Below are 72,089 nucleotides of genomic sequence, written 5' to 3' on the forward strand. Positions count from 1 at the left end.
TTGAAGTTTCCTTGTGACAGCTTTAGTTTTTTGCTTTACTAGGGAAGTGGAAGGAGAGTCAAGTTTTTGAGTCAGGAAGTGCAGAGAGAGAGCTGGAGAAGTGTGGAGGGGTGGCGACAGACCAGAACGCCAGAGGTAACAGGAGAGAAGCTAAGAGGAGCCATTCCAAGTGACAGGTGACCGACAATGACCAAGATGTGTAAGCATTGGCCAGGAATCCTCCAACATTCATGAAGACACCGATGTCCTATTAGTCATGCCACATAAAGGCTCAAGTTATTCTATTTGGCTCTTAAAACAATGAAATTGAAAGACTGGAAAATTTGGGGACCCTCAGATTGCATTTTTTTTTTTTTGTGAGGAAGATCAGCCCTGAGCTAACATCCATGCCAATCCTCCTCTTTTTGCCGAGAAAGACTGGCCCTGGGCTAACATCTGTGCCTATCTTCTTCTACTTTATATGGGACGCCGCCACAGCATGGCCTGACAAGCTGTGCATCAGTGTGGGCCCAGGATCAGAACCTGGGCCGCTGCAGCGGAGCGAGCACGCTTAACTGCTATGCCACGGAGCCAGCCCCTCAGATTGCATTTTGAAGACTCCATCTGTGATAGGGACCAGGAAGTAATGCTTAGGACGACAGCCACCATCCTGTTAGAATGTGTCAGTGGACTGGCAGAAGTTGGTATTGATTTAGGGGATACTGGTGGACCCTGAGGGACTGAGATGGACTGGATCCCACAAGATGCCCTAAAAATCCTGAACAACTACAGAGCGATTGGCAAAACAGTTTTCAAGAGGAAAGAGAATGCATATGCAGCTTTATCAGAGTTTGCTTGAAGATAAAACTCTTTGAGGGGCCAGCCCCGTGGCTTAGCGGTTAAGTGCACGCACTCCACTACTGGCGGCCCGGGTTCGGATCCAGGGCGCGCACCGACGCACCGCTTCTCCAGCCATGCTGAGGCCACGTCCCACATACAGCAACTAGAAGGATGTGCAACTATGACATACAACTATCTACTGGGGCTTTGGGGAAAAAAAAGGAGGAGGATTAGCAATAGATGTTAGCTTAGAGCCGGTCCTCCTCAGCAAAAAGAGGAGGATTAGCACGGATGTTAGCTCAGGGCTGATCTTCCTCACCAAAAAAAAAAAACAACAAACTCCTCTTTGATTCCCAGAGATTGGGGTGGGGACTAGTTACATGAAAAGTGATTACCAAGATGATTACTGCATGGGGCCCACCGTGGTGTGGCGTAGTGGTTAAATTCAGCAGTGCACTTCCCTTATGGTTGGGATCCCAGGGGCAGACCTACACCACTCATCAGCCATGCTGTGGCAGTGACCCACATATAAAGTGGAGGAAGACTGGGCACAGATGTTAGCTCAGGGCTAATCTTCCTCAAGCAAAAAAAATAGGAGGATTGGCAACAGATGTTAGCCCAGGGCTAACCTTCCTCAGCACACACACCCAAAAAAGATAATTATTGCAGACTCTGGATTTCCAAAAAGCCTCTACTTCTTTCAAAAAATAAAAGGGGATGGGGGTATACAGTATCCTAAATTCTCAGAACCCCTCGGAAGGAACTTCCTTCCAACTCCACTTCACTCCCAGTTCCAAGCCTCTAGCATGCCTCCGGACATCTCGGACTGCTATCTTATGGATTTGAGGACTGTATTCTCAAATACTTAAGCTAGAGGGCTTGGAAAAGACAGCTTCCATTTGCTCTGTGGGGCTCTGCCAGTGTGAAAAGATGCCCTCAAGGTATTTAGGAGCTCCCGCTACTTTCTAGGAATTGGTAGGAAAACTAATTGAAGACAGGAATGACCCGGAAGAGTTAGTTTATTTAAATGATGTGGTTTTACTTTGCTTGGTCTTGGAGAAGCAGAATGCTTCTTACTGTACTAGGCCCTTCTATAAACCTCTTTTTTAAAAATGAGAGTGAAAGAGGCATCAATGATAAAAGATAACTTCTTCTTCAAGGGTGGGCTCTACAGAGTAAATATGCCGATTGGCGAAAAGGGCCCAATTTCAGAAACAGTAAAGCTTCCAAAAGAAAAGTACATTTTGGTCATAATGAAATGTCACAACGAGACCATGTAATGTCATGCAAGGGGTGTAATAATCACAGTGGCTTATTACATCCCTCACAGTAGGAATATACCTGCTACACAGAACACAGACACATTTCAGTTCCTGCTTGAATCAGGAACAGAAGTCTCTCTCCGGACAGGTCAGTACCACACTATGTAATGTATTGCTCAAAATATATGTCAGCTAACGTACAAAAATCAAAATTTAGCGCTTTTAGATGCTCAGGAATAATGTACGAAAACTCAAATGTTCAAAGTCAAATGTACCATTTTTAAAGTTTATTTGATGGCTTATAGTTTTTTAAAGCTTGTTTTACAGTTTAAATCAGAAAGAAAGGGGAAACTTATTTCGCTATTTCCAAAAGATTAAGGTGATTCTCTATTTTTTTCCCACGAAGTAGTCTACGTCAGCAAAACAGTACACTGTGTGCTATTTTGGCTTCTTGGGAAACATGACATGTTCAGGTTTACTAGAAAGAGATAATGATCGCTTTTAGCCACACATCTCCCTAAATTCATTGGGATATTAGTCTAGAGAGAAAATGGCGGCGGGGTAGGGGTAGGAGAAATTCCTCAGTTTAGGATCAGAAATGGGTAATGGATGACTTAATTTAAGGTTAGTTGTAGAACCACTGGCCTCCAACTGTGTATTTCTGTCACTTACACTTTTCCCACAAAGAGATTTCACAACAATAAATTCACAAAACAGTCCCATAGTGTAGTTTTATATTCTTAAATCAAGAAAAGGCGATATTTAAAAAGCATTAGCTAGAATTCTATAGCTGATTTGTTAAAAACGAACAACCACTCAAAAAATCACTGCCCTGTGAACGTTCGTTCTTGCCATTTATTTTGACGCAAACAGAAATAGAACAGCGTTTTTACATCCGGCATTTCTGTGTGGTGCAGACATGCCGTTTTCTATGAATTTTCCCACTTCTGGAAAATGTATCTCTGAAACGTGTCGTGCAATAAGCCAGGTAGAACTATGACGCAATAACCCCCTGAAAGTTGCCTTACAAAAATGATGTCATTTGGCGCAGATGTAGTCATTTTTGTAACACAGGTAGATAAGCAAGCTCCCTCCACGTCGTCTCTGATTCCCCCACCCCCACCGTGTGCAAGATGCAAAAAGACATTTTCCAGGCTTCCTAACTCTCAACTTGTCAAGGTGCGCGCACCGCAGCGGCTCGAGCCCACCGCTCGTGCAGACGAAGAGGTACCACTGCGAAGGGACTAGCACAGCCGAGCGTTTCCAGCCCCGACGGCGACGCCGCGGGGGAAGCCACGTCGGGCCCGGCAGGCGGCCGCGACGCCGGACCGCCTTAATCCCTCCGTGGGGCCCGCTGGCGTGGCCGGCCGGAACGTGGGGCCCCGCGGGCGTGGGACAGCCCTGCCCCCACCCCACTCCCACACCCGCTCCCGCTCCCGCGGCGCCGGAAGTGACGCGCGCTGGCTGAAAGATGGCGGCATTGGCGTGCGACCAGAGGGAAGGTAAACACCCTCCGGGCCGCGGCCCGCCCGCGGGGCCCCTCGAGGCGCCGGTGGGGGCCGAGGGTGCCTCCCGAGCCTGCTCCCCAGCTCTCGGCTTCCCACCCATCACCCTCCCTACCCGCGTGGCAGCCCTCTGCGTTGCGACGACGGCGCATGGAGCCCCCTACCGGTGGGCCCCGCCTCCCTGGGCGGACCCCGGGCGGCTCCCGCGGCCCGCAGGGGGCGCGCGGCCCGGAGCGGCCCCTGGCTCGTGGCCCCGTACGCTCCGCCCCTTGCCCGCCCCTTTCCCGCCTTCCTCCACCCCCGGCGTGGGTGATCCCGAGGCTCGGCGGGCTTCGGGGCAGAAGCTCGGAGACGCCGTCGTCGACGCCACCGCCGCCGGCGCTTCTCCTGCTGCCCGCGGCCCCCCGGCCCCTTCCCCCGCCCGCGGCCCCGAGTCGGTCCTCCCGCCGAGCCCCGCCGGGCGCCGCGAGGCCCCTGGCGTTGGCAAGGCCGGGCCCAGCCCCGACGCCGCGCCGCCTCGCGCCGAGCCCGACTGTCTCGACTCGCGACTCAGCGCTGTCTTCTTTCCCAGGACTGGTTCCGAGGGGGCCGCAGGCGCGCAGACTCGCCCCGCGCCGGAGGGCCCCGGCCCGGCCCGAGAGCGGCCCCTTGTAGACGTTCGAGGAGCCTGCCGAGTGCCGTCCCGGCGCCCGACCGCCCACCGCCCGGCCCGCCGGCCCGCTTCTTCCTGATGCAGACTGCCGTCCACTAGAGGCTGGACAGACCCCCGAGGTGCGTAGCCGCCCCTGGCCCTCCGGCCTCCGGGAGCCCGGGCTTCGTCTGCGGCCCCGCGCTAGGCACGGGTTCCGTAGCCCTTTCTGCACAGCCCCGAGTCCAGCATTCGGGAGACGTCGGCACCTAATTTGTCTTTGAGTTTACTTAAATTGTTTGAAATTTAATTTTTTTCAAGGAGAGGGAAAAAAAAAAAAGGAAGAAGCATAATTCAGCCATTTTTTGCAGCACACAGCTGCAGGTACCATGATTATTTTCTCCCTAACCCCTTCCTTCCCTTTAAAAATTATATTTATGCCTGAAATAGAACTATGCGAAATGCGAGGCTTAAAACGTGGAATCAGAAGGTCTGGGTTCGAGTGGGTGACTCTGAGAAAATCGCTTACCGAGCCTCGGTTTCTTATCTATGAAATCTAGTCAGTAATAGCCACATCACAGGGTAGGGAGGACTATATGAGGTCATATACGTGAAAATAATCTATAGCTGTAAAGTGTTGTAAAAATGAAAGGAAATTTTTAAAGTAACCTTTGCTAGACTGGTTAACGTTGTAGTGGCTAACTGTTGCTGCCTCTTTATTTCTATATTATCAGTATAAGCAATAAGTACCGAATAGCGAAGCAGTGCCGTGAATCGACTAGATATATAATAGTCACGTTGCTTGGCCTTCTTCCTACGAAATGCTAACTGCTTATTTAAATAACGGTATTTAATTCAAATTTAACGTTACTGTAGTGCTTTGCTTTTCATTTTTCTAGGCCGCTTATGCCCCTTTTCTTACTCGGAATGTTTACTTAACACCTTACATTTGTTTAGTCTTTTATATTTTCTGAATTGGTGTTTTCTTTTGTTAATCTGATTAAATTGTAATTTAGAAAATGCTTTTAAGGTATGCACCCTAATTTTAATGCCTGTTTTTCCTATCTAGGGAACAGGATGCCTGAGTATCTCTAATTTGGAAATTGCTTTTGAAGAGCTTATAAATGCATTCAAATTTCTGTAATTCTTAATAGATCTAGAAATGTGTAGGAAATGTCAACTTTTTGACACTGAATGTAATTTCTCTTTTTTAATCATCACAACACTTAGTAGGTGCTTAGAACCAGTTTTTCAGTGGTAAAGGATGTTAATTTGCACTTTTGCTGATTAACTTGGGGGTATAGTAGGATAGGAAATATTTGTGGTTTGAAAATTGGACTTATTTGTCAGAATTTATGTGTAACATCAGTATGGAATCATTCTTGGCACATCAAAAATTAGTATAGTTTGGCTTAAAAAATGGTCCACAAAAAGTGAGAGCAGCTTTTTTTTTTTAGTATATTGTTATTTCTAGCTAACAAATGGTTTTCTGAGGTTTTTTTCTGAGATGTTTTATTAAATTTATAATCCAATACCAGTTGTCTTTCGGAGTATGCTTTTGTGTTTTGTAAAAAGGCAGGATAATATAAGGCGGGCAAGATTAAATTAGCAAAAGGAAGAGCCTACTTTTATGTGCTAGCTTTTATACATTGGGTTTATCACTTATTCTGAAGCGAAAATTTTGGCAAATAACTGCTTTATCAGTAATTTCAAGGTTTGACCTTCCCTCTGCCTTGATTTGGGTTTTCTGGGGCTAGAACCTTGGAACCAGGGCTGGCTTGGCCTCATGGGTGTTCAGAGGGGCCCCAAACTTGGTTTAATAATCTGCGCGTAAAACTAGCATTGTACGATGTAAAGGTGAACGGGAAAATTCATGCTAATAATTTAAAATTTGAATTTTTTTTACGTAGGACACATTAAACAGCAAATAAAAAAATACCATGAAAAGTCAAGAGAGACCTCAGAAGAAAGGAGAAAGCTTTATATTTTAGTACCTTTAACGACACTCTTTTCCTCCTTTTCAATAAGGGGCCCCGCATTTTTCATTTTGCCCTGGGCCCCAAAAATCATGTAGCTGGCCTTTCCCATTGTGAATGTTTTGAGAGGGAATAACATTAACTGTGAGCAAAATGACTCTTTAGGTTCTGAGGGGTTGGACTAATTTATTGGAATATATTTTCTCTGAATTGGAGTGCTGGAGCTCGGGTGAGGGTTTTTATTGACGAGAAATGAGAGTCATTGGTGAAGTGTTGTAGACTCTGAAGTCAGGCGGCCGCCAACTCCACTACTGATTACCACTTGTAGCCTTGGGCAAGTTACTTAACCTCTGTGAGCTTTGATTTTTCTCATCTTTAATTCGGGGTTGGTTACAGAACACAGAGAGTTGTGAGGATTAAATTTATCTAGTCATCCAACAAATATTTATTAAGCACTTATCACGTGCCAAGTGCTGTTCTTCCTAGGTTCTGGGGATACAACAGTCAATGAAACCAAACCAAACCAAAATAAAAGAAGAAACAAACAAACAAAAAAGTAAACTAAATAAGGAAAATAGTCTATATCTCTATTTAGTATACTACAGAGAAAAATAAAGCCGAAAAGGAAAGTAGGGATTTTCTGGTTGATGGGGTGGGTGAGGAGTTTTCAGTTTTAAAGAGGGGGTTTGAGGAAGGCCTCACTGAGATGACCCTGGAGTAGAGACCTGAAGGGAGCCATATATATCTGGAGATCAGTAGGCAGAGGGAACGGCAAGTGCAGAGGCCTTAAGGTGGGCAAGTGGCTGGTTTTCAAGAAACAGCGAAGAAGCCAGTGTATCTGGGGCAGCCTGAACAAGGGGGAGAGTAATAGGAGAGGGTGATTATTGCCGTTTTAGGGATCACTGGAGGAGTTCTTATAGTTCATCTTTCTGTGGGTATATGTCGTACTGCTGCTGGCCCAAGTGTGGAAGACCTTTTCAGAATTAGAAATTTTAACTTTGGAATAAAGAAACTAGAAAAGGCAAGATATTTTTCTCAGATTTTGTTTTGAATATAAGACCTTTGAAGCTCATCTGGCTGCATCATTGAAGCAAATAAGAATAGATAGGAAATTTATTCTTTGTCTCTGATAAGATCATTGAATTTAGTTAATGATTCTGCACCATTTAAAGATTTGCAGGAAATCTGTATCATAACATCAGGACCTTCCAAAATATTTAGTTTAGCTGTATAATTCTTTAGGAGAACTCAAACGTTAACATTACAGTGTTGATGATGTCACGTTAGGATGTAACTTAGAAGATTTGGGGTTCTATTCCCCAGTAGAGGCTTTTCCTAGAATTCTCACTGGATCCAATCTCTAAAGGCTAGGAAAGCTGTTTTCCATGACATCACTCTTGGACTACTTCTACTTGTAGTGAGGAATAAGCAGAGGAGCATTAAATTAAAATCTTCTGATGAAAAAATAGCATTGAAGCAGGAGTGTTTTTTTTCTTATAAGGTTTCTTGTATCATAGGATGACTAAATACTAAACATACCTGAAAAGTGAAGTAATTTGGATAATAGGTGCCAGCCTGGAGGCTGGAGGACCCAGAGCCTTCCTAAAAGCTTAGTTAAACGGTCATTTGCAATTTAGTACTGAGTTATAAAAACGTTTTGATGGACAAGAAAGAATTTCCAGTATTAAACAAATTAAAGTTAACTTATGCAGCCTTTCCTTCCATATTAAACTGAGTTTCTCAATTTGAGTAGTGTATCTGAGGGTAAAATGACTGCTTATAATAGAGCTAATAAAGGTAGTCTGTTTTCAAATTTTTCTTTCCTTTTAGATTGAGAAGTTGGCCGCTTTGAGATTGTTGAATTTAAAATTTGTACTTCAGGGGCCAGCCTGGGTGGCGCACCAGTTAGGTGCGCGCGCTCCGCTGCGGCGGCCGGGGATTCGCATGTTCGGATCCCGGGCGCACACTGACGCACCGCTTGTCAAACCATGCTGTGGTGGCGTCCCATACAAAGTAGAGGAAGATGGGCACGGATGTTAGCCCAGGGCCAGTCTTCCTCAGCAAAAAGAAGAGGATTGGCATCGGATGTTAGCTCAGGGCTGATCTTCCTCACAAAAAAAAAATAAAAATAAATAAAATTTGTACTTCATAGGTTACAGAAATTGTGAGAAATTTTGTGACTCAGAAATTAATTCTATTTTTATCCGTAGTAAGCCTTGCATTTTCTTTTTACTATGCGCAAGTATGGCATTTTCTGCATAGGCATCAACTTTGGTAGGCTAACGGTTTGAGGATGAAGGTAGCATGAAATAATTTAAATTTTTCGTTGAAGATAAGTATATCAACCTCTGAGAATCTAGTTTTTGTACTGAATAACAGGATTTTGTATGAATTTTCAAGCAGCTGTGGGAGGGATGTGAAAGCATTAAATTATTGCTTATGGCATGAACACGGAGGTTAGTTAATTTTGAAACATCTTCTGTTTAATTGCCTAGAATTTTGCCTTCAAATCAGAATGGCAGCCTTCTGACTGAAAAGGAAGCATTTAATTTCTTTGCCTTTAATTTCCTGTCCAATTTTACCCCCACCAGACTTCTTTCTTTGCTGGTCACTAGAGAGTTTGAACTGTTAGAAATTTCTGTGATATAAATAGCAGTAATAGTCTTCCAGGGCAGAGGTAGGAAGAGGTTGTTTTGTGTGTGTGTGTTGTCATTTATCTCTTATTGTACCGTCAGTGGTACTCAAACCTTTTGGTCTCGGGGCCTTGTTATACTGTTAAAAATTATTGGGATCCCAAAGAGCTTTTGTTTATGTGGGTTGTATCTATTTATATTTACCATAATAGAAATTAAAACTGGGAAACTTAAAAAATACTTGCTTGTACTTCGTTTTTAAAAACCCATTACGCATTAATCTAAATAACATTTTTTAATGAAAAATAACTATTTTCTAAAACAATGAAAGTCTTAGAAGAGTGGCATCATTTTACATTTTTGCAAATCTCTTTAATGTCTGGCTTAATAAAAGACAATGGGTTTCTTATTGGTGTCTGCATTCAGTCTGTTAAGATATCACACATGTAGCCCCTGGAAAACACTGAGAGAATGAAAGTGAAAAAGACAAATAACTTTTTAAATTATTATTATGAGAATAGTTTTGACCTGGCGAAGTCCTTTTAGGGAACTAGGACCCCAGTTGTTCCTGGACCACACTTTGAGAATTGCTATACTAATCATTCTTAAGCACAGAAATGTGAGCCTTTCTTTTTTCTTTAGTCATTGCCAAGTTTATGAAACAAGACAAACTCTTCAGTTTTTCTTTCCTAGTAGTATAAGTTGCCTTGTCATTTAGTTTATGTTGGTTCCCCTTTTGAAAAAAATCTACCATTTGAAATTCTGAAAGCCAAGTGTAGAATACATACCTATACAGGTTTATAAACCATGATTTCCCTTAATCTGATGGTCCATTTTGAAAAGTGAGGATACAGAATTTCTGTACATTGAATGTTTTGTATGTAAGTAAATATCTTTTTTCAAAGCCCTTTAACAGGTTTTTCCCCCAGCCATCATTGATTTTTAGAGTTCTTGAGTTTCATTTAGTTTTACAATGATTAGTCCTTATAGTTACTAATTTATTCCTTAAATTGCTATAATTCTTTAGGGCATTTTTATGCATGAGATTTTGTATATTTTTCTTTTGTATTCTTCTTACACTTTCCTTTTATCTAGTTATTTATTATTTTTATTTGCTTATATGTGTGTTTTTGTGTTGTTTTTGTTTTATTTTAATTTAAGCCTCATGTCTTTTTCTTTTCTTCGTAGCTTCCAGGGTATGGATTGTGAACAAGTTGATTTTGTTTCACGTGTTCATTTGTAAGTTTGGTTGTTTGATACCGTAAACGCTTATGTTATAAATCCGTGCTGTCCAATAGAATGTAATACAAGCCATATATGTAATTTTAAATTTTTTCATAGCCAGTTTAAAGAAAAAGTAACAAAAAAGGTGAGATTAATTTTAATGCATTCTATTTAACCCAATATATCCAAAATATTATTGCAGCATATAATCAGTATAAAAATTCGTATGAGATATCTTACATTTTTTTTGTCCTAAGTCTTCAAAATCTGGTGTTCATTTTACACTTACAGCACATCTCAATTTGGACTAGCCACATTTCAAGTGCTCAATAGCCCCGTGGCTAGTGACTTCCACATTGAACAGCACAGTTATAGAAAGTAGCTACTCTGGTTAGGGCAGAAAAGCCTAAGGAGCCGAGAAAAGCTAGAAAATTATACTTGAGTGATGAGAAAAAAACGAAAAATAACACCATTGCAAAACGAGGTCCAGTGTTTTGACTAACAGTGTGTCTCCTCATCTTTTATAAACTTGCATTGTGATAAACCCTAGGGAGATGTGGGGTCTGTAGAAGGGAGTTTGAGGGGTGTCAAGTTCCTGTGGTCTTGTGGATGATAAGGAACATTAGACAAGAATTGGACAAGGCAAGCCAGCATTGATTGACCTCTGGTGGCGGCCTTGCTCTAGGCTAGACATTTAATTTATGTTCATTTATTCACCACCCCAGCTCAATAATAAGATGGTGTGATTATTATTCCTAATATATGGATGGAAACTGGGGTCAGAAAGTTACCTAAATTTCTCCAGGTCACACAGGTGGTAAGTACTAGTAAGCACTCTGATTTCAAAGGTTTTGCTCTTTCTAACCACACTATTTTGTATTTTTTGCAAATCAGATTATAGTCTTAACTGTATTTCTTTTTTTTTTTTTTGCTGTTTTTTTTTTTTGTGTGTATGTGAGGAAGATCAGCCCTGAGCTAACATCCATGCCAATCCTCCTCTTTTTGCTGAGGAAGACTGGCCCTGGGCTAACATCTGTGCCCATCTTCCTCCACTTTATATGGGACGCCGCCACAGCATGGCCTGACAAGCAATGCATCGGTGCGTGCCTGGGATCCGAACCCGGGCCGCCGCAGTGGAGCGCACGCGCACTTAACTGCTATGCCACGGGGCCAGCTCCTTAACTGTATTTCTAACTATTTGTATGACCTTGAAGAAAAATTTCACCTGTGGACCTCAGTGTCTTCATCTATCAAGTTAGAGTTGGTCTGGATCTTGAGAGACTTTACTGAAAAGATGGGCTGGGGTTGCTAGGGAGAAGGATTTCTCCAGAGTTAACTGGACTGTTAAAGGGTCAGGTGTATTATATTGGTTATATCCAGTAGCACCAAGTGAAGGGGCATCATAATCAGCGCTAATGTTATGGTGTACTTAAGGGCTGTATACTCTTCTAAGTCTTTACATGTGTTAACTCATTTAATCCTCACAGCGACCTATGAGATAGGTTCTATTAATATTAGTATCCTCTTTCTACAGATGAGAACATTAGAGCCCAGAGAAGCCTAAGTAGCTTGCCCCAAGGTCACAGAGCTAATAGATAAATCTAGGGTTCAAACATAGGCATCTGACTCCAGACCTGTACTCCTAATTCACTACTTCCATTTAGAGACTGTGTCATGTTGATCAGTTAATAACCACTGAGTATTTTATGATTTCTACTTATATACGTGCTTCCCATAAAAATGTGAAATAACTGCTGCCGCTGTCAGGCAGTTAGTCTTATTGGTAGATGCACCAAGCTTTTTCATGTAGAAAAGAAGTTACTGCATATGTCCCAGCTATCACAAATTAGTTTTTTTTTTTTTTTTTTTGACTTTAAAGATTTTATTTATTTTACTTTTCCCCCCAAAGCCCCAGTAGATAGTTGTATGTCATAGCTGCACATCCTTCTAGTTGCTGTATGTGGGACTCAGCCTCAGGATGGACGGAGAAGTGGTGCCTCGATGTGCACCCGGGATCCGAACCCGGGCCACCAGCATTGCAGCACGCGCACTTAACCACCAAGCCACAGGGCCGGCCCACAAATTAGTTTTAGAAGTCAGTTTAGATCAGATAAACATCACAGATGCATTGCTAAGTCTTGAAAGATAGCTATAGCTTATTTACTTTGCATATCTATATAAGTGCATTATGCTTCTGTAAAATCATATAAAACATAGAAGAATAAATGAGAATTTTATGACTAAAATTTTTTAGAGATCATCATATTGAATGCTCTCATTTTACAGATGCAGAGATAAGACCAAGAAAGTTTGAGTAACTTACTCAAAGTATAGCTATTTCTGTTCTAAAACTGTGTATTAGTTTGGGACCTTAGTTATCTATAAGAGAAATCCACCTGAAGCAGTAAAAAGGCGGAATTTATTCTAAAAAATGTAAGAATTTCTCTTAGAACCCAAGGGCAGGAGTAGAACTGGGCCTAGGAACTGGAAAATGAAGGTGTGGGGAGCACTCCGTGTTCTCTCGTCTTGGCTTTATTCTTCTTTCTCAGTTGACTGGCTTTCTCTGATACTCAGCCCACATGGCAGAAGTTGGTGCCCACAGCTGCTCTTTGACATGTTCCAGTTCCAGTCATACACAGTCAGTGCACGTCTCTCTCTCCCTTTCTTTCTCTCCTCTTCTCTTTTCTAAATTCTTGACAAAAGAGTGTTCATCTTGATTCATATTTCCCACCCCAGTCTGACCATATGTGACTGGGGGCGGGATCACAGAGTGGAAGCCTGCCTGCTAGGAATCCCCTGTGGTGGGCTGGGTGCCCAGAGGAGAGCCGGTGCTGTCCTTACATCCTTGGGGTCTTTTGACTCCCAGTCCTCCTCCTCTCCTTTTTTTTTTCTTGCTTCTTTGCCCTATGATGTTTCCACCGTAGTAAGTATCTGGAACCTAGACTGCTTTTTCGTGAGAAAGCATAGTATCTCCTTTTAAACATTTCCTTTAGATGGAACCTTTTTCAGAAGAGTGAATATTAGCTGTTTGAGACTTTATCAGATAGTGATAATTGTTGAATAGAGAGGGTTACTTTGATAAGAAGTGAAATATATGATATTTTAGGCACTGTCAAAATAACAGATTAATGAAACACAAAGCAGTCTACTCTCAAGTATACGAACGCTGATGTCCAGCCTTCTATTATTAAATCTCCATTAAATGTGACCAGTACATCTTGATGAGTCACAGTGGTAATTGGTGTCCATAATGATCCTGAGAAAGATAATGAAATATCAGATTTTTCATCCAGTTTAATTTGTTGTATTTTTTTATTCTAATTATTTTGAAAATTGATAATTACTGTGATGTTGATAGCCCTCTACTAACCAGAATATTTGATTATTCAGACACCACACTATGGGAGGTTCCTTTTGTTCCCAGTATGCATTTGTGTACATATGCCTTATATCACTTGGAAAATTCTAAGCTCATTAATTTACCTTTAAAAATAATTCAGGAAAAAAAACCTGATAGCTTACTTTAATCTTGAATGTGAAAGCAATTCTGCCAAGCATTGATTACAGTGTCTAAAATATTTTATATGTATTTTTCAAATTATAGACAGCCCTTTTGTATTCCACCTTTCCAAAATGAAAGTATATAGTTTTTGGATTAATGTAGTACTAATAAAAAATTTGATATTAATTTAATCTTGTGCATACTTTGCTGTCTTAGGTAAGTGAACATATATGGTATCATCAGTAAAACATAAAGGTAAGTTAGGGACAAATGGGGAGAAAGAGGTCTCTTGATCAGATGAGGAATACAAAAGAAAAAACTGATTGAGGAGAGGGTAAAATTATGATTCTGTTTAGATGATGATTTTGAGATCCCTGTGGGACACAGAAAAAGTGTCTAACAGGTGGTTTGCTATATACAGTACTACTGTAAGGATAGAGATTCGGACAGAGATGGTCAAGGTGTTGGTACAGGTTTTAGTAGAAGCCATGGATTTAGATGAGATCATTTAGGGAGACACAGTGTTTAGATGAGAAGCGAAAAAGTACGAGAACAGAATCCTGGGAGCACCAATGTTTGAAGGGTAGTTCAAGAAAAATGAGCCCAGGAAGGAGATTGAAAAATAAGCAGCCCAAGAATAGGAAGAGAATCAGGAAAATAGTGTCATGAAGCTGAGAGAGAGATGAGCTGAGGGAGTAAGTCATGCTGCCAAAGGATCCTGAGAAATAGGGACTAGGATATAACCATTGGATTTGGCAATTAGGGATTTTTTTAAAGATTTTTTTAATGAAATTTTTTAAAACAATAATACACTTTCATTGGAGATTAGAAAACACAGATTGGCAAAAAGGGGGAAAAAAAAGTAGAACTGCCTCATACTCTACCATCCCAAGATAACCATTTTTAACATTTTGGTATATTATCCTTTCAGAAGTTTTCTTATTTAACAAAGGTTTTTTTTGAGATGACCTCAGACTGGGATAACTACTGAATAAATGGGTTAATATGTCAAGAAGTTAAATATAGGGTGTTATAGACAACATATTGATGAAACAAAGCAGTAAAATCTAGTGTAGCCTACTCACAAGAGTGAAGTAGTGCCTTCAGCATGTCCGTGGACGCTGCCTTTTCACTCTCAGCAACTGAAGGCTTGGCCAAGCCCAGGGTGCAGCGGGGATTCCTGGAAGGCACACACCTCCATACCCAACATAAGGCCTGGCACACAGAAGTGCTCTTCCTTTTAGTAAAGAAAGAGGGAGGCACTGGTAATAGAGTGGTGCGATCTGCAGTCTCAGCCTCTCTGAAGAAGGAGGTGTAGAGCAGGTGACAGCAGTGACTGTGCTGCCAGTTGCTTCACTGGAGGGCTCATGGTCCATCCAGACACCCAACAAGGAAAGGAAAGAGCTTGGGAGATTGGGTCTGATACCAGAAGATCTGAGCGGGAAAAGGACAGAGGTAAAGTTCAGAGATGATAGACTGACTGAAAAGAGAGGAGAAAGTTAAGCCCGAGAATGGGAAGTTGACAGTTAAGATTTCAGATGTGGATGAGTTCTGGATTGTGGCAAGATCCAACAGGCTTGAGAATAAGGTTTTAAAATGGAGGAAGGTGGGGGCCAGCCTGGTGGCGCAAGCGGTTAAGTGCGCGCCTTCCGCTGCGGTGGTCCGGGTCCGCCGGTTCGGATCCCGGGCGGGCACCCACACACCGCTTGTGAGGCCATGCTGTGGTAGCGTCCCATATAAAGTAGAGGAAGATGGGCATGGATGTTAGCCCAGGGCCAGTCTACCTCAACAAAAAAAGAGAAGGATTGGCAGATGTTAGCTCAGGGCCGATCTTCCTCACAAAAATAAAAATAAAAAAAATAAAATGGAGGAAGGGGGGAGGTTCTAGGAGTTGAGGTGGTCAGGGAACTTTGACTCTTGGTTTTTGGAGGAGTGATCCTATGTGAACATTGAAGAGGTGGAGAAGATGACTCTCAGCCAGGTGCCAGTGTCGTCAGTGAATGTGGGAGAGCGATTGGTAAGGATGTGTGTATATAATAAGTGACAAGGAGCAATAGAAGATGGATTTTTATCTGAGCGAAAGGCAATATTTTAGAAAAAGGACAGAAGAGAGCTAAGAGAAGTCTTAGAAGGTAGGTTTGTAAGCTATAGAAGAGTATTTTGTTCCAAGAAGAATATAGAAGGGTATTTTTTCTTATTTAAATCAGACTGCAGAGAAAACTTTCTGTGACCAGCATGAGCCTGTAGGGGGGTTTGTTTACAATGAAGCAAGGTTCCACAGGGCACATTGGAAAGGGTTGGGAGGGAATTCTGGACAGGAAGATGGGTCATTGGGGAGGAAGCTGGGAGCTGTGTGAGGATGAGAGTTAAGGAGAGGATAGATGGCCTGGGTGGGTTGCATGAAAAGGAGAAAATTACTTTGCTTCGTAAACAGTCTAATAGACTGAATTAGTTTATTCTGCTTTATTTAGATCTAATTATAATTCTACTATCTTGGCTTCATTTCTCTGATATGCAAAAATGTGGTTTAATTTCCTTTAAAAATTATATATTTATATTTTAAATATATAAGCAATACATGATCATTGTTTTTTAAAATAAGGTTAATGAGGTAAGTAAAAAGGAAAAGATAAACCTCGAAATTTCTTGAAATCCCACTACCCAGGGACATCATTTTGGTATATATTCCTCCAGGCTTTTTCTCATCTAAACATACACATAAGTATTTAATTTTTGAAAATATGCTGAGTATACTGCAGTTGCCTGTTTTTTTTCACATAACAATACCTAATAAATATCATTTGTCAGAATAGGTAGATTGCTGCCATCATTTTTAGTTGTTATAGTAATCCATTATAGGACTGCACCATATTTATTTAATAATCTATTGTTAGGCTTTTGAATACTTTCCAATTTTTTATTATAAATAAGGCTAGAAAGAAAAGCCTTGTGTGTACAACTTGGCATATTTATCTGATTATTTCCTTTGGGTAAGTTTCTAAGAGTTCAAGGTCAACAGTGTACTTTTTCGTTTAATTTCTTTTTTGTCTCTTTTTCTCATAATTGAGTATTTGACTGAGGAATCCTTTTTGTGTTGATAATTTGGTGAACAATGTAAAATCAATGGGATAGGCATATATTGTTTGTAAGTTAACAATTTACCATTATTTGATGCATGTTTAATAGATTTTTTCCCCCCAGGTAGGGAAACCAAAAACATTAGCCTGCAAACCTTTAGGTTGTCTTCTCCCAAAGGGCCTGTACATTTAGGATTTAGGCAGTGGAATTGAGATAATTATAAAAATTGTTTAAGCTCTAAGTTAATAACGTCTTCAGAATGCATGGAAATGATTAACACAGTTTTTTTTATTACTTCTTTTCCAGGTGATTCATGGCAGGGGACGTGGAAGGATTCTGTTCCTCCATCCATGATACCAGTGTCTCTGCTGGGTTCAGAGCACTGTATGAGGAGGGATTGCTTCTTGATGTCACTCTGGTTATTGAAGATCATCAGTTCCAGGCCCATAAAGCACTCTTGGCCACCCAGAGTGATTACTTCAGAATTATGTTTACTGCAGACATGAGGGAGCGAGATCAGGACAAAATTCATTTAAAAGGTCTAACTGCTACTGGTTTCAGCCACGTCCTTCAATTTATGTACTATGGAACTATAGAACTGAGTATGAATACTGTTCATGAGATTCTTCAGGCTGCCATGTATGTTCAACTTATAGAAGTGGTGAAGTTCTGCTGCTCTTTTCTATTAGCGAAAATCTGCTTAGAAAACTGTGCAGAAATTATGAGACTCTTAGATGATTTCGGTGTAAACATCGAGGGAGTCAGGGAGAAGTTGGACGCCTTTCTGCTAGACAACTTTGTGCCACTCATGTCGAGGCCTGACTTCTTGTCTTATCTGAGCTTTGAGAAGCTCATGTCTTATTTGGATAATGATCATCTGAGCAGGTTCCCAGAGATAGAGCTGTACGAGGCTGTGCAGTCTTGGCTGCGGCATGATAGAAGACGCTGGAGACATACCGATACCATCATTCAGAACATCAGGTTTTGTTTGATGACCCCATCCAGTGTTTTTGAGAAGGTTGGTGCATTTGAAAGCAATAGACAGGACTCATCATTTAGTTAAGGCAGTATGTCTTTGTAGATAAGATTTCCAGGCTTGGCCAGGAGCCAAAAAGAGAATGCATAGTTTATAAGAATAGTTTATGTATAAGAAGTCTAATTTGTTGTAGCTTGTGCATTTAGGTTTTTTAAAACACATTTTGTGGGTGAAAGATGAACCAGGTAGGTAGTAGAGTAGTTTCATTTTAAAAGTACTTTTAAAGTTGAAGCTTAATTATTTAACTCAAAATATTACAGGTTTGCTTTAGCTTTTCTTTTCACAAAGTAATTAAATCTGAACTGGGTCAGGCTAGCTCTCTTTTTAAACATTAACTTAAGTAATACATGCTGAAATTAGAGTTGGGAGGAGTTTTGTAGATCTGAAAGGTATACATTAATACAGTTTTGTAGTCCTCTAAGATGTAGTAAGGAAACATGAAATAGCTGTTGAAAACCAATAGGCCCTAGTGGTGATTTTCTTCCCTACTCTTACCTAGTTCTGTTTGTCCCCCTGTTTCAGTGTGAATACTAACTAAATTTAACCATGAAAACATGGTTATGTCTAAAACCGTCGTTTTGGCATTTCTAAACAAATAGACTATAAATCCTCTACCTACATTGATCAGACACCCCTGTGCACATTTTACCACGGAATACTTCTGCTATCTTAAAAATAGTCTTTTCTCCAAAACAGCCTTGGCTTTTTTGCATGTAAGCATTTTTCATTTTTATATTAGAGTCTCACTTGTGATCCTTTCTTGCCCAAAGGAGAGAAAGCCGTTTCAGTAATTGCTTAACTTAATTGGTTTCTAATCACATGGTTACCTCTGGGGTGCTGTTTACCTCTTGCATTTTTTCTTCTTTCTAGAAAGCACACTTAAAGCTCTGGTCGACACCCTTCATGTTAAATAGTTCCTCAGCTTTAGTTACCAGACTTGGTGATAAAAATATAATATTTGCAAAGGAGAGTTGTTTACACCATTTGAAAAATAAACAAATTTGCACCTTTGAATAACACTCATGTTTTTTTTTCCCTCTAAAATGCTATAAAATGTCATTAACTTATACTTTTAATAGAGAACTCATTTTTATCAGATTTTATCTGTCTTCTCAGAACGTACTGATATGGCAGAAATAATTGAAACTAAAGAATACATTTCTCAATTATTTTTTGTTCAGTGATAATAAGGCCCACATCAACTATGTAAATCATTTGTCTCTGATGTTTTGAGTTTCTTTCTCACTATTGTTTTTATTGCTCTCTTTCCCTGGGGAATCCTGTTTTGTCTTTATACATTACATGCAAATACTTTCCCACTACTAAAACAAATAGCCCTCCAACTTCAGTCTAGATAGAAGTAGTTGTGAAATAGAAAATAAAATTTCCCCTCTTAGGGACAATATGGATAATTGATAGCAGTAAATAATTGTTCAGTGCTGAGCTGCAGAGCCTTTTTATATTCCAGTTATCAGTTCAGGGTGGTCAATAGTGACAGTGGCTGAAAGTTAATACCACTGGGTAATTTTATAAATCATACAGAACATCAGTTGTACCTTCTGATGGATTCTTTTTGCATATACAGCATAGGAGGTGGTTATTACTCATTGGCCAGGTATTGAGAATCGCATCAGAATAAAAATGTCGTTAAGGCTTCCTTCTTGAGTTTATTTCTTAGGAAAACTTAATAAGGCCCTGGCCACAGAGAAATCTTTCAGTTTTTTGTAGTATAATATAAATCAGTGTTATTTTAGTAATACTGGTAAGATAAATGAAAGGTAGTCAGTGATTCTTGTCTTAGTGCTATGTGAGAGTTAATGTTTATCAAAGGAATCTATGGCTTTCTAAATGTTGAGAACACTATGTTAGGCAGATTTGAGACCTTATTTCTAGAAATAAAACTTCAGAAACCAAACTAAAATGGAAAATTTGGTTGGGAAATAAGAATTTGGACTATTTTACACTGTACTATTTTGAGCTCCTTGAAAATAGAGCCCATCTCTTTTTCCTGTACTCAGCACACTGAAGATCTCAAACAAGGCCATTTTAATATCTATTATATATGCACGGCACCAGAAAGGGCGCAGAAAGAAAGGCATGTTACATCTGTGCTGGTCCTTTTTTAGTATGAGAATCTACATGGGGAAAAGTGTAGGCAGTTTTGATTTGTGGTTTTATCCTATTTGCTGAAATTTAGAAAAATGCAAATTTTTTTTTGAGGAATATTGGCCCTGAGCTAACATCTGTTGTCAGTCTTCCTCTTTTTTTCTCCTTTTTTTTTTTCTCCCCAAAGCCCCAGCACATAGTTGTATATCCTAGCTGTAGGTGCTTCTAGTTCTTCTGTGTGGGACGCCACCTCCGCATGGCTTGATGAGTGGTGTGTAGGTCCGTGCCCAGGATCCAAACTGGCACACCCCGGGCCGCCAAAGTGGAGCGCATGAACTTAACTGCTACACCACTGGGCTGGCCTCAGAAAAATGAAATATTGATGTGTACCTTTTATTTTTAGCTTTAAATTTTTTTTAAACTTTCTATTATGAGACTTTCTATACATAAAAAAAGCTGAAAGAATAGTAGAATGATCACCCATAAACGTATCTTGTAGGTTAATAGTTATCATTTTGTCACATTGGCTTTAGCTAGCTGGACAGGAAGAGGTGTGTATGCCTTTGTGTAAAATTTTTGGTTTTTGCTAAACCATTTTAAAGAAAGTTGTAGACTTTCATCCCTCACTACTTAAGCAAGCATCTCATCTCCCAAGAGTGAGGATATTCTCCTACATAACCATAATACCATTGTTGAAATTATCATTCCTTAATGTCATGTAATATCCACTCCATTTTCTGATTTTCTTAGTTGTCCCCAAAAAGTCTTTTTTCAGTTGTTTTTTAGGATTGAATCAAGGTTCGTACAGCACATTTGGTTATTATCTCTCTCTCTTAATCTGGAATTCTCTCTCCTTTTTCCCGTTTATGATGAGGATGTTCAAACACACAAAAAGTTGAAAGAGTAGTGTAATGAATCCCGTGTAGCTATCACCTAGATTCAAGAACTGTTAACATTTTACCGTATTTGCTTTATCTAGATTTTTTTTTCTGTGCTGAACCTCTGAAAATAAGTTGCAAATATCATGACACCTCATCCCTAAATACTTAGCATGCCTCTCCTGAGAATAAGGACTTTTTCCTACCCAAGTTCAATGCCATTCCACTTGGGAAAATGAACAATAAGACCCTAATATCATCTAATAGCTAATCCATATTAAAATTTTCCCAGTTGTCCCCAAAATGCCCTAGAATCTAATCATGGTTTATGCATTGCTTTTGGTTATCATGTCTGTCTAATCTGTCTTAATCTATAACAGTCCCCCACTTTTTTTTTTTTGAGAATGATCAGATTACCGATTGTCTCAGTGTGTCCCACATTCTGGATTTATCAGACTATTTCCTTGTGTTGGTGTTAACTTAGTTTCTTTATTCCTTATATTTCCTATTAACGTATCTACTGTTTAGCATCGTGTTTTTTTCAGGAACAATTACAAGAAAATATTGTTGTAATGCCAGAGAAAGTCTTGGAAAACCACTTAGCAACTCTGCTCAGATGTAGAATTTACCATTCTTTTTTGTATTAGGAGGCTAAGTAGTCACATCCTATGACTAAAATCATCAAGAATTTTATTCACACCAATCTGTGTTAGGTTTCTTTTAGATTCATAAAATTTCCTTCCTTTTTTTTAAATTTATAGCCCTTTTATTCAGTTTATTGGGATTAAAATTAAAGTGTCAATATTAAAAGACTATTCTTTCTCATAAAAAAATAGTGTATACTTATGATTCTAGAACTGCGCTGTTCAATACGGTTGCTGCTTGTGGTTGTTGAATACTTGAAATGTGACAAGTCTGAATTGAGATTTCAAAGATGACAAAAAGGGTGTAAATTTCCTCATTACTAATTTTTATATTGATTACGTGTTGAAATGATATTTTGGATATATTGAGTTAAATAAAATATATAATTAAAATCAATTTCACCTTTTTACTTTTTTAAATATGGCTACCAGAAAGTATCAAATTACATCTTTGGCTTGCATTTGTGGCTCAAATTATATTTCTGTTGCACAGCGCTGCTCTAGAAGTTCAAGGAATGAGTTGTTCATTAGAAACTCTCTGAATATGCATACAATAAACAGCTTTTCTCACATATTTAACCCCTCTCCTGGATCCCCAGCCTTTAGAAATGTTCTGTACAGTTTAATGTTAAAAGAACTTACCTACCTAACTATTCTGTGGAGTGGCTGATGAAGATAACCTGAGTATAGCATCTCTTTGTCAGGGACCTTTCCCTGGCCTCAGGAAAATAAAAAGCAATTGAACAAAGCTTGGTGAAGGAACCCAGGGAGATTTTAATTCTTCCTTTGGTAGTAATGATCAGATTTAAGCAGTGGCTTCACAGTGAGGGAAGGGGGCATTCTGCCTCTCCCCAAGGAGTAGCCCCCACTGATTCCAGGGACCTGTGTCATGCCCTGTAGCTGTGCTGAAGTCTTTGGGTTTATTCTTCTGCAGTATCTTTTCTCCTAGTCCTCTACCGGATTTTCTCCCCAGCTGGAAACAGACTGTCTTAACTTTCGTGCTGAATACTCTGGGGCCATCACCAAAGAGACCAAGACTTCCAAATTTCCTCACCGAGTTCCTTAGAGGCAGTGATCCTACTTATCTGAAGATCTTATATATGCCAGGCCACACACCCAGTGCTCTACACATAGGTAGAGTCTACAGGGTATCGCCAGTTTATAGATGAGAAAACAGGCTCAGGTTAGGAATCTTATCCCAGAACAAGTGGCACTGCCCACACTGGAACCCGGGTCCCCGGGTCTGCTTGCTTCCCTGTCCAAGGGCTTCCTATTACAGCTGCTAGAGTAGGGAGAGGACCCTGAGGTGCAGGAAGCATGCAGTTAACCCAGCTTGGGTCATTTAGAAGTCGTTATAGAGTTGTGAAAATTCTAATGTGTTTGCATGAACGAAACATAGCCTGAGAAATTTAATGGCACTGAAAAAAGTATAAGATGTGGAAAAACTTTAAGATGTGAAAGCACAATTCTGGGGTTTTCACTGTATAATCAAAGCTGAAAATAAATTTAAGGATCTTGTCCTTTTGACATAATTGTTTAAGAGTTTTTATAATTCATTTTATCTATAGTGGATTCCCAGTTTTAAAACTAGACTTTAATTTCAGTTTTTACTTATGCAAATGTCTATGGCGTGTATTTTTTACCAGCTCTGATGGTCTTTGCATCTGTTAACAGAGATAAGGCCTGACATTTGTCATTCTGAATTTCAGTGATGTGAAGATCTAAATAGTTTAAACTTTGCTCCCTTTGGTCTTTTGGTTTTTAAAAAACAATTATTGCTTTATTGAAAACATTTTATGAAGTAAATGTATATTTGGCAAAATGCGTATTATACTTGACTTTTTTTGTACAGAAAAGATCTTTTTAGCAAAATTGTTAAATTATTCATTAAAATACCCATATGTTGATTCTTTAGTACAGTGACATTTTAATATTTTTGAACTCAGGGCATCTTCAGTATCATAAATATGCATAAGGTAAGATTCAGCATACCAATGATCCTTAACTTAGAAATTGTATTAATCATAAAATCTTTCAATTTTTCAAAAGGAAAGAGAATCTATTTTAAAGATTTTATTTATTCATTTTTTTCCCCCCAAAGCCCCAGTAGATAGTTGTATGTCATAGGTTCACATCCTTCTAGTTGCTGTACGTGGGTCTCGGCCTCACGTTGGACGGAGAAGTGGTGCCTTGGGGCGTGCCCGGGATCCGAACCCGGGCCGCCAGCATCAGAGCGCACGCACTTAACCGCTAAGCCACGGAGCCGGCCCAAGAGAATCTATTTTAAATCTTATAAAGATAAAACACATTTGTTCAGCTTGTATTTAGGATTTTACAGTTGATTTTTCATTGGCTATTTATTAAGGAAGCAGATTATATAGAAGTATTCTGCTTTATTCTGAATATTTTGTTTTATAAACTAGCTCATGATATTCAGACTCCTAGTGTGCTTAATTCACCATATCACCCCCAAATTGGATTTATATAACTTTTAAAGAGCAAAGCTAATGTTTTAATGAGAAAAGAATGTTAATTCCCTTTACTGTGAATATATTTGGATTTAACAAATCATATCTGCATTTTATAAAAGTTTATTGTTATAAGAATATTTACAACTTTGAGATAGTTTTGATAGTCTGCTGAAAAAAGATAACTTCATTACTAGTGAAAATTAATCCTAGGATCAGAGTAAGAATTAATGCTTCAGAAAAGCTTTCTAACACTTTTTAAAAAATGTCTTTTAGTTAAGGAGCAGAATTTGTGGCTTTAAAAGCTGCATTTTCAAATGGGGATAATGTGTCCTGGACTCACTGTGACACTGATAGAACGTAGTAGCTCTCAGAACTGGTCTTCACAAAACACTGAATATCTTCCAAATATTTTCTCTATTAGCATAGTTGGTTTACATAGCATTACCCATGGACTAAGACACATAAGGAAATTTATTGTTCTTAATATAATGTCATGCTTGGGTGGTGTGATATTCTGGTTACTTGAGGCACAACCCACTTCGTAATGAAATTGTTTGGGCAGGGACGCATCCATGTAGAGTGTAGATGCTGTAAACCCTCCCGAGTTCCTTCCCTTAGGCATTATAACATGTTTTGACTAATCAAGCACTTGATCAATACAAAATTTCTGTCCAGCAACCAAACCATTAACTGTAGTGTTACCACAGTTTAGCCAAAAACTCAAAAAAAGTTTATTTTTAATGACTTCAGCTACAGCCAGACAAGTCTAGAGGAAAAAACAGAAATTTCCCTCTAACCCTCACAGTTTTAGAAGTACAGGAGAAACATAAGCAGTGCTGTATTTGACAACAGAAATATTTTTTAAAAAGACGGTAACCAGGATTTCAAATGTGAAATTTGATTAGAATTTCTAATAAGCTTGAGTTGTTTTTGAAAAAGTTTAAAATCCCCTTTGTGTATTAAACAGTACTTCTACAGCTATGAACTTGAAATTGCTTAAATTAACAATCAGTTCACTTGCCCCTTGGAGTGAAAGCACAGAGATTATCAGGTTTTCTGTTGGAAACTAGGTCAATGGGTTAAGCGTACTTTCTCAGTTAACTTAATGTCTTTTTCTGCATCAGTCTCCTTTTTGCTGACCCCTCCTCCTCAACCCCGTGGACTTGGATGATTGTAATTAACACATGTGCAGTTCTTTAAACATCAGTCAGGTGTTTTTCCCCTCTCAAGCCTTCTGTCTTTTATGTATAGATGGAGAGTGCTCTTATTTTCTACCTTTGATTTGCATTCATTCCGAGCTCACGGGTTCTTGGAGAGTGCTGGTAATCTAGCGTGTTGCCTGCTGTTAGATCCCCTGGGAAAGAGATTATTTTACTGGGTATATAAGCAGGCAGCAACCTATTGAAACTGGGAGTTTAAAAATTCAATCTTGCTGATTTTCCTTTTAAATAAAAGGAGATGAAAACAAAGGTGTGGAATTGGAAATTAACTGTGGAGTAAAAGGAAAGGCAGACATGAAATGGGGACAGCTATGTTGACTTGTCAAAGGAGAAAACCTTTTTAATAAATTGGGGGAGAAAGAGAAACCAAATGATAAGCAGAAATCGAAAAGGATCAGAGAAGTCAGAAAATGACTGGAGAAAAGGTTAGCAGGAAAGGAACAAGGGGAGATACTAAGATTTTAGGCTTTAAATAAAGTGTTAATTCCCAAATTTAATATTTACCTAGGAAATGTTACATGTGTCATAGGTAAGCCTTGCTCATTCAGAAGCTAGTTTTAGGATTAAATCTTTTATTTGGCTTTCTGCTCTACCATGTTTAAAAATAAAATTAAAATATTTACATAGTTGAGAGTATTTTCATAAATAGGAAAAAATTCCTAAGTTGTGAATTCTAGAACTTAGTTGTACTGTCTAAGTATTAGTATAATCAGATAATAAGATGGTCTTAACTCTTTTTAACAATTACATTATTTTCTACCTTTTAGGCTCGTGCACTCTTGTTTAATTTCTAGTGGTGCTCTGTTACTATTGGAAGGAAATTAGACTTTCTAAGCACATTTATTTGGAATTAATATTTTTCACTATAGAAAAGTTGAAGAGATAGAGGACTAACCAAATTGTGCTGAAGCTCTTAGTAGAATATTGTCCTGAGGGGTCCTCTCCCTCACCTCCATTTACCCTGGTCACTTGACTTCTGAAGTTCTCTTTAATACTTTAGACTCTTGCCTGCTTGGAGAAGAGAGGATGGGTAAATCCTTATTAAAATTTGTCTTTACCATTTGGTATTTGACTGCAATTATAGTATTACTGAGAGGATTTGTGCTTAGCAGGAAATGATTTTCTTATAGCCTTATCCCTGGTCATTAACTTAGTTTTTCAGGACAGAGGGATTAATTAAAGGCATTTTGCACCTAGCTTTTTTGTGGTGATTTTGTTTCACGTAAATCAATATAAGCTTCAGTTCTGAGCATGATTTTATAAATAGACTTCTCATACCAGGGTAGATGCTTTGCAATACAACATATAAAGGCTGCTCCACGTTTTAGTGAGTATCAAAATTATATCAAATGTAGCTGTGGTTCCCAGAGATATAATTTGTTTTAGTACTAAAGCCTCATGGTAGTAACTGCTTTGTTTCTGGATATTTCTTTTGAGAAGATTGGATCATGGAGAAGGGATAATAAAACTGACAGCCAGGACTCAGTCTTCCTTCCACGTGATACCGTATACTCATCATTCTGAAAATTAGGTTAGCATTTTTGGTTGTAGGAAGGGCCAGAGAGGTGTTTGTTCATGCAGCTAACTCATTTTACAAGGGGAAAATGTCTAAACTGAAGGCTTGTCCATGGTCGCACAGTGACTTGGGGACGGTGTCGAGCCTAAAACCTGAGATCTTGAGTTTAGGGATTATTCCAGCCCCAGAGCCCCACCCCCCCGCCCCCCCAGTGGATAAAGCAATAAAAGGCATTTTGTTCCTTTGGTTTAGTATAAGTATATTGGACATTGAAGAAATCATTTTGAAAGGTGAAACCAGCTGATGATATCTTAAATTGGCTGAAAGCCTAAAATAATTTTAGACTGTAGCCAGTTTTAGTAGACTTTTAAAATTGCAGATTTTTAATCAAATAAAGGTAGCAAGCTCTGTGGAAATGCCTGTTTTAATTATATTGCCAGTTCTATTTTAATTCTCTCAAAATTGAGTGGTATATATAAATTACCTTTAAAAGTTAAAAATTTAATAAACTGATTATGTAGTAACATTTTGACAGTAAAGGGAGAAACATGGGATTTTTGCCCAGTGATAATGGCTAGCTATTATTTCTTCGACTTAATATATATTTACAGGAACCACGTTCAAAATTAATAATTTCTCACATTTTCTCCTTTAACTACATGCATAGGTGCACATACTATTATATTAAACTAAAAAGATTAGAGGAGGAAATGACCAATTTAAAATTTTCAGATCGCTGTTTTTAAGAGGTAATATATACTTTCATTTTGTATTCAGAATATGACAAAATGCTTTTCATAATATAATTTTTTTAAATAGCAAAGCAAGAAAAGTGATAAAGAATGAATATATTCTTTCCAAGTTTTAAAACAAAAATGCTTTTTTAATCCTATGAAAGGATAAGGAAAGTAGTTTAGAACATGAAAGAAATGTCATTCTTTCTATATCTTTCTTTTGAGAGCACCTGATATACAGATAAAGTGTTATATAAAGTGTTATATATGATGGGAGAAATGCTTTCTCTATGAAAAGATGAGCCACACGTTTCTTTTTGGATCGCTCCCTTCATTAATGCCTTTTAATTCCATTCATGGGGCCGGCCCGGTGGCGCAAGCGGTTAAGTGCGCGTGCTCCGCTGCCGCGGCCCAGGGTTCGCCAGTTCGGATCCCGGGCGCGCACCGACGCACTACTTGTCGAGCCATGCTGTGGCAGCATCCCATATAAAGTGGAGGAGGATGGGCACAGATGTTAGCCCAGGGCCAGTCTTCCTCAGCAAAAAAAAAAAAGGAGGACTGGCAGGTGTTAGCACAGGGCTGATCTCACACACACACAAAAAAGTCTTTAAATGATTCCATTCACATAGAAGGTTTCAGCCCTACACTTATTGTTTTAAAGCAGAGTATATCTTTAATTACTTTGTCCAGGATTATAAGAGAGGTATTAATTCCCCGTTTCTATAATGAAGGAAGAAACTAATTATGCTTATTGGTATTGTGTGGTTTTAGAGGAAAATTAAAACAGAAAGTAGCTCTGGGACATGGGTAAGGTAGATCTAGAACTAGCCTTGGCAGAGAGAAGTAGGAGCTAAATTTCTTTGGTTAGAAGATCTTTTATGGTGTAATCAACTGTCTCAAAAGGCACAACTTCCAATTTGGGGGGCTTAGAGGTAGAACAAATTGGATGAAGATATGTCACTTTGATTTGGACTTGAACATAGAGTTGAAGTGACTCTTGTAAACTCTGGAACCCAGGTTTCAAAGGAGCACAATAGAATGAATGGAGAAGAGGACAAGGGGACCAGAAGATTTGGTATAAAACAAAAGAGAGGAAAATGACTCTAGGAAGCAGTTACACTGGCCCAGTTTGGTGGAATCTGCAAGAGCCTGGGGTTGGCAAGTGGAGGGCTGTTACAGGCCATTCTGCCTGGTCCTCATGTGACACTGGTATTCCTCTCCAGCCCTCCTGATAGGTGGTCACACCTGGACTACCTCCAATGGCAGGATGCTCACTGACTCCAGAGGTAGACAGTCCCTGACTTTGGGAAAATATGTACCCATACCCTTTTTACTGTAGTCCCTGTAAAAAAGCCAAATACACACCTATATAGAACCTAAAAAGGGCAAGTCTCCCAAAAGCTCACTGGTAACCGTGTGTTATACATGTATGTATATGTTTTGCCCCGCATATACTGCTGACTGTGTAAAACAGTCCATTTTTATTTCTTGAGAATATTATATATACTGTTCTGCAGTTTTTGTTACTTGACATTTTGAACGTCCGTGTTAGTGCATACGGATTAGCCTCATTCTTTTTGATGACTGCGTATGGTATATACCAGAGTTTATCCAACCAATGTCTTTTTGATAGATATTTGAGTTGTTCCCAGTTTTTGTGCTCTTATGAATAATAATGCGATGAACATCTGTTATCTTAATAGTTCTAATTTTTTCCTTATATTGGCCTAAAAGCTTCCTCCTAACTTCCATCATTGGCCCTGAAAACAGTGGCCATCTTTCTCCTGAGTCTTCTCTCAGGTTGAAACATCCCTCATCTATTGACCATTCTTCCTATGATTTGGATCCCTTCACCGTCTTCCGGACATGGTCCACTTTGTCCAAGTCTCAAGTGTAGTGATGAAACTGAACACTGTCTTGGTTGTGGTTTCACCCAAATGGAGATGGTGGGATAGTCTGTTCTTTTAATTCAGTCCACAATTTTATTAGCTCTTAAGGCTGTCATATCACATTGTTAGTTCATAATCAGGATAGAATCAGTTAAAGCTTTACATTTGGAGTTCCTGGATCCCTGGAGCATCTGATAACAGCTATGGACTTCCCACCACCTCACCCTACCTCCAAAATGCAGTAACACAATTATTGCTGCAATTTCAGGTGGTTCAAGGGTCCTCAGTGTTTCTCTTTTATGATCAGACTTTGTTGATTACTTTGAGGAAGTCATATGTTCTCTCATTCTCTACCAGTGCTGTTACATCATCAAAAATTAAGCCAGAAATGGTCAGTCTTGGCATTACTTGATGAGTCCGTGCTGCCTCCTAGTGTATAGCACTTGTTTATTTGCAGGTGCTGTTTTTTAACAATCCAGGATCACCCTCAAGCTAACCAGTCTGTAGTTGGGAAATCTGTCTGGCTTCTAGTCCTCTCCCATTCTTCACGATTCCACACAGATTACAGAAAGCAATTAAGCAGCCTTATCTGTGAACCCTCTCAGGATCCCAGGATGTGATTTGTGAGATCGAATGACTTGAACTCAGTGAGAATATCTAGCTGGTTTTTCTTTTTTTCTCAGCCATCTTGGATTTAAGTTTCTTCTTAGTCATTGTATTTGATCTTCAGATTGGAAAGGATAAAACATTCTTAGCCAAGAATGGAAATAAAATAGGAGTAAGGCTATTTCTCTTTGTCTCTGTTAATATTACATTAACCACCCCATCCAGGGGAGGCTTCACTTTTTCCTCTAGTTTTTACTTTAACTTCTAAAATTTATTCAATATCCAGCACTTTGTAAAGTCACAGTTAATCCTGAGGCTTTCACCTTGTTCAGAATATTCTTACAGCTCCACTTCACTCTTTATAACACTTGTTTTATGTGCTTGTTTTTTACCATCTGTTATAAATGGTTTTTTAACATCTGAATTCCAGAAAGCTCTCTGTGCAGCACATCAGATTTTTTAGATACTTTTCCCTTTTCTTCCCCTCCTCAGTGTGTTTTGCAATTATGCAGTCAGCATTATGCCTTTGAGAGCCCTCAGGCCTTCTCAAGCTTTTTTACAGTTTCTGATCTTGGAATTGATCCTAATTTTCCTTTGAAAAACTTGAAATCTGCCTATCCAATATGTGCAGCCTTCCCCTTCCTTTCTTTCTTGATCTCCAAACAACACGGCTGCTTTCTCTAAAGCTTCCTCCTCTTCGCATGTTACCACTCATGTTTTACTGGTGAAGATTAGGTCCAAAGTAACAGTTTCTCTCATTTCTCCTCTGCTTTCTGAAAGACTGAGTTTTTACGCAGACCGAGAGCACATCATCAGATGCATTGACTTAAGCTGAGTGACACTTCCACAGCTGTCCCCTGGTCAGTAATAATAGCTAGCAGCTATTATTTTTTGTACACTGCCATATGACAGGCACCATACTAAGTCCGTTTCACGTGGATTATCTTGCTTGTCTCCTACCTTAGGGTTAGGAGGTGTAGGTGCTGTTGTTATCCCAATAATACAGATGAGGAAACAGGCTTAAGGATGTTGAGTTACTTGCCCAAGATTGCACAGCTTGTGAGTGCCAGAGTTGGATATTTCCTAAATCAGATTCTTAATCACCATACTGGGCTGCTTGACATGGTGCTTAATTACTATGCTGGACAAGATTCTATTACTTCAAAACCTGTGTAGCTCTCAGACCACTGGCTGTGCACAGTAGGCACTTAAATATTTAATTTGAGGTTTATGTTTCGTGTTGATTTCCAAGGTATTTCCTTTTAGCTCTTAAAAATCAATAAGAAAAAGATGAGAAAAATGGGTGAGGCACACTATTAGTCAATTCATAGAAGAAATGAATAGAAAATGAAAAGATGCTCATTTTTACTATCAAATATATTTTTGATGGTTTACGAAACCCATTTTTTTAAATGGCAAGACTCTTTCTGTTTATAAATAATGATACATGAAAAGCAAAGAATGCAAAAATGCTTGTGAAATTCCAGAGATAATCACTATTTTTTTTAAAGATTTTATTTATTTATTTTCCCCCCAAAGCCCCAGTAGATAATTGTATGTCATAGCTGCACATCCTTCTAGTTGCTGTATGTGGGACGCGGCCTCAGCATGGCCAGAGAAGCGGTGCGTCAGTGCGCGCCCGGGATCCGAACCCGGGCCGCCAGCAGCGGAGCGCACGCACTTAACCACTAAGCCACGGGGCCGGCCCAGAGATAATCACTATTAACACAACAAGCGTACACAAAATTTTATTTAATTGAGATAGCAGAGTACTGTTGCTTTTTAGAAACTGAATATATTGTGAACATCATTCCATGTTAATAAATACTCAATGATGTGATCCTTAATGGCTATATAATATTCCATTGTTTCTCATAAGAGATTGAAGCTCAGTTTCCTTAGTTCTTTATTTTAACTTTTTATATGTGAAGTAAAAGTAGTAAAGGATAAGACCTCAGATCTTACATATTTTTTATTATATCATTATTCCTTTATTGAAATTATTTGTTTACCATTATTCATTTCTGCTGTGATTTCTTCCACAGTTATTATTTGCTAGGAAGAGTTGGGTTGGATGCCCAGTCATTGTGATTCATATGATTTATTCTTTGTATTAAGGACAATTATACTATCTTTTCTTTGAGAGGGGTCATTAGGCTAATGTATTGAACATGTTAAGTGTTTTAATAAATGAGTATGTCATTTAAAGTGTTTTCTAAAGAGTAATGGAAGCTGTCTTGTAACATAGTCATGTAAACAAGTTGGGCAAGTCACTTAACATTCTAAGCCTCAGTTCTCCCATCAGGAAAATAGGGATGGTTATTGCTCTCTCACGGGAGGAATAATTTAACATGTGATGTTACACTTAAAGCACTCAATGCAGTGATAATGTCTCTTTTCTCTCTTTTATATAGTTAGACAAGGAATTCTCAACCTTTTTTGTGCTAGTCTGGCAAAACCCATGGAAGGACCCCTTCTCAGAATAATGGTTTTAAATGCATATAATAAAATGCTTGGGATTACAAAGGAAACCAATTATATTGAAATACAGTTATCAAAATATTTCAAAGAAACAAATTTGTGGTACTTTCTGTTTCAAATACTTTTTTTGGACTAAGGTGGGGAGTGAATGAGAAAGATAGGAAGAAGGGAAGAAAAAAGAGAGAGGAGAGAAAGGAAAGAAAGCTCATAAATATATATGCCTGGTTTTGACTCCCTCCCAAGCTGTCATCCCATATTTGCAATAGGCTCCTAGACATTTCCACCTCAGCATCCTACTAGCAATTCAGATTCATCACTGCTTAAGTTGAATGCCCTTCCCAAACGAGCTTCCCTGTTTCCCTCATTAGCACCCTTCTCCCTACACCTCAAGTCTGAATCCTCAGATCACATTTGAGTCCTCACTCTTTCACCCTCTCCCTACTTCAAATCAGTCATGCACTTCTGTTGATTTTATCTGTATAATATCTAATTCTACCATCCAAATGTAAGACCCTCTTATCTCATCGTTGTCATTATGATACAGGCTTTTTCTGCTTAGTCTCCAACTTCCTGCCTCTTCACAAAGTATCCCTTGAGTGTTTCGGGCCTGTTTGATATGTTCTATATCTCAAGTTGTACAGCATTCACAGATGTGCTGTACAGCTTCAGACCTAATTGTCACTGCCTCATTTACATACTGGTAAATGTGTATTTGTTTTAATTTCCCCAAAAATATTCTAAGTTCTTTGAGGATATGGACCACATCTTATACTTTTTTTTTTGTCCCCATAGCACTGAGCACAATACTTAAAAGTGCTTCCTAAGATCTTAGTAATCATCATAATTAGGTAGTTCCAGCTCCAAAAACAAAAAGGAAAAAATTTGACCTCTTCTTGTCAACTGAATTATTACTGTAGCAGTTGATGATATCAGACCAAGTCTGTATGTCAAAAACCTACTGAGAATTTTGTGTATATTTAAATTTTTACTAACTCACTAACTTAATTCCCCAAACTGTTCAGTCATGGTTGTTCTTACAATGTTCCTTGTGGTTAAGAATTAAGAAAACCATGGCCACTGTTTCCTCTACTGTAAAACCTTTATTTGTCCTAATAGCCCCCACTTGTAGCCCAGGGCCTGATGTATAATAGGTGATTAATACATTTTGTTAGAGGAATTTAGCTTGTGTCTGGAAAATAACTTGTTTACTTTAAAAAGCCTTGGAATGTGCATAGATTATTACAAATACAAATTACAAAAACAAATATGATAAAAGCTTTGTAAAAAAAATAAATAAAAATGAAATATGTGATCTTAACAGGAAAAGCAATTTTAGTAAAGTAAGCCTAAAATCATACACTAAGCATCTTAGTGGGCTTTGATACTTTGTTTGCCATTGATGTTCTTTCTTTTGGTTAAATTCTTTTACTTGTATTCTTAGGTTAAGACATCAGAATTTTATAGATACTCCCGACAGCTGCGCTATGAAGTTGACCAAGCATTGAGTTACTTTCAGAACGTTCACCAGCAGCCTTTGTTGGACATGAAATCAAGCCGTATCCGCTCTGCCAAACCCCAAACTACAGTATTCCGAGGAATGATTGGACATAGCATGGTGAATAGTAAAATACTTCTCTTAAAGAAACCAAGAGTCTGGTGGGAACTGGAGGGCCCACAAGTACCTCTGCGCCCGGACTGCCTTGCTATTGTCAATAACTTCGTGTTCTTGTTGGGCGGGGAAGAACTGGGCCCTGATGGTGAATTCCATGCTTCTTCCAAAGTGTTCAGGTATGACCCGAGACAAAACTCTTGGCTCCGGATGGCAGACATGTCTGTCCCACGTTCAGAATTTGCAGTTGGTGTTATTGGGAAGTTTATTTACGCTGTAGCAGGCAGAACCAGAGATGAGACTTTCTATTCAACAGAGAGATATGACATCACCAACGACAGATGGGAATTTGTAGATCCTTATCCAGTTAACAAATATGGACATGAGGGGACAGTGCTCAATAATAAGTTGTTTATCACCGGTGGAATCACCTCATCTTCCACCTCCAAACAAGTGTGCGTGTTTGACCCCAGTAAAGAAGGGACCATAGAACAACGGACCAGGAGAACTCAAGTAGTTACCAACTGTTGGGAGAATAAGAGCAAAATGAATTACGCAAGATGCTTTCACAAGATGATTTCTTACAATGGCAAGCTTTATGTCTTCGGTGGTGTCTGTGTGATCTTGAGGGCCTCTTTTGAATCTCAGGGATGCCCTTCCACAGAAGTGTACAACCCAGAGACTGACCAGTGGACCATCTTGGCATCCATGCCAATTGGGAGAAGTGGCCATGGTGTGACTGTGCTGGACAAACAAATAATGGTTCTTGGAGGCCTTTGCTACAACGGTCATTACAGCGATTCCATTCTCACTTTTGATCCGGAAGAAAACAAATGGAAGGAAGATGAGTACCCGAGGATGCCCTGCAAGCTGGATGGTTTACAAGTATGCAACCTGCATTTTCCAGAATATATACTGGACGAGGTCAGACGTTGCAACTAATGACATCTTTCTCCCTTAAAAAAAGCCAAACAAAAAATTTGTTTGTGACAAAGTAGTTAATTAAAAAACATAAAGAAAAACCTCACCAGTTTTACTATCAAAGCCATTGGTCTAATATCGTAAAAATTTTTCATTCTGTGCTAGCATCCTTGTTTTTCTTTTTAGTGGCCTCAAACTCATGCAATAAGTTAATTCTAAGTGCTAGCTCTTGAAAATACTTCCAGAAGCAGTTTAATAGAATGATCCACTTATCTGGGAAGTTGATTTTATGCTTTAAACATTTCTTTCAGATGTCAGCATAGGAGTCATGCATCTTCTAAGAGAAGACCTGATAAGTGTCACTGGATGTAATTTCAGTTCCTATCTCTATCTGAAATCCTTTTGAACATTTATGTCAGTGTAGTTCAGTCTGTTAGACCTTTTGGTTTTATTCTTTAAATTTAAAACTCTTGACCTTTTTGCATGGCTTTTTGCTGAAAATGCAAAAATATAAATTTTCTACAAAATTAACTTTTTTATATTCAAAACACTATTTCTAAGCTGCCTTCTCTTGTCTGCATTGTGTTAGTGAAAGCATATCCATACTTGCATACATCTTATGAATATATAAGGCACATCCCCTTTTATGCGTGGTTAGGATTCTATATTTTTAAGCTAGTGCACTTGCACACACGGTTTGCCATACTTGTTGACTTTTAGATGTAACGTCTTTTCATGTATTAACGTTTTTAGAAAGTTAAAATAACTGGAGTCCTCGTTTGGTATCAAAGTAGCCTATCTTCACTCCATACTGATTCAGTAATACTTGAGTTCCTTTTATTTCTGAAACATGTATGGATTTATGAAAACTAACATTTTATATTTTATTTTCAAAAGTATACGTTAGTGTTCCTTATCGATGTATGTCTTCTTTTTGAAAATGTTTTTCTTTGCAGTCTGTTTAACGTTACCCTGTTTTTATTGAGAATCGGAGTGGTATATGACAAGCCCTGGCCCTGCAGCGTGCAAGCACTTTTAAAGAGAATTTAGGTAATACCAGACTCCTAAATAAAGGCCCCTTAAAAGTAAGTTCAACTCCCATTCTTTACATTCAATAAGGCTGCTGCATCTGTTATTGAATGGAAAGTAGCAACTTGTGGAAAATTCGAGCTCAGTTTTGACTTAGAGGTAAGGAATAGAATTATAATCTTACCGGTCATATCTACTTGTTTAATTAATACAAAATACATAGCGGCACTGGGGATGTAAGCCCTCAGCTTTTGTTTTATTTACTGAAAGCTACTAGCATGAAGGATGGTAACTTCAAAATTCAGAATGGATCAAGAAGAACTGTTTAAAAGCATTTATAATAAGTGTTTTAGGATTAGCCGCACCTTTCAACTCTTTAAACTCGAAGGAAAAACAGATAGTTGACAAAATTAAGCAAGAATAACCAGGGAGTGGATCATTCAAATTGATGCCATTTTCTCCCGAGTAGAGTCTATCTGATACAGACTAGATCTACACTGGCAAAACTTGCCAGATCTTAGGATATTGGTGCAATATTGCAATGCCTTGTATATGGCTGTTGTATAAATTTTCTAGCTTCACTTTTTTTTTTTTTTTTGCTGCTGCCACCACTGAACATAAAATGGAAGAGTGAAGTCATGGAAATGTGAAGACTTTTGTTTTGTTTTGTTTTTTGCAATTAAATTAGACAACTATGAAAAAAACCTGATTTTAAAACTCTAAAACTGGAGGCATTTGAGTTTAAGAAACAGTCAGGTACACAAGTAGTTTTTGAAAAAGAAAAACATTGGCATTGGTTTTAGAAATCAAGTTAATGATATTCTTTTGTATATGAGACTTAAATTTTTATTAAATGGTCCTGTCATTTACTTTCAGTTTCTAAAAATGAAATTTGATGTCTTGTTTCCCATGGTAATATGGGTGTAAAAACCTTTTTCTACATTTTGAAAATCATTTTTAATCATTTTACTTTTGAAAACTAGGAATTAGGTTAGCCATTTAATTCTTTTTTCTAATATATTAGTTCGTTTAGTGTTTTGTATTTGTCCTGTCTTGCTTTAAAGAAAATAACAATAACGTCTTCATTATTTTCCTCGTTGTTGTCTTTTGCTGGAAAAGACCGAGACAGGGTACCCCTATCAGGCTTTTACACTCCAGTGGTGGTTCTCTTTAATTGCTTAGATATGACTTCATAGCCCTGATTAGGGTAAGATCTGGGCAAACAATTGAATATTCTTGGTCTTCCATTCTAAAGACACAAGGCCAAGGTCAAAGTTCACGTTTTGGAAAATTTGTGAAATCTTAACTTGAAGTAACTCTGGGTTCAGCTTCCCACGTAAGTCATGTCTGACCTGATGTTAGCTGTAATCAGTTTTGAGCTTTAAGAATAGTTGCTATTGCTTGGGTTCTGAATGTATGAGAAAACTCTTCTGTTTATATGTAGTGCTAATTTAGGTTATTTTAAACCCATGATTAACTTACATTCCCTTTTAAAATTATGGTTTAATTGCTGAAAGAGATTTATTTTTGTTATACTAAACTATGGAAAAATTTTCATAGAATTTTTTTTCAAGTTTATTTTTTGTGTGCTTCATTTGGAACCATTTTTGTTTATATACATTGTATGTGCTCAAAATAGTAGTTTTTTAAAAATTCAGTAAGAGATTTGAAACTATACAGTGTAACTGTTGTGATCTTTGTGTGTTAATTTTCACTTTACATTTTAAATGCCAGACTTTACAAAAATAGCTAATCTTCATTAATTGCATCTTAATAAGAAACGTTTATTCTCTTCAATGTCTTTCACCTTCTAAGTTTTGATTTTAATCTGCTTGAAGAAAATCCTTGCACTACACCTTTTCATAAAACTCAAGATTCTCACATTGAAGGTTTTGTATTGGAAGAAATACTACTGGTTTTTAAAAAGCAAAGCTTAATTAATCGAATTCTTAGCTTTTCTTGAGACAGCTTTCTCTGTCCTCATTACTCTGCTCTGTGTGAGTGTTAGTATAATTTGTGAAATATTGACTGAGCCCTTCACTTATCTTTTCTAAAGCAGCACCTTTGGACACCTCATTCTGGGAAGCCTGCTCGAGTCATAGTAAAGGACACACACATTTGTGTGGGGAGAAGTGGTAAAAATGGAGAGTTTTGTCTTAATTACATGAAACTAAGCTTTAAAATATTTTATAACAAATTATTTGAGCTGCATAATCTAAACATGTCAAACGTTCAGTGGGACTATTTTTATATATGTATATGTGGTTGTAGGTCATAACATTTCAGTTTATAATATAAATTGTTATTTCAGTTTATAAGCTATCTCTCAGAAAAGACTAGCTCTTTTGAGAATACATAATTTAAAGTTTTAGACTGAAGTAAAACACAACATAGATAATAGTGTAAATTAGGTATAATTGAGGGCTGTACGGCAGTAAAACTGCTAGTGCCATTTTCCTTGTTTGCCTATTATACAATTTTGTTTGCTTTTTTTTTTTGTTCTCTGACCATTTTTAGGGATCATACGTTCGTTCAGTCAGATTAGAGTTGGTTTGGGAATAAAATATCTTCTAAAAAGAGATTTATCTTAAAAATGAAAATCCTGAAAAATTAGTTTATCAAGAGTTTATAAAGTCAAAATATTCAATAGACATAGACCGGAATAGGTAAACTCATGGAAGTCATATCCTTTCAGTATACAGTATAACTTCAATATTACACGAGTAACAGTGAGAGAATGCCATCAGCTTTGTTTGTTCCCCCTTAATATTCTTGGATTTTCTTTTTACATCTTTGGGAACAACTACATTAAAAATCTTATTAATCAGTATATCAGTAAGGATTAGGTGTTTGCTTTCTGAAGGAATGTTCCAGTGAGGTGATCGGAGAGGTTATTTTCTACCTAACTTGTATATGCCCTATACCTCTTGGGCATACTTTGTCTATAGAAAAATATTTTGACCTTTAGGTACATTTTGGGCCAGTAGTCAAATAATCCTAGGGCCGATTTAAAAATCTTAGAATAATTTAAGGTTTGCCTTTTATACCTGTTTTGAAAGCCTTTACATTTTTGTCAGGTAATTTTTCCCAAGCCGTGAATATAATCTATTCAAACATGTTTATGCTATCCATTCTGTTTTTAAATTGAAAAAAAATGTTAAAAGTGTTTATGAAGAAAAGTTTAAATAAAATATTTTTAATCTTTAAAATATACTTCTTTATCTCTTATTATTTGCTATCTTTATATAATCCATCACTTTCAAAGTCACTAGTGACTTGATTAGCAGTATACATTTTGTTTTCCTTCACTGTGCCAAGAAGTGCCACAAAAATGTGATTTCTACCCGTGCTTTCAGCCACAAATTCAAATGAGAGCATTAGAGTGAAGTTATTTACACTTACATGCAATGGAAATTTTAGAATGAAGCCAAGTAATTAAAGTTCCACTAACACGGACTTTTGTAGAATGGAAATATAGAATTGTGAAAAAGCATTTACAAGCCTCAAGACTTAGTTTGGTGATTTTTAGATTTCCTTTCGCATTTTTGATTCATTTTTCTTAAAAGCATTTCTGAAATTATGGAATAGGTAGAAATGAATCTACTACATCGCAAGCACTTGAATATACGTGGGCACGTGTGGCCGCCTTTAAAATGGTTTCCTGAGAAACCTCAGCAGGACTCCCTGCGTACTGGCCTCAAGCCACCTTTCCAGCCTCTCTCTCTCTGTCACTTCCTACACTCCATTCTGTTGTGATCTTGGTGTGTTCATTTCCAGCCTCAAATTACTTGCCTTTCCCGTTTCCTGCTTGCAAAATCCACTTCTTTTGCAAAGCCCAACTCAAATGCTCTCGTCCCCTCCTGAAACCTGTTTTCTCTTCCATTGAATTGCCTCTTCTACACTCAACACATTTGTAGCTCTTATTTCATTTGATCTTGCATAGAAGTTGGGTATAATTCTCCACAACTAGATTATAGTCTCTTTGGATGAAAGGACCTTCTTTATTCCTCTTTGTACGCTCATATCTAGCATGCTACTTTTTGTACACAATAGGTACTTGGTGAAATGTTAATTGCAGCACGTGACAAATTCCATATGAGTTACAGACAGATGCTGTAGGCATTTGGAAGAGGGAGACAGTACAGTTCCCCAGGGGTTTTGTCTCTGCTTTCTTCGCAGGCTACACACTCCCTGCCCAATCTTATCCATACCTATGGCTTCACCTACAACTTTTATTCCGATACCTGTCAAATCTGTATTTCTCAACTCAGAGTTCCAGCTATCTCCTGAACATCTCTCACGTGTTTTATCAGAATTTCAAACTGAACAAGTGCAAACCTGAATACATTATCTCCTCTCAAAAAACCTGCCCCTTGTCCTGTATTCCTTGTGTTACTGCATTGCTCTTCCATTGCCTGGGATTGTTCAAGCCAGAAACCTGGGAATTGTCTTCCAATGCCTCTCTCGCCCTTCACCCCAACATCTTAGTTCATCCAGTCCTATCAGTTAAACTCTTGACTGCCCTCTCCTCTCCATCCATACTGCCCTCGTTCAGGCCCTAAGCATTCTTGCTGGCCTCCTAGAGCTTTCTTTCTGATCTTCTACCTCCACAATCCATTTTCTGCACTGCTGCCAGAAGGAGCTTTTAAAACGTAAATCTGATCCTGAGATTCAATAGCCTGTAATAATCTCTTCACCCTGAGAATAAGATCCAAATTCCCTAGCATGCCACACAAGGCCCTTCATGTTTTGCTCCCCTTGTACCTGTTCGGTCTCTTTTATACCCCATATTCTAGCTATGCGAGCTACGTGGAGTTCCCTGAGTACACCATGTTTTCTCCAGCCTCTCTGCCTTTGCACATACTCTTCCCCTCTTCCTTTCCTGGCTAAGCTTTTCTTGGCCTTCAAGAACCAGCTGAACATCATGGCCTCTGTCAAGTCATCTTTAACCCCTCGGGCCAGGTTAACTGTGCCCTTGGTCTTACCATAGCACCTTGTGGATACCTAGACCCCATCTGCTCTGACACTTGATTATAACTGTCTTCTCTATCCCACCTTTTTTTTTTTTTTTTAAAGATTTTATTTATTTATTTTTTCCCCCCCAAAGCCCCAGTAGATAGTTGTATGTCATAGCTGCACATCCTTCTAGTTGATGTATGTGGGATGCGGCCTCAGCATGGCCGGAGAAGCGGTGCATCGGTGCGCGCCCGGGATCCGAACCCGGGCCTCCAGCAGCGGAGCGCGCACTTAACCGCTAAGCCACGGGGCCGGCCCTCTATCCCACCTTTAACTGTACTCTTTGACAGCAGGTATTGTGTCTTTATTTTCTAAGAGTCCGACTTAACGTCTGGCACATGGTAAGTCCTCCTTAATAAAAATAGAACCCAGAAACTTGGAAGGTCACCAATGCTCCTGGTGAGGAGGGGCAGCTGTATTAGAGAGCTTGATTGTCTGCCAAAATTGACCTCCCTGAGGAATTTCCCTCCATTCGTTTGCACTACCACTGCTCCATGTCTAGAAAGCTGATGCATACAGCCATCATGGTTGTCAATAGGTCCTTCTCCCCTTAACATCTCAGTATTTCTGATCGAGGCTGAAAACTTTAAGTAAAGCAGACCAAAGGGTGTTTTGCAGATCATTAATTCCATGAAATGCTCTGTGGGGGGAAAAAGTGGTCGGTGTCACAGTAATCTTGAGAAACACTACATATAATTTCTCTGAGAAAATCTCAACAAACAGCATATTAAAGGCTGTGAGAAGTCCTGATGTTAACTCATTTTGATTTTGTTTAGTTCAGTCTAAACCAAACATTTGGCCATCGAGCTCTTTTTTCATGGCATATATGTGATCCATGAGTGCTCTTAAAAAAGCCAGGCTTGGGAATAACTGAAAGAAGACAAATGCAGAGGACCACGAATTCAGGTACTCTGGCCTACAGAATAGGACTTCCTCCTGCAGGGCCAGTTTCCAGGCTGAAGTCAACATTTTGCCAAGGTGATATTACCTTGGGGATTTTATATCCCAAGGAGGGTCCCACTCCCCCCCCCCCCAGGAGTAGGATGAATTTGTATAATTTGTACAACTTGTATGATTTAAGGAGCAGGACTTCCAGAATGGCCAAGTAAGGAGCTCAGCAAATCATCTCCCTAAAAAGCAGATAAAACTGAACAAACTTGTCAAAAAAATGTAGACTCTGGAAATTGACCAAAGGCATACAACAAATTGAGAAGCATTTATTCAAGGAAATGTACCAAACCTCAACAAGAACAGTGGGAGTCTGTGATATTTTAGCCTGGGGCTGCTCCCATCCCAACTCCCCTTCCCCCAGCTCTGTGGCACAGAAGTTCTACCAGGGCCACTGGAGGGGCCTACCTTTATTTGGAGTGGAGTGTGGAGAATCCCATATGTCATTGGGGCCAACACTGCAGCTAGCCTGAGGTCTCAATGGTGATTGGGTTTAGCAATAGACTGGCAGACAGACCAGCCAGGAATTTAACAGGAGATCTTGGGAATGAGATGGCCTACCATCCCTGGTGGTCCAGAAGGCTGTGCTCATGGACAAGGCTGTGTGTACCTAAGGGGAGACCTAAGGGCCCTAGCAAGCTACTTGTCCCTGGCTGGATGTGAGGCCTTGCAAACACAGAAAATAAAAGCTGGAATAGACTTGGAAACTTCTCCAACTTGGAATGCATTCCCCAGGCCACACACAGATTCATCAGCAAAGGGTGGGGAGCCTTACTGGCTCAAGGTGTTTAAGTGTAACTTCCAGCAATCACTAGCTGACCACTAAGCTATGCTGACTCAGCTGATCCCTAGGAATCCAAGCTTAAAAATAAAAAGAGTTAAAAAAAAAAAAAAACTGAGCAGAGACATCAGTGGCCATACACTGGGGTGGGGGAGGAGGGAAGTGGTGGGGAACAGACTCCACAGAATTTGTCCAGGCAAATCACTAAACAAACACAAAAACCAAAAAAAAGCAAAAACAACCACACACAATTTAGAGTTGCTACAATGTATTATCTAAAATGTCAAGTTTCCAACGAAGAAATTACGAGACAGAAAGAAACAGGAAAGTGTGACCCATACCCAGGAAAGTAAGGAGTCAACAGAAAACTGTCTCTGAGGGATCAGAGTGTTATAGAAATCAGTATAATTATAGTTTTGTAGCCTGTATTTCACGTAAAATTTTACTAGGAACAATTTCACTAGTCATTAGAATTTCTTTGAAAATAATATTTTTAGGATTGCTTGGTGTTCCTAATATAATAGGAACTATCATATGGCTATACCATAATTTATCTAACCATGCCCCTATTATGAGACATAACTACATTTTTAAAGTTCTTTCATTTGATTTATATATATATATATATACACATACATATATATATATATAAAGTATCCACACTTGTATTTCCTTAATGTAGTTTTCTAAAGATGGAATAAAAAAATGAACTATTTAAAGTCCCTGACAAATATTGCTAGATTAAGCTCCAGGAAAGTTGTACAATATTATACCCACATCGGCAGTGAATATGAGTTTATTACCACACCTTATACTTAAAAAAGAAATAAATTATTAGCAATGTAATAGGTGAAAATTGTATTTTTGTGTGTGTGTGTGAGGAAGATCAGCCCTGAGCTAACATCTGCCAATCCTCCTCTTTTTGCTGAGGAAGACTGGCCCTGGGCTAACATCTGTGCCCATCTTCCTCCACTTTATATGGGACGCCGCCACAGCATGGCTTGCCAATTGGTGCGTCGGTGCGTGCCCGGGACCCGAACCGGCGAACCCCGGGCCGCCGCATCGAAGCGCGCGCACTTAACCACTTGCGCCACCGGGCTGGCCTCTGAAAATTGTATTCTATAATTATTTATTTATTTATTTTTCCCCCAAAGCCCCAGTAGATAGTTGTATGTCATAGCTGCACATCCTTCTAGTTGCTGTATGTGGGACGCAGCCTCAGCATGGCCGGAGAAGCGGTGCCTCGGTGCGCGCCCGGGATCCGAACCCGGGCCGCCAGCAGCAGAGCGCGCGCACCCAACCACCAAGCCACGGGGCCGGCCCTGAAAATTGTATTTTAATTTCTATTTCTTTGATCATAGTGAGTGTTGAGTAATTTTTCACATCTATTTACCATATATGTTCTGTGAATTCCTATTCATGTCATTTATGCATTTTTCAATGGTATTTTGGTGTTTCATAATGGATTTGGAAGGATTCCTCATCAACTATGCATCATCACACTTGAGTATACTATTCCAAACAATGACTAGGTATCTTTAGTTATTGGGGCGATTTAAAAAAATCGTATAATCAAATTTCCTTAAATGTGCAAAGCAAATAAAACAATCTAGAGAAAACAAAAGGGATGGCAGTTATACTGATGGAGCAAAATGATTAAGAATCAAATATATTTGAGAGAGAAGAGAAACTAATAAAGATATTGAGAAAGGCATGGTATACATTACAGATTCAAAAGAAACCCTATTCCAAAGTTAACAAACAGCATTCTCCTTAGATCTAGGGTATGAGAAATTGCTTTGTAGGGTTCCATCTTCTGGAATGAAAATACACATTCAGACTTTTATTGAATTTCTGCTATGTGTGCTAGCAGGAGTGAAGTTAGGTGGGAGTGGAAAAAAAAACAAGATCCATTCTGCTCTCAATCTAATGAGGAAACAAACAACTAAAAATCACTAAGGCAGGCAAAGGTGCTAAATAGAGGAAAAAGTAGGATGCTGTGGGAGCTCAGAAAGTTACAATTACTATTGATGAGAATCAGGAAAAGGTTCATGGAGGAAAGGAAATTTCTACTTGGTCATGAAGATTAAGTAGGATTTCTCTAAGTGGAGAATATAGAAAAGGGTTTTCAAAAAAGGATGTGCAAAAAAGCACAGGAGGTCACGCAAGACAGGAGGTTGTGAACCAGCCATGCACCCAGATCCAATCTATCAGTCTTCTAGTCAAGTAGACTCTAGAACTGGTAGAAATAATCAGCATAAAACAGCACCTAGTAAAATTTGTTATGAATGAAAAAAATGGCTGAAGACCCATTTTAACTCATTTTTTAAAAAATTTAACTGAAAATTTCAAAAAACAGTGACCATGGAAAATTTAGACTCCGTAAAAATAATCAACACAATAAAACTTTGGCAAAAGTTTTATACAATTACATTTGTCGTCTTAGGTTGGGCTCCCTCGAAGCTGACTCTAGATGAGAATGAGAGTACAAGTAATTTATTTGAGTAAGCAAGTAGGGGGAGGGGAAGGAAGACAGGGATGGAGATGAGCCAGTAAAGGGTCCATCATCAAGCAGTTTTCAACTGAGGGCAACTAGGTTCAATCCCCTACCCCCTCCCCAGAGAAGTAGGAAAAACCATGTAGAACATACCTCAGAGTCATCCCACCAGAGAAGGAGGAAGCTGGGGTGTTCATCCTCCAACTGCTATCTGTCATTAGTTTAGGGTTGTTCTCAGGCACGTTAACTCCCCAGCTCTTCGGGCCCAGGGGGTCGGCTGACAGAACGTCCTCAGGTGGGGAGTTGCAGGTGTTTGCACTCAGAAGCCAACCACCATTCTTTGTGCACTGAAGGGTGACTGCCAAGGGGGTATGGGTGGGCAACCACTACTCTGCTACATTTGTTATTGACTCAAAACTATCGGAAGAATCACATCTTCCTGATAAAATTGAGGCCCACAAAATTTGCCTCATAGGAGATTGGTGGACATAATTGCCATAGAAGTAGACTCACTTGTAAGAGGTTAAAATTTAAAAATTTTTTATTTGGACAAATTTTAAAACAAATCTTCACAGCGACATTTTTATGAATAAGAATTTTCCAGATTAAAATAATTTCAGTAAAATGAAAGCAAATAAAAAAATACTAGAAACATTTTACCTGCATTATATAGAAAATTGATATCAAAGAATTAATCGATTTGAGTTTGCTCATGAAAATATGTTCTTCATAAAATTTCATCAATGTTGGCATGATTCTGATTAGAACGTTTGTACTCACAAACATGGAGTCACAGTGTCCTCGGGCTCAAAACAAAAGGAGGATCGAAACATCCTGTTCCTGAGTTGCTAGAGGCCAAAAAATGAAGAGGATTTGTGCCAGGGGAAATTGCATGGGTAAATGCAGAGTGGAAAAGCATATGGAATGCTTTGGGAATGATGAATTCCTCACGGACAGAGCTATGGGAGCAGATGTTAAGCAAAAAAAAAAAAAAAAAATCGTATTCATGAATATTCTGTGGATCTGCAGATTTCTTTGTTGAAAGAGGATAAGAGAAAAATTGGATCTTACAGCCCTCCAGTGAAACTCCTCACAACTTTTCCATGACCTTACAGGAAAAGAATAAAAACCCATTAAAATAATGAGAGATTGACAGATAACATAATATAAAATTGTGAGCAGTCTTGAAACTAATTTTTAAGGCAGATGGAGTTAGACTGAGAAAAATAGATCCATACTTCACCTTATGGAACACTCAGGCTTCCCTTCATGAAAAAGAGCAACTGGAGAAAGACTGGTTTTTTAAAGGTATATTGTTCTTGCTCCACCAACTGAGATTGGGGCCTTCATAATCAGAGGACTGGCATTCATGTGTCTTCATTCCAAGGAGCTATACTGTGAAGCAGGCAGTTTTATTCCTGAATTTTGCCCCTTGCCTTGAAACCCTTCGCCCCCACCCCAACCCCGCAGTCCACCCACTGTCTTTTTACATTTTTACACTGAGACAGAACAACCCCAATAACCAACTACGCCAGTAATCAAAGGGCAGACTGGCATGGTATAAAGCGTGTCCTCCCCCATTACTCACTCACTGTAAGTGACCACAGACAGGAAGAACTGTTCCACTTACTGCCATTGGCTTCCAGTGCCAGAGAAGGAGATGATGAGAGGAGGGTGATTAACCACCAGAGTACAAAGAGGTACAATAACAGAAAGCCTGTTAGAAGCTGAAACATGGACTGGAAGCCATGCCCATCAACTCCCCCACTTTATAGCTGCAGATTTATCAAGGGGGTGGAACTACTACCCAAATGGATAGGAGTCTGGACTAAAGGCAACCCACAGTTCTGTTGACACACTAGTATGGAAAGGTCTTCCCTTATTTGTGTGTGTTGTTGTTAGTGCCGTTGAGTTGATTCTGATTACTAGAGACCCTGTGTGCAGCAGAGTGGAATCCTGCCCGGTCTTTTAGCACCATCCTCTCACCTTCCGGCGCTCTATCAGACAACGCGCCTGTGAAAGTGACATGAGTGGAGCCATATTAAAATAGAGCCGGAGCAGCCATTTCAGAGGAATTGCCTTGCACGTCTTGTTTTCTTTATCTTCTAAACTGGACCAAACTGCCAACATTCCAAGAAGTCAGTAAGGACAAGAATACTCTGTTTGTAAGGACTGATGGAACTGGACTTTGCTGATGACCGAATTGCTAACCAATCAATGAAGTACAAGTCTAGCCTTATCCAGCACCAATGAACTCTTTAATACAACTCACCTCATCCTCCTTTTTTTCCATAAAAACCCTAAGACCCTCTCCTGTAATTGGAACATGTTTTGGGTTTCTAGCTGAATCTGTGTCTCCTGAATTGCAATTCTAATTGCCCAAATAAATATCTCCTGTTTTAATTGTAGTGATTTTTCCTCAGTCGACACTCCACTGCTATTCATAGGGTTGGTTTTTTTTGTTGGTTTTTTTTTTTTTTTTGGTGAGGAAGATTGGCCCTGAGCTAACATCTGTTGCCATTCTGCCTCTTTTTTTGCTTGAGGAAGATGGTCCCTCAGTCAAAATCTGTGCCAATCTTCCTCTATTTTTTTTATATGTGGGACGCCTGCCACAGCATGGCTTGATGAGCGGTGGGCAGGTCTGCGCCCAGGATCTGAACCCACGAACCCCAGGCTGCTGAAGCTGAGCACGTGAACTTAACCACCATGCCACGAGGCCGGCCCCATTCATAGGGTTTTCACGGCCAATTTTTTCAGGGGGTGACCAGGTCCTTCTTCCTAGTCTGTCTTAGTCTGGAAGCTCGGCTGAAACCTGTCCACCATGGGTGGCCCTGCTGGTATTTGAAATACCAGTGGCATAGCACTCAGCATCACAGCAACATGCAGCCACAACAGTATGACAACCAACACACGGGTGGTGTGGTTCCCTGACGAGGAAATGAACTCTGGGCTGCGGTGGTGAGAGCACCGAATCTTAACCACTAGACCACCAGGGCTGGCTATTTGCATATGAATTAAGAGAAAAAACAAATTGGGGTCTGGAAAGACTATGGGATGAAAGAAATACTTGCAAGACTCAGAGAAAGGGAATACTTCTGGAAAATTATTTGTTTTCAGAGCCAGAAGAAACAGTCAAACGGTTTGGCATCTTCAAAAGATTGCAAATAATCATAACTTCTGTGCATGAAGAACAAAAGTTGAAAAGATAGTTGACTCAAAGAAAGGCTGTAAGAAAATTCCAAAGGCAACAGCAGAATTAAAATCGATATGCAGTCAGTAAAGAATAGAAAAGATGTTGCAGAAAATTCACCCACTGATGTGAAAGATATCCTTAAGATGCCTTCCCAGAATGCAGATGAAAATGACAGAGATTTAGTTCTTCACCACATGCTTCATGAACACCTATGTGCCAGTCACTGTACTAGGTGCTGGATCTAAAGGCCTTCGCATTCTCTATCCTCAGAGTGTGAGAGGCAGCCATTGTACCCTTAAACACAAATTAACATAATTAAAAATTGTGATGGTTGCTGCAACTGAAAACTGGCACTATAAAGATTGCTCAGGAGAAGCCAGTTTTTTTTTTTTTAAAGATTTTATTTATTTATTTTTTCCCCCCAAAGCCCCAGTAGATAGTTGTATGTCACAGCTGCACATCCTTCCAGTTGCCGTATGTGGGACGCGGCCTCAGCATGGCTGGAGAAGCGGTGCGGCGGTGCGCGCCCGGGATCCGAACCCAGGCCGCCAGCAGCGGAGCGCGCGCACTTAACCGCTAAGCCACGGGGCCGGCCCGGGAGAAGCCAGTTCTGATTGGTTAGTTAGGGAAAGTCTCTCTAAAGAAGGAATATATAGCTGGAGATATAAGGGATGAGTAAGAGAAAACGGAAAAACAGAGAGTGGGCAGGGGTGTGTAGCCTGGCAGCAAAACAGCATGTGGGGCAGCAAAGAGACTGAAAGGAGACTGAGGTGAGGAAGGTGGGGAATGTGGTGCAAGATATGATGGGGGTACACAAGAGCCCCTAAGGCTGGGTGAGGAGTTTGTATTTTATTCTAAGGGAAATGGGACGTCATTGAAGGGTTCTAAGTAGGTGGCTGATGTGATTTATGTTTTAAAGGGTCGTCTGGTCCCTGAAGGGGGATAAGAACAGAATTGGGAAGCTCACTGAGGGGGCCAGGGCAGTGTGAAGGGTGATGATGACTCGGACAACGGTGGTGGCTGACATTGCAGAGAACTGAATGGACTTAGGACATGCTCCAGAGGTAACAACTGGCAGAACTTGGTGATGGATTGGGTGTAGGAGGAGCTGGAGAAGGGACAGCCCAAAACAATTCCTGGGTCCATCTTGAGTACAGGGCATATGATGATGCCATTAATTACGATGGGAAGGATGGGTAGAAGAGCGATTTGGGGAGGTAATAGTGGGAATGCAGGTTGAGGCACATCAGGTCTCAGGTGCTTGTGAGGTGTTCAAGAGTAAAGAGGTCAAAACAGTCGCTGGATATATACATTTGGATGAAGCTCAGAAGAGAGGTCAGAACTGGAGAGATACATTGGACAGTCACCCACTATTACAGATAGTACTTATTTATTTTGGTTTTATGTACCTTTTCCTGATGGAAATATTCCAAGATACAGAAAAGTAGACAAAACAGTATACTGAATTTCTATGTACCCATCATAGTACAAACAATATTCTGCCATGAAAATGGTAACTCTCCTAAAGAGAAAGAGAAAGATCCCAACTCCCACTGAGTTTCCTCATCCACAAAATGGGAATATTTGAAACTACCTCACGGAGTTATGGTGAGAATAACCATGTCAACGGTGTGCAGTAACCAATGTTAACCATCAATATTTTGTTATTGTTGCGTGGGCAATATCAATCCAATATTGGAGAAAGAAAATATATCAAGGTTAGTGAGTAGAAACAAATTGAGGGGCCGGCCCCATTGCTTAGTGGTTAAGTGCGTGCGCTCTGCTACTGGTGGCCCGGGTTCGGATCCCGGGTGCGCACTGACGCACCGCTCCTCTGGCCATGCTGAGGCGGTGTCCCACATACAGCAACTAGAAGGATGTGCAACTATGACATACAACTATCTACTGGGGCTTTGGGGAAAAAAAGGAGGAGAATTGGCAATAGATGTTAGCTCAGGGCCAGTCTTCCCCAGCAAAAAGAGGAGGATCAGCACGGATGTTAGCTCAGGGCTGATCTTCCTCACACACACAAAAAAAGATACCAATTGAGTTAAGTTTCTAAACTCAGGAGAAAGTATTCAAGTCATTGAGCTCTTATGGAGAGAAGAACAAAACAAGCTGCTGACACAACTATGGCAAGTTTTGGAATTCTCACAAAGGTGAGGCAAGCTGAGGACACAGCAAGAGAGATCAAGTAGACTTAAGATTTCAGTAAAGTGTGAATTGTGCATACAAGACTCCTGGGTGCCCCGGCAATGGAGCCCCCACTTTATGGTAATAACACTATATTAAGGGGAAAATTCACATGAAAATGAAGTGAGTAGTAAAGAGAGTCAGAGCATTACATGATCTGGTCTGGTGAGGAGTTTGGGAAGGTTTCTGCTGTAAAGAATGACTGTGAGTAGATGTAAAAATGGATTATGAATAAAAGGGTTAAACCGAGCCTGTGCTCTGGAGCAGAGCTTCTCAGACATTAATGTGCACACGAATCCCCTGGGGATGTTGTGAAAATGCTCCTTCAGATGTAGTGGGTCCAGGATGGGGCCTGAGACTCTGCATTTCCAACAAGCTTCTGGGCGAGGCTGACGCCCTGGTCTAAGCAGCAGGGGTTTCTGGAATCCTGCAGAGCTGTTGGTCCTCCCATTGACTTCACAAGAAGTCTGTCACTAAGAAGTCACCTCTCAAATGTACCTGCCAGCACTGCTGCTAGAAAGACAATGGGACATGGGGCCGGCCCCGTGGCTTAGCAGTTAAGTGTGTGCGCTCCGCTACTGGCGGCCCGGGTTCGGATCCCGGCCGTGCACCGACGCACAGCTTCTCCGGCCATGCTGAGGCCGCGTCCCACATACAGCAACTAGAAGGATGTGCAACTATGACATACAACTATCTACTGGGGCGTTGGGGGAAATGAAAAAGCAGGAGGATTGGCAATAGATGTTACCTCAGAGCCGGCCTTCCTCAGCAAAAAGAGGAGGATTAGCACGGATGTTAGCTCAGGGCTGATCTTCCTCACACACACACAAAAAAAAGACAATGAGACAGGGAAAGGGCAGAAACCCATTCCCTTAGAAACCTTCCCGTAGAAAGGGGCTGGGCTTGTGGCAGCCGGTGGCTTAGAGTCCTCCCCTGGGCCTTATATGGCCCAGGAGGGTTGGGAGAAGAAGGGGGACTCAGCTGCTGTTGGGACTAATACTGTCACGTCCACGCCCCAAGGAACTCAACATTCGGAGGTGGAGGAGAGAGAAAATGATGGGAGAGATGATGGATATGGAGAACAGAGAATGAATCCAACACACACGTACTTGCTGTTCCTAGCCAAGAGGTGCAATGACGAAAGATATTTTAGAAAAAGATTTTCCTAAGCCTCAGGAAGATCTCTATCTGCAGACTCAAAGAACGTACCCCATTTCAGGGCAAATTAACCTCCTACACGCAGGCACATTTGGCAACAATTTTCAACTACGGGGAAAAAACTCTGCAATCATTAAGACAGGAGAAAACAAATCATCACGTATCGAGGGCTGACCTGGTGTCGGGCACGCTACTTGGTGTTTTACATGAATTCTCTCATTTAAACCTCACGGCATTCCAACAAAGTGGGGGTGCTGGCCTTTACGTTGACTGGATTCAGGAACTCAAGCGATTTTGTCAGGATGCCTTTGCTCCCCAGCTGCCTCAGCTCTTTCATTCCTCGTGGTAGCAGACGGGCTTCCTCCAGACGCGGCACAGGCAGCCCAGGGCTCACGTTATCCTAGCTCAGTCACCCGGGAGCAAGAGCGAGTCTCTCTTCTGGTTTCACCATAGAAGGACTCCAGTTGTCTTTGTGCCACGTGCTCGCCCCTGGATCCATCACAGTGGCCAAGAGGAGGGAGTAAGATACTTGGCCAGGGGCTGAGGGGACTCATTAGAAGTCCCACCAGAATTCAAAGGTTAGAGTGAGAGAAAATAAACATACAGACGAGAGCAAGGATGGTTTGGCCAACAAATGCAAAGGGTCCACAACAGGAGGTCTATGAGTTGGCCCACTTTACAGATGATGAGACAGCATGGATTAGAGAGGTCAAGGTCACACATCTAGTGCAGGTTGAAGAGCCAGGATACAAGCCAAGGCAGTCTGACCAGAGCTCTTAACCACTATGCTGTAAGGCCACAAAGTGAGTTGGGTTTCAGACTTCTCTGCAACATCAGCTTTCAGAAGAAAATGAAGCAACAGCTAGACTTCTCAGAGAAAAAGAGTGTAACTGGAGATTCGTATGCTCTGCCAAATTGTCTTTCACAATAATAGCTAACAGATATTAAACACAAAACCGTGTGACAGGCACATTTCTAACTGCTTTATATATATTGACTCATTCACTCCACGCACAACCCTGTAAGACAGGAATTCTTACTATCCTCATCTTACAGAAGAGAAAACTGAAGCCCAGATAGGTTAAGTAACTTACCAAAGAGCCAGGATGGCGCCTAGGCAATCTCATCTTCTGAGCCCATGCTGTGAACTGCTCTCCCAGACTACCACAGTTCAAAAGCATATCATCAATGCCCACTTCCTGAAAAAAATTTAATAAAAATATATGCCAGAATAACAAGAGATAAAAAAGTTCAAAAATGTGAAAATGATTGTTAGTTTTTAGAAGTCTAAATGATTAATCTGTATCTAAATCTAAGATTTTATTAACACAGATAAGAGAGAAAAGTAAAAATGAGCTCAACTTGGCTGAATCAGGAGGAACTAAAAGATTACTTCATTAAAAAACTTCTGATAACTTAAGAAATCTAGGCCACAGAATGCTTTGTTTATTGTTTTTCTGCTTGAATATTTTATTTAGCAGTTTTCCAAATACAGCTGGTGCCATAAACTCCTCTAAAGGAACACAATAAGGTTTTTTTTTTTTTTTTAAAAAGGTAACAATGAAGGTTTTTTGGTAATACAAACCCACAGATTCAAACTTATTCGATGTGTTTCAATCCACCATACTCATTTTTACCGATGCTCAAACTATCCCAACTGTAGCTAGTGGGAACTTGAAGTTGGCTCCTGAGTCCTTTTGCCATGACCTTGTAGTCTCTGATAGCTTTATTGCTGTCAAAACACCTTGGATGTGTCCTTACCCAGATCCAAAGAATGCTTCAAGGTCATACTTACTAGTCCTAAAAGAAACATTAAAAGATAGCATAGAAAAAGATGAAACATAATAAACTAAATGTATTGGTTATAATGATAAATGTAAATGGAATCTGCTCCCATATTTAAAAATAAAATTTCCCAGACTGTATTTTTAAAAATCAATTCTGTTACTTAAAAGAATCACACAATGGCACTAAAAGATCAATGTAAGAAAATGGGAAAAATATGCAAAATAGACAGAAATGAAGGGAAACCAAAGATCAAAATACTTAAATTAGTAGAATTTGAGAGAAAAAACGGAATGAAATGGCATTGAAATGTATAAAACCAAAATATGAAGGATAGAGACTCATTTAATAATACAATTAATAAGTCTTATTTAATAGCTTCCTGGAAAGAAGCATGTATACTAGACAATACATCTTTTTTCCTAGTGCCCATGGAACATTTACAAAAGTTGAATATATAGCTGCACTGACAGTGGCACTTAAACAGGGTTCACTTGCTGAAGTAGACTCACAGGACCCAAAATGACAAAACTTACAAAGCTACAGTTTATTACAGAGAAAGGACACACTGGAGCAAGAGCATGAAAGTCAGAATATACATCACAGCATGTGACTCACAGCAGGGGTCTGGAGAGGCCGGGTGCAGGCTCCTATTGGCCTCTTTCTGTAAGGGCCAGGCCAGATGTCTTGTGGATCAGGAACCACTGATGTGTGCACAGAACACTTCAGAACCAGGGAGACTAAAATGAAGTCTTTGCTGAGGTTGTTGATATTTTGCTGGTCACCTTAGCATATCTCTGCTGCAGAACCAGCTGAACTCTGGGGCGGGGGCGGGGGCGGGGGCGGGGGAGTATCACACCAAGACCAGGTGCAACTCTTCAATCTCATTGTTATTAATAAACAATGCTGACAAGCTGGGTCAAACTGCCCTGAAACTCCTTGGACTCACGGTTACATAGAGACACTATACATCAATGTTGCATGCTTTGACCCTTTGACCAGGAGTCAGTGTCAAGCAGGAGCTTTCATTTAACAAAACAGCTCAGGTTAATTGCAGACCTGCTGTGATTAACCTTTACAGTGCAACAGCAACACATGAAGTATAGCTCAGTAATTTCCAAAGCGCTGAAACCATACAAACCCTTTTTTTTTTTTTGTGAGGAAGATCAGCCCTGAGCTAACATCCATGCTAATCCTCCTCTTTTTGCTGAGGAAGACCGGCTCTGAGCTAACATCTATTGCCAATCCTCCTCCTTTTTTTTTTCTTTTTCCCCCAAAGCCCCAGTAGATAGTTGTATGTCATAGTTGCACATCCTTCTAATTGCTGTATGTGGGTCGCAGCCTCAGCATGGCTGGAGAAGCGGTGCGTAGGTGCGTGCCCGGTATCCGAACGCAAGCCACCAGGGGGCGGAGCGCGCACTTAACCGCTAAGCCACGGGCCGGCCCACAAACCCTATTTTTGGATCACAATTCAAAAAATGAATAAATATGATGAATACAAAGTAATCAAAAGTGCAAATTAAAACAAGGTACTTTCTTTAGAATTTAAGTCTGATGAAAATAAAAATGTTAATATCCAGTGTCAGTAAGGAGCTAGGGGAACTAGGCCTCTTCATTCACTGCTCCTGGAAACATAAATTTGTAGAACCTTTCTCTGGTACATCTTGGTAATCTGTATCAAAATTTTTAAAAAGGTACATTCTCTCAGCTCAGAAATTACATATTTGGTGTTTCATCCTGAGGAAATAATTGAGGATATGGGCAGGCAAGGATGTTTATTGCAGCACAGTGGATAATAGCAGAATGTTGGAAACAATCAAAATGTCCAGCAATATGGGGACTGTTTCAGTAAGTTATATCCGTATCCAATTATTAAAAATAATTTTGTAGAGGTCTATTTGTGGCAGGCTCTGTTAGTTGCATGTCTAAGATCCTTTCCCTGCTTCTTCTATAGGAACAGAACCCAGATACTGTTTAGGGCAGCAATGTTCACTGCTCCAGACACAAAATCATGACAATCCTGTTCCCACTTTCCTGGCTTCCCTTGCACCTAGGAGTGGCCATGTGACCCAGTACTGGTCACTGAAATGTAAGAAGTCCACTGGGGGCTTTGAGAAGGTTTTTTGCTTTCCTAATAAAAGAGAAAAATGCTCTTGATGCCAACAATCATCTACCTCAGACCTTATATTAAGTGAGAAAAATTAACTATTTGTTAAGCAAGAGTTGGTTGGATTTTCTGTTATCTGGAGCCTAAAGTGTCCCTAACTGTGGTGGATACTGTGATGTGCTTCCCCAGATCCCCTTCAGGACTCCCAGATACCGAGGGTGCTACAGGCCGACAGTCTTCATCTCCCAGCTATCTCCAGGAATTGCACTCAGTTGAAGGTGGCTGCCTTGTCCAATGTCACATGCCCTTCTTGGGAGGCAGCCCACATCAAACTCCACAGGAGTATAAAGGCTCAGCCTTCTTCTTCTTCTTCTTCTTCTTCTTTTTTTTTTGGTGAGGAAGATTGGCCCTGGGCTAACATCTGTCGCCAATCTTGCTCTTTTTGCTAAGGAAGATTAGCCCTGAGCTAACATCTGTGCCCATTTTCCTCTATTTTTGTATATGGGACACTGCCACAGCATGGCTTGATGAGCGGTGCACAGGTCCGCATCCAAGGCTCAACCTTCTTTCTCCAATTTGGGACACCTCTGCAGGGCCCTCTCAGCTCCAGAGCTGGAGCCCTTGTGACTACTGCACCATTGCCTAACTTCCCCTTCTGCCTAATCCTACTTTATTCCCTTCCCTGATGGTGTTGATCTTAAGAGTACTCTCTAATAAACTTCCTGCACTCAAATCTCTGTCTCAGAATCTGTTTCCTGGGGAACCCCACCCACAGAACCACGGACACATTTATTCACATAAAAAGATATTCAAAATATATTGTTGAATGACAGAACAACAAGTTATAAAGCAGTATGCATGGTGTTTTCTTATTATACAGATTATATATCTGCATAGAAAAAATTTCTGCAAAGGAAAACACTAATATTTTAACAGCAGGACTTGTGTTTCCAACAATATACTGCACTATTTGTTTAGAGAAACTCCTTCTAGTTCAGAACACATTAAATGCCAAAAAAAGAAGTTTTAATATATGGAGTAGTGGTGGGAAAGTAAGGGAATTCCGGGGGTGGGGGTTGGCAGAAATGATAAGAAAACACAATTCCACAAGAGCTAGAGATAATATTTACTCTGGAGGTATCTGCTAACTCCTGATGGCCTAGAGGTGGGTGTTAATGAGCCACTGCTGTGGGGAACAGGAGACAAAGCCTAGAGCGCAAGCAATGTCAGAGGTCAGGATGGAGACCCTTGCATAGAGGCAGGAGAGCCAAAGGGCAACAGCCTCAAGAAGTTCAACTGGAAAAAGCCTACCCTGCAGATGGAGCTGAGGGAAGTAAATTCCATGGGAACAGCAAAGCACAAGCAAACTGAAATGGGTGTGGGCCAGATCTAAACCTGAATTTCTGTGGCCCAAAATAAACCCTATGCCAAAAATAGAGTTCAAAGTGGTCTTTGGTAGTGCCCCCAGAAAACTGCCAGAAGAAAATAAAAATTTTTCTTTGGAGGAATACACTTACAAAGAATTCAAAGAATTATCATCAAGTTACAAATTTAGAATAATAAATAAACCACTAAATCCATGAGGATGAGCATAAACATCAAACTTCAGAATCAGGCCCACACACAAAAAAAAACTCCTGTATAGAAAGTGGGATATTCAGATACTGAATATAAAATAATGATGTTTATTGTGTCTAAAGAATTAAAGATAGGGTTGATAGAATAAGGGCACAGAGACCATCAAAACTGACTAGGGGGGCCGGCCCCGTGGCTTGGCGGTTAAGTGCGTGCGCTCCGATGCGGGCTGCCCGGGTTCGGATCCCGGGCGCGCACAGACGCACTGCTTCTCCGGCCATGCTGAGGCCGCGTCCCACATACAGCAACTAGAAGAATGTGCAACTATGACTTACAACTATCGCTTGGGGCTTTAGGGGAAAAATAAATAAATAAAAAAATTAAAAAAAAAAAAAAACTGACTAGGGTAGATTTGAAAGAAAACCAAATAGGAGTTTATATAATCAAAAAGTAATCATTTAAATTAGAAACTCAAAGGATGTTATAAACAGCAGATAGAACTAAAGAGAAAAATAGAGAATTAGAAGGGAGAACTAAATAAATTACCAATATAGTACAAAAAGAATGACAGAAAATATGAATTAGAGGTTAAGAGAAATAGAGCATACAGAAGGTCCAGATATGTTCCTAGTGGCATTCCAGAAGGAGAGAACAATAATAGAGGAAAAGGAGATATACAAAGAGATAAAGTTTCAGAAATTATTAAAGACAGCAATCTTCAAATGCAGAAACCCAAGAATTCCAAGCAGGATAACTAAAATAAATCTACACTTAAACACACAGTAATAAAACTGCAGAATACCAAAGACAAGCAGAAGACTTTCAAATAATGGTAGCCAGAAGACAATGAAACAGCATCTTTGATGTGGCAAGAGAAATAACTGTCACCCTAGAATTTTATACCCAGAAAATAAACTTTTATGAATGAGGATGAAATAAAGATATTTTCAGACATAGAGAAACAACATCATTAACATAACTTTTAAAGAACATACCCCAGAAGGATAAAAATGATTCTAAGAGGAACATCTGGAACATAAGAAGGAATAGTAAGCAATATTCAACATTGTACTGGAAGTCCTAGCCAGGGAAAAATGGCAAGAAAAAGAAATAAAGGGTATACATATCGGAAAAGAAGAAATAAAACTTTCCATGTAGAAAAACTCAGTCTACAAAAAAACTACTAGAAACAATAAGTGGGTTTATCAAGGTCCTAGGACATGAGGTCAATGTACAAAGACCAGGGGCCAGCCTGCTGGCATACTGGTTAAGTTCACGTGCTCTGCTTTGGTGGCCCAGGGTTTGCAGGTTCGGATCCCGGGCATGGACCTACACACTGCTCATCAATTCCTGCTGTGGCGGCATCCCATATACAAAATAGAGGAAGAGGGGCACAGATGTTAGCTCAGGGCCAATCTCCCTCACACACACACACAAAATATATATATATATACATACACAGAGACCAATTGTATTTCTGTATACTAGCAATAAACAATTGGAAACTGAAATTTTAAAATAGTACTATTTACAAGAGCACAAGAAACATGAAATCTTTAGGTATGATTCTTAAAAAATATGTGCAAGATCTATATGCTGAAAATTACAAAACATCAATGAAAGAAATCAAAGAAGACCTAAATACATAACGATATACTGTCTTCATAAATTGGAAGACTCATTGTTAAGATGTCTGTGGTAGGCAGCCATTAAGATGGCCCCTAATGATCCCTGCCTCCCGGTATTCATGCCCTTGTGTAACCTCCTCCCCTTGAGTGTGGGCTACACCTAGTCATGCACTTCCAATGAATAGAATATGGCAAAAATCCTGTCGCTTCCTAGATTAGATTGCAGAGTCTGGCTTTTGTCTTGAGCACTCTCTTACTCTCTTGCTCTGAGGAAAGCTAGCTGCCATGTTGTAAGGTGCTCTATAGAGAGGCCCACAGGTCAAGGAACTGAGGGAGGTTTCCAGCCAACAGCCCACAAGGAACTGAATCTTGCTAACAACCACATGAGTGAGTTTAGAAGCAGAACCTCCCCCAGTTGAGCCTTCAGCTCAGCCCTGGCTGATAACTTGATTGCAACCTTGTAAAAGGCCTCAAGGCAGAGGCAACCAGCTAAACTGCACCCAGATTACTGACGCACAGAATCTGTGAGATAATAAATATTTGATATTGTAGACTGCTTAATTTTGGGCTAATTTGTTATGCAGTAATAGATAATAAAATGTCAATTCTCCCCAAATTGATTGACAGATTCCGTGCAATCCCAATGAAAATCCCAGAAAGACTTTTTTTAGAAACTGTCAAGCTCTAAATTTTATATGGTAAAGCAAAGGAACTAGAATAGCCAAAACAGTTTTGAAAAAAAAGAACAAAGCTGGAGGACTCACAGTGCCTGATTTCAAGATGTGATATAAAGCTAGAGTAATCAAGACAGTGTGGTACTGGCAAAAAGATAGACCCAAAGATCCATGGAATAGAACAGAGAGTCCAGAAATAAACCCACACATATATGGTCAATTGATTTTTGACAAAAGTGCAAAGGCAAGTTTTAGAAACATAATTTCTTCAACAAATGTTGCTGGAACCATTGAACATTCACATGCAAAACAAACAAAAGAACCTTATTGTATACCTCACATAATGTACACAAATGAACTAAGCATAGATCATAGACCTAGATGTAAAACCTAAAACAATAAAAATTTTAGAAGAAAATCTTTGTGACTTGGGTTAGACAAAGATTTCTTATCTCTGACACTATAAGGACAATCCATAAAAAATCAATAAGTTGGACTTCACCAAAACTCTGCTCTTTGAAAAACACTGTTAAGGAAAAAGACAAACCACAGTCTGAGAAAAATATTTGCAAAACACATATCTGATAAAGGAATTGTAAGTAGAATACACAATGAACTCTTAAAACTCTGTAATAAGAACACAAGCAACCCAACTAAAAAATGGTCAAAATATTTGAACAGACTTCACTAAACAAGATCTATGGATGACAAAAAGCACAAGAAAAGCTGCTCGACATCATTAGTTATTAGGGAAATACAGATTAAAATCATAATGAAATACCACTCCACGTCCTCTAGAATGGCTAAGATTAAAAGGATTGATAATACCAAGCACAAAGCAAGGATGTGGGGTAACTAGAACTCTCATATGTTGCTAGTGGGAATACAAAATGTTATGGGCATTTGGAAAACAGTTTGGTAGTTTCTTATAAAGTTAAACATATACTTAGAAAGCTAAACATACATAGGCTGAATAACAGCCTTTCAAATATCCCCACATCCTAATCTCTGGAATTTATGAAAGTTACTTTATATGGTAAAAGGAACAAGTTGCAGAAGTGATTAAGTTAAGGCTATTGGGATGAGATTATCCTGGATTATTTGGGTAGGCCTGATGTAATCACAATGGTCCTTATAAGTGGGACACAAGGAGTCAGAGTAAGAGGAGAAGGTGATATGATGATGGAAGCAGAGATTAGAGTGATGAGCTCTGAAGATGGAAGAAGGGGACCTCCGTCCATCCTCCTGTATTCCACCTGAAGAAGAAATACAAGTGGCCAATAGAAGCTGAAAAAGGCAAGAAAAAGGATTCTCCCCTCAGAGCCTCCAGAAGGAATCAGCCCCACTGACAACTTGATTTTAGCCATTTAAGACTCATTGTGGACTTCTGACCTCCACAACTGTAAGAGAATAAATTGTGTCATTTTAAATCACTGTTGGTGATAATTTGTTACAGCAGCAATAGGAAACTAATACAACTTGCCCTACCACTCAGCAATCTCACTCCTAGATATTTACCCAAGAGAAATGAAGACATACGTTTAGATAAAACCCTGCATGCAAATGTGTACAGTAGCTTTATTCATAATCGTCAAAAACTGGATGCAACCCAAATATCCTTCAGCTAGTGAGTGGATAAACAAACTGTGGTACATCAATAAAAGAGAATAATATTCAGCATTATAAAGGAATGAATTACTGATGCATGCAACAACATGGAAGAATCTCAAATGCATTATGGTAAATGAAAGAAGCTAGGCCCAAAAAGCTACACATTGTGTGATTCCATTTAATGACATTCTGGAAAAAGGCAAAACTATAAAGACAGAATAGAGATCAGTGGTTTCCAGAGGGAGGGGGTAAAGGTTGTACACAAATATTCATAGCAGCATTATTCTTTTTTTTTACTTTTTTTAAATTGAGGTCCTAATAGTTTACAACATTGTGAAATTTCAGTTGTACATTATTATTTGTCAGTCACAAGATAAATGTGCCCCTTCACCCCTTGTGCCCACCCCCAACCCCCTTCCCCTCTGGTAACCACTAAACTGTTCTCTTCGTCCATGTGTTAATCTTCCATATATGAGTGAAATCATATGGTGTTTGTCTTTCTCTGTCTGGCTTATTTTGCTTAACATAATAGCCTCAAGGTCCATCCATGTTGTTGTGAATGGGACAATTTTTTCTTTTTTTATGGCTGAGTAGTATTCCATTATATATATATACCACATCTTCTTTTTTTTATTATTTTTTTTTTGTGAGGAAGATCAGCCCAGAGCTAACATCCATACTAATCTTCCTCTTTTTGCTGAGGAAGACCAGCTCTGAGCTAACATCTATTGCCAATCCTCCTCCTTTTTTCCCCAAAGCCCCAGTAGATAGTTGTATGTCATAGTTGCACATCCTTCTAGTTGCTGTATGGGGGACGCGGCCTCAGCATGGCTGGACAAGTGGTGCGATGGTGCGTGCCTGGGATCCGAATCCAGGCCGCCAGTAGCAGAGCGCATGCACTTAACCGCTAAGCCACGGGGCTGGCCCATACCACATCTTCTTTATCCAATCATCAGTTAGTGGGCACTTGAGTTGCTTCCACTTCTTGGCTATAGTGAATAATGATAGCAGCATTATTCTTAACAGCCAAAAAGTGAAAACTATCCAAATGTCCGTCAACTGATGAATGGATAAATAAAATGTAGTCTATTCATACAACGGAATATTATTCAGCAATAAAAGGAATGAAGTAGTGGGGCCGGCCCCGTGGCTTAGCGGTTAAGTGCGTGCACTCCGCTACTGGCGGCCCGGGTTCGGATCCCGGGCGTGCACCGTCGCACTGCTTGTCCAGCCATGCTGAGGCCGCGTCCCACATACAGCAACTAGAAGGATGTGCAACTGTGACATGCAACTATCTGCTGGGGCTTTGGGGAGAAAATAGGAGGAGGATTGGCAATAGATGTTAGCTCAGAGCCGGTCTTCCTCGGTAAAAGGAGGAGGATTAGCACGGATGTTAGCTCAGGGCTGATCTTCCTCACACAAAAAAATAATTAAAAAAAAAAAAAAAAAAGGAATGAAGTACTATTCTGACATATGCTACGACATGGATGAACCTTGAGGACATTATGCAAAGTGAAATAAGCCAGTCACAAAAAGACAAATGCTGTATGATTCCACTTACATGAAATACTTTGAGTAGTCAAAATCATAGAGACAGAAAATAGAATGGTGGTTGCCAGGGGCTGAGGGGAGGGAAGGAATGCGGAGTTATTGTTTAATGGGTATAGAATTTCCGTTTTACAAGATGAAAAGAATTATGCAGATGAATGGTGGTGATGGTAGCACATTAAGAATGTATTTAATATCACTGAACTGTACTTAACCATCAAAATAGTTAAGATGGTAAATTTATTTTATATGTATTTTACCACAATAAAAAAATTGGGGAACTAAAAAGGAATGAAGTACTGATACACGCTACAACATGATGAACCTTGAAAACATTAATTGAAAGAAGTCAGACACAAAATGCCACATATTGTATGACTCCATTTATATGAAATACCTAGAATAGGCAAATCTATAAAGACATAAAGTAGACTGGTGGTTGCCTAGGGCTGGGGATGGGGACGGTAGTAGGGGGTAAATGGAGAGTGACTGCTAATGGATATGAGGTTTCCTTTTGGGGTATGAAAATGTTCTAGAATTAATTGCAGTGATGGTCACACAACTCTGTGAATATACTAATAACCATCAAATTGTACACTTTAAATGGGTGAATTGTATGGTATGTGAATTACATCTCAATTAAGCTGCTGTTTAAAAAGGCATCCAGATTGGAAAAAGGGAGTAAAATTGTCTGGTCCATGATCATCTACGTAGAAAATCTGATGGAATCTACCAAAAAGCTACTAGAACTAATAAGTGAGTTTAGCAAGGTAGTAGGATACAATAACAATATACAAACATCAATTTTATTTCTATATATTCACAATGAACAGTTGGAAATAGAAATTTCGAAAAGCAATTTTATTTATAATAGCATAAAAATATGAAATACTTGGGGATAAACTTGCAAAAAGACATGAAAGACCTGTATACTGAAAACTACAAAATACTGCAGAAACAAATTATAGAAGACCTAAATAAATGGAGACATATACCTAGTTCATAGGTTGGAAGACTCAATATTAAGATATACATTCTCTCCCACATTGATCTATAGATTCAGTGCAATCCCAAAGTCCTAGCAGGCTTTTTTGTAAAAAACTGACATAGAGATCAATGGGACAGAATAGAGAGTTCAGAAATAAATTCATACATATATGGACAACATATTTTTTTTCACAAGGGTGCAAAGGCAATGCAGTGGAGAAAGAATAGCCTTTTCAACGAATGGTACTGGAATAATTGGATACCCACAGGCAAAAAAAAAGAACTTGGATCCATACCTCACACCATATACCAAAATTAATCAAAATGGATCATATACCTAAATGTAAAACCTAGAACTATAAAACTTAGAAGAAAACATAGGATAAAATCTTTGTGACCTTGGGTTAGGTGAAGATTTCTTAGATAGGACAAAAAAAGCATAATCCACTAAAAAACAAACTGATAAATTAGACTTCATCAAAACTAACAACTGCTCTTCAAAAGAGACTTGTGATAGAACGAAAAGACAAGCCACTGATGGGGAGAAAATCTCTGCAAAGAATATATCTGATAAACGACTTGTATCCAGAGTATATAAAAACTCTCAATATCCAACAATAAGAAAACAAATAACCTGGGGCCGGCCCGGTGGCGCAAGCGGTTAAGTGCGTGCACTCTGCTGCGGCGGCCCGGGGTTCGCTGGTTCGGATCCCGGGCGCACACCGACGCACTGCTTGTCAAGCCATGCTGTGGCAGCGTCCCATATAAAGTGGAGGAAGATGCGCATGGATGTTAGCCCAGGGCCAGTCTTCCTCAGCAAAAAGAGGAGGATTGGCAGATGTTAGCTCAGGGCTGATCTTCCTCACACACACACACACAAAAGATAAACCCAATAAAATATGGGCAAAAGATGTGACCAGACACTTCACCAAAGAAGATATATGAATGGCAAATAAGCACATGAAAAGATGTTCAGCATCATTAGTCCTTAAGGAAATGCATACTAAAATGCAAATAAATAGGTGAAGTACCACTTCATACCTATCAGAATGGCTAAAATTAAAAAGACTGATGATATCAAGAGAAATGAAAGCCTATGTCCACACAAAGACTGTATATAAATGTTCAAAGTACTTTTATTTGTAATAGCCAAAAACTGGATACGACTCAAATGTCCATCAACAGATGAACTACCCAACATGGATAAACAAATTGTGATCTATGCAAACAATGGAATAACTATTGATAGATGCAACAATATGGAAAAATTTCAAAATAATTATGTTGATTGAAAGAAGCCAGACAAAATAAGAACACATGCTATTTGATTCCATTTATATATTATACATTTATATCGAATATATATACATTTATATAGAACTCTAGAAAATGCAAACTAATTTACACTGACAGAAAGCAGATCAGTGGTTGCTTGAAGATGAGGGCTGGGAAAGGCAGAGGGGGGGACTAAAGTGCCACAAGGAAACTTACAGGGATGATGGAGGATACATTCACTATTTTGATTGTGGTGATGGTTTTATAGGTGTATACATATGTCAAAACTTATCAAATTGTCCTTTCAATATGCGCAATTTACTGTATATCAACTATACCTCAATAAAGCAGTGGAAATTTTATAAATTAAAATCTGTGTATTGTGTATTGAGAATATTTTTCCCCAACCCAATTTTCTATGTGAAGATTATAACCATAGTCATGCTTGACTAGGCACCCACCATTTATTAGTTATCAGAAGCAGAAAAACAGGGATTAAAAGGCTAAGTTATTTTTCTCCTCTTAGAAAATTAGTCATCTTTTTACTTGCAGAATTAAACTTTTTCAATCAATGCACTTCAACATTTGGCTAAAATGTGAAATGTTTTAATAAAGTCAGGAAGGAAATAAATGAAAGATAAGAAAACATAAAATTTAAATTAAAAAATTCTATCATACTGCTTTGTCCATTGTCATTCTTGATCTCTCATCTCAATCTGACCAAAATATTATTAAGTATTACTAATTTCACTAGCATGGACCTTCAAGTCTGGAACTAAATGATAGAAAAAAATAGAGTTCTGTCAGAAAAGGAATGTGACTATAATTCAGCCCCTGTTCCAGCTATTCTTCATGTGCAAAGGTAAAAATTTGCAGACATTTCTGGAGTCATGTCCCTTTCTGAAAAGATAACTGCAAGTAACAATCATGGCATATGAAAAATTAATCAGAATGAGGCAAGCTCCAAATATGAGAAAATTAGTGTGAGGTTTAATTTTTTTTTCTTTTTGGTGAGGAAGATTGGCCCTGAGCTAACATCTGTTGCCAATCTTCCTCTTTTTGCTTGAGGAAGATTGTTGCTGAGCTAACGTCTGCACCAATCTTGCTCTATTTTATATGTGGAACACTGCCACAGCGTGGCTTGATGAGTAGTGTGTAGGTCCATGCTCAGGATCTGAACCCACAAACACTGGGCCAATGAAGTGGAGCACATGAACTTAACCACTATGCCATGGGGCTGGCCCCCAATTTTTTTTTTTTGCTTATGGATGTCCAATTGTTCAACCACCATTTGTTGAAAAGATTATTCTTCCTCCATTGAATTGCTTTTGCATGTGTGTCAAAAATCAATCTGGTGTATTTGTCTTGGTCTATTTCTAGGTTCTATTCTATTCTATTGATCTATGTGTCTATTCCTCCACCAATATCACACTGTCTTGATTACTGTAGCTATATAGCATGTAAACATCAAGTGGAATGGTTATTCCCACTTTTTCAAAATTGTTTTAGCTATTCTAGTTCCTTTGCCTTTCCATATAACTTTTAGAATAAGCTTGTCTATATCTACAAAAAAATCTTGCTGGAATTTTGATAGGAATTATGTTAAACCTGTATATCAATTCATCTTTACTATATTGTCTGCCAATCCACGAACACAGTATGTCTCTCCATTTATTTAAATCTTTGATTTCTTTAAGCAACATTTAAAATTTTCAGCATATAGATCCTTTACAGGTTTTTTTAGATTCCTACCTAGGTTTTTTTTTTTTGGTAGTGATTTTAAATGGTTTTGTTTTTAATTTCAGTTTCCACATGTTTATTGCTAGTATATAGAAATAGATTGATTTTTGTGTATTTATCTTGTACTCTGCAACCTTGCTGAACTCATTAGTTCTACAAAATTTTTGTAGATTCCTTGGGATTTTCTATGTAGACAATCATGCCATCTGCAAATAGGGATTGTTTTCATTCTTTCTTTCCGATGTAAATGCATCTTATTTCCTATTCTTGCTTTATTACACTGGCTAGGACTCCCAGTACTATGTTGAATAAGAGTGGTGTGAGTGGACATCTTTGCCTTGTTCCCAACCTTAGGGGGAAAGCATTCAGTCTTTTACCATTAAGTATGATGTTAGCTATAGGGTTTTTTTTTTTTCAGATGCTCTTTATCAAGTTGAGGAAGTTCCCCTATATTCCTAATTTGCTGAGAGTGTTTATTATAAATGAGTGTTTAATTTTGTTAAATGTTTTTTCTGCATCAATTATACTATCATGTGATTTTTCTACTTTAGCCTGTTGATATGATGGATTATACTGATTGATTTTTGAATATTGAACCTTACATCCTGGAATAAATCCCACTTGGTTGTGGTGTATACTTCTTTTTATATATTGCTAGATTCAATTTGCTAAATTTTTTTGGAGGATTTCTGTGTCTAAGCTTATGAGTGATATTGTTCTGTAGTTTTCCTTTTTGTACTGTTTTTGTCTGGTTTTGGTATTACATTGTCCTCAAAATGAGTTGGGAAGTATTCCCTTCTCTTCAATTTTCTGGAATAATTTCTGTAGAATGGGTGCTAAAACTCTTAGAATTTTAAAGCTGGAAGACAGCTTTGAAATCACCAGGCACTGACTGGGACCTTGATTTGACTATAGAGATAACAGAGACCCCATTTTTTCTCTCCAGTCAGCGAAATTCAATTGTAGATTTCTATACCTTGGAAGATTAGCAAAGGAATTAAAATGACTGTTCTTGACACAGAGTAAAAAGAAGACAGTATGCTCAGAAGGAGCTGAAAAGTCATTTCCTAACAAAGCTGACATTTGTTCTCTTCACTGCACTATAAAACCAGGAAATGATAGGGCTGGCTCTGTGGCTTAGCGGTTAAGTGTGCGCGCTCTGCTGCTGGCAGCCCGGGTTCGGATCCCAGGCGCGCACCGACGCACCGCTTCTCCGGCCATGCTGAGGCCGCGTCCCACATACAGCAACTAGAAGGATGTGCAACTATGACATACAACTATCTACTGGGGCTTTGGGGGGAAAATAAATAAATAAAAAAATATATATATAAAAAAATATATTTTAAAACCAGGAAATGATAGATGAATTCAAATGTTGAGGAAAGAATGAACCAAAGCAGTAAGAGCTGGTGAGTCTTAGGTTGGTTTTCCCCAGAAGCTGACTCTGAGGCAAGGATTCCAGTGCGAGTTGTTTATTTAGAAGGTACAACAACAAAACAAACAAACAAAAACCTCAGTAGGAGAATGAGGAAGTTAATGCGGAAGTAAGACAAGGAAGGTAAGGCAGCCAATAGAGTGTGTTATTAAGTCTGTTACCACTGCGGGTGACTGGAACCTAACCATGCTGGGGAAATTCTGATAACCAGTATAAAACATACACAGACCTCAGTTATTCTACGGAAGACAGAAGGAGCTGGAATATTTGAACACCAACTTCTTTCAGGCATTGAGTGAGAGCCACACCTGAGGGGCATTCATTCCCTGGCACTTTCGGCCTGCTGCGTAAAGAGCAGCTGGCTCCAGCGACAGAATGCCCTAAACAAACAAGGTCAGTCTGCTTACCAAAAAACAAAAACAAAAGCAACAGTTTTACCTGTTGGCCCCAATATTTATTCCTACTCCAGGTTTTGCACTTGTCTTTTAATCCACTCTTGGTTTTTTTGTGGTTCTTTTTGTCTCTCTATACTGACAATTTACAAAATCACATTTTCCCAGGTTTAAATTTAAAAAGTTGTTTACCGTTAGTAGATTGCAGTGTCTTCCTAATGATGCCATTAAATATGAATACAGAATTTTATGAATAAGAAAAAAATGTGGCGGGTGCTGGTAAGCTGGAAGTTAGGCTGCGTGCACTGAAGTGGTCAAGGTGAGGGGATACGGGCAGCACCTGCCACAGCTGGGGAGGGGAATCACATTTTGGAGAAAGAAACAGCAATTACCTTCCAGAGAAAGATTTGTATGATTTTAGAAAGAAAATATGAATATCATGATTTAATTTATTCCAAAACGACTCAAACTATATTCTTGGGGGTGACACTAAAATTTTTGTCAAAAATAATATTCCTTTGATGCTGTGACTTCAGAAATAACGTGCGAAGGCAAAAAGGGACTGGCAATGCATAGTCTCTGCACAGAGCATTTTTATTCACTTTAAATTAATGCAAACCTGAATATCATCATCAGATCCTATTTTCTTTAGCATGTTAAAAGAATTACATTAACTTATTTGTGCTAAATGAGAAAGTACTCTGAATGAGAAAAAAAGCAATGGATTGCATGCTGAGAATAACCTACAGATTAATATTTAAAGTTTCTCAAGAGATGATGTCATAATAAAACTCCCTAGGACAGACAGTATAATAGCATTAGTCATACATTTCCGGAAATGCTGATCCAACATCTTTTAACACTGGAGGCTTTTTATTTATAGAAACCCATAATAATTATTGATCCAAAATAAGCTCAGGTTGTGTTTGATTCTTTCTTAATATTCCATGATGGAATGGTATACTTTTTGGTATTTTTTAGTCTGGTCCATAACCATCATATCTTGATATTTTCACTTTTAGAAGTTCCTCATGTTTCTGCAAATTTTGGAGAATATAATTTGACAGGTTAATTTTAATGCCAAAGATTGTCATAATTTAATATTACCAGGGAGAAATGAATATTCACTTTTCCAAAAATACAGAAGGAAATGACTTACTCTTGGAGAACTTTAACAAATGATATACATGAATATTTTAAACTTAATGTCATTTCTATGAATCATAGCTGAATATAATATTGTAAATTTATAGAGTAGGGTTGAAAATCTTTGGGTTTTGGGCAATCTTCATTCTTTCATATCTTCCTGGTCCACAAATCTGGTCTCACCTACTTCCAAGCAAAGATTTAATAGTAGAGGTGAAGTAAGTTCTCGTTACTAAAACTTCATTAATTTTATAAACATAATATATATAACGTAAAACATTCACTAGTACACTATGAAAATAAGCCATAAAATTATTTTAAATTAAACAACACAAAATAATTTAGCCAAGTACTGTTAATGAACAGGAAGCCTTGAGATTTGATTTTAAGAAAATCAACATTTTTCCAAGTTTTCAATATTGTTCTAAAAATAATTAGCATTAGTTTGGGAGACTGTATTATTGATTCATCATAGGAAAAAGTTACAGAGAGCATCAAATTAATATAAATCTTATTCTGTGTGTTTTTTTTAACTTAAGTTTCTGATTATTTAGAAACATGTAATGAAATTTCCTCCTCCTCTTTTTAAAAATCCTTTATTGCTGAGTCCCTAAAACTGTTTCTATGATATTTGCATTCATTGTCAGTGGTGCTTGGTAAATGTACCATTGTTAAAACCAGCCTTGAGAAACAGACAGAGGTTTCAGTACAAGTGGTTATGCAGTTAATAATTTCTTCAGGAAGGCACTGCTGTACCACTCCTATGCTATTATCAGGAGTCCCTTTGTCAGTTAATATATATTTCACACATAAGGCCTAACACTTTTGGAGATGCCTTCTGAGTTGGCAACCAAGCTAATGTTATAGAGTGAACTATAACAAATTGTTCCTCAAGAAGATTCTGTCAGTTGCCTGAAATAATGCAAGTCCTTAAAAATTACTTTGTATTTTTATAGCATCCCATTTAGGCATGTAATAAATGTTCAATGTTAATTTGCTGAATTAGTACTTTTGTTGTTGTTAATAATAAAAAATGAGTCTCTAGATCCACTTACCAATTTACAGGAAATATAGAGGGCAGAAGAACATGTTAAGCTATCCCAGAGGAATTCAATCAGCAAGATCAAGGTCATGGGAGATGCTACAGATAAACGATCCAGTTTTGTCAACAAATTATAAGGGGAAAAAAAAGAGGTGAACGGGGAACCTACAGATTAAAAAGAGGTAAAAGTCATATAAAGATAATAGGTGAAATTAAACCATAGTGTTTATGGATACATGTTTAGGTGATGAAACTATAAAGTAATGAAGTGATTATCATAAAAGTCAGAAAGTATGGTTACCCTTTGAAGGGTTAGTTACCCTTTGCAGGTGGAGGGCTTCTAGGGTGGTCAGCCATGATTCTCTTTCTGACACGGATGGTAGTTACAAAGCTGCCTTCCCTTATAACAATTCATTAAACTCTATATTTGTTTTATATGGTTTTCTATGGATGTGTTATACTTAAAAATAAAAAGTTGAAGAAATAAACAACAAGAAATACATATATTTTCAAGTGACCAACATGATATCACAACAGAGAGTTGAGAAGTGTCCAGTAGCACACCATAATATAGCATCTCTACAGACAGATACAATCGATATAAATAACATTAAGATCATAGACCATAGTAAAATGTAGTAAAATAATTAGGAAGTGATGAATTTTGAGTAACTGTTCTTTTATTTTATTTGTTTTATTTATTTATTTATTTATTTTTTGTGAGGAAGATCAGCCCTGAGCTAACATCCATGCTAATTCTCCCCTTTTTTGCTGAGGAAGACCGGCTCTGAGCTAACATCTATGGCCAATCCTCCTCCTTTTTTTTTTTTCCCTTTTTTTCCCCAAAGCCCCAGTAGATAGTTGTATGTCATAGTTGCACATCCTTCTAGTTGCTGTATGTGGGACGTGGCCTCAGCATGGCTGGAGAAGCGGTGCGTCAGTGGGTGCCCAGGATCCGAACCCTGGGCCGCCAGTAGCGGAGCACGTGCACTTAACCGCTAAGCCACGGGGCCGGCCCTAACTGTTCTTTTAATATAATAGTTTATTTAATTGTAAATTTATACAATTTAATTTTTAATAATGTCTGTATTTAACAACTGGCTCACAAAATTCCTGGAAATTTAACAACCAGTTTGAGCAAGTTAAGTATGAGCCGCTCCAGCACACTCCTGTCTGCATCCCAACAATTCTCCTGCTTTCTTGTATTTTTTAGAAATTTAGTTTTTAAAATCAAATGCATACTTGCACAGTTTTAAAAGTCCAATAATTATAAAATGATTGTTATAAAATCCACTAGACTCTGCTCCTCTTTCCTCCATTTTCTGATCCTTAGAGACGACTGTTTAAATTCTTTTAACTGACTCTGCCTTTACATGACTGTCTTTTTATAAAGACACCAGTCCTACTGGATTAGGGACCCACCCTACTCTAGTATGAGCTCATCTTAACTAATTACATCTGTAACAGCTCTATTTCCAAATAAAGTCACATTCTGAAGCACTGGGGGTTAGGACTTCAACATATCTTTTCTGTGGGAGAGGACAAGATACACTTCAACCCATAACAGTGGGGAACTCGCAATAAAAAAAAA

At 39.1% G+C, this 72,089-nt stretch overlaps 1 protein-coding gene across 3 annotated transcripts; it reads left to right on the top strand.

The window, feature by feature from the left end:
- The first annotated feature begins 3,509 nt into the window (after positions 1-3,509).
- KLHL15 (kelch like family member 15) lies at positions 3,510-38,966 on the top strand. 3 transcript variants are annotated; one of them, XM_087427219.1, is made up of 4 exons: positions 3,510-3,583; positions 4,158-4,357; positions 16,934-17,645; positions 33,650-38,966. In XM_087427219.1, the coding sequence occupies exons 3-4, from the start codon at positions 16,941-16,943 to the stop codon at positions 34,757-34,759; spliced, it is 1,815 nt and encodes a 604-aa protein (XP_087283345.1). In that variant the 5' UTR covers positions 3,510-3,583; positions 4,158-4,357; positions 16,934-16,940; the 3' UTR covers positions 34,760-38,966. The 3 variants fall into 3 exon arrangements, with proteins under 3 accessions (XP_087283345.1, XP_087283346.1, XP_014646656.1); XM_087427220.1 differs by lacking the exon at positions 3,510-3,583 and adding an exon at positions 10,012-10,062 and having other exon boundaries at positions 3,926-4,357; XM_014791170.2 differs by lacking the exon at positions 3,510-3,583 and having other exon boundaries at positions 3,926-4,357.
- The last annotated feature ends 33,123 nt before the right edge of the window (positions 38,967-72,089 follow it).

Source organism: Ceratotherium simum, chromosome X, assembly GCF_057802395.1.
Source record: "Ceratotherium simum simum isolate JZ-2026a chromosome X, ASM5780239v1, whole genome shotgun sequence".
Taxonomy (NCBI): domain Eukaryota; kingdom Metazoa; phylum Chordata; class Mammalia; order Perissodactyla; family Rhinocerotidae; genus Ceratotherium; species Ceratotherium simum.

Excerpts from the sequence above, each read along its gene's own strand:
- KLHL15 (XM_087427219.1), top strand. The coding sequence starts at position 16,941 with ATGGCAGGGGACGTGGAAGGATTCTGTTCCTCCATCCATGATACCAGT. Across the intron at positions 17,646-33,649 it reads CATCCAGTGTTTTTGAGAAG|GTTAAGACATCAGAATTTTA; the intron begins GTTGGTGCATTT and ends TTGTATTCTTAG.